The 71,907-nt window shown below is 38.8% G+C and overlaps 1 protein-coding gene across 7 annotated transcripts; it reads right to left on the bottom strand.

Moving 5' to 3' along the window:
* Positions 1-34,640: 34,640 nt before the first annotated feature.
* On the bottom strand, positions 34,641-67,096 carry KLHL15 (kelch like family member 15). Of its 7 annotated transcripts, none has more exons than XM_067723004.1 (4): positions 67,064-67,096; positions 66,302-66,493; positions 54,357-60,792; positions 34,641-39,920 (listed from the first exon to the last, which is right to left on the bottom strand). In XM_067723004.1, the coding sequence occupies exons 3-4, from the start codon at positions 55,059-55,061 to the stop codon at positions 38,811-38,813; spliced, it is 1,815 nt and encodes a 604-aa protein (XP_067579105.1). In that variant the 5' UTR covers positions 55,062-60,792; positions 66,302-66,493; positions 67,064-67,096; the 3' UTR covers positions 34,641-38,810. The 7 variants fall into 7 exon arrangements, with proteins under 7 accessions (XP_067579105.1, XP_067579106.1, XP_067579107.1 ...); XM_067723005.1 differs by lacking the exon at positions 67,064-67,096 and having other exon boundaries at positions 54,357-55,068; positions 57,639-60,792; positions 66,302-66,760; XM_067723006.1 differs by lacking the exon at positions 67,064-67,096 and having other exon boundaries at positions 54,357-55,068; positions 60,742-60,792; positions 66,302-66,760.
* Between the last annotated feature and the right edge of the window lie 4,811 nt (positions 67,097-71,907).

Genomic DNA, 71,907 nt, shown 5'->3' with positions numbered 1-71,907 from the left:
TGAGGTTACGGCTGTCACCATGAATAGGGTTTGGAGGAAACTTTGCCCAAAGTTTGTTCATGATTTTCATGGATTTGAGAAGATGGATGAGGAGCCCAAAGAGGTCTTCAACAACTTAGTGACCCTCAGCGAGAAGCTGGAGCTAGATCTGCAAGAAGGCAACTTCATTGAACTCCTGGCTGTGCAACACGAGGAGCTTACTAATGAAGACGTGATGGAATTGGAGGCCCAGAGAAAGGACGAAGAGAGACAAGAGGAAGAAGAAGTAACTGAAGAACCGAAGATATTCATGACACAGGAAATAGCAAGGGGATTTTCTTTATCTGAGGAGGCACTGTTAGTTTTTGAGGCATAGGACCTGAATGTAGAACAGTACATGAAGGTCGCAGCAGCCATTCAGAATGCAATCCGGTGCTACCGGTCATCTGTGATGAGAAAAAAAGAGCTACTACCCAGACATCACTGGATCGTTTTTTCAAGAGGGTAGATAGAATTGAGTCCAGCAAGGAACCAGAACCTGTGCCATCAACATCAGGCATGAGTGAAACTGCAGCTTGCCCTTCATCTTCTATTACTGACGATCCTTCAGCTCTACCATCTCCCACCTCCTCTCCCTCCTCCAGTCAGTAACTCTTCTTGCCTGTTCACTCAATGCCAGCCCCTGTGTGCCAGCTGTTGTACTGTACTACTTGTACTTTTCAAGGTACTGTGCTGTAAGATTAAAAATGTTTTCTTTATTTTGTGTGTTTGTTTTTTATGTATTATTTGTGTGAAAAGTATTATAAACCTGTTACAGTACAGTACTATATAGCCGATTGTGTTAGTTGGGTACCTAGGCTAACTTTGTTGGACTTATAAACAAATTGAACTTATGAACGTGCTCTCGGAACAGAACTCGTTCGTATGTAGGGAACTTACTGTAGTTGTAATCATATAATATTAAGTGAAAATTTAGAATCTATCTTAAATATAGTCTATTTTAAAATAAATTAGGAGTTTGGAATTAACATATACACACTACTATATATAAAATAAACAACAAGGACCTACTGTATAGCACAGGGAACTATATTCAATATCTTGTAATAACCTATAATGGATAACTGAATCACTTTGCTGTACACCTGAAACTAACACAAAAAATAAAAAATAAAAAAATTTTGGGAATTCACTGGTGGTCCAGTGGTTAGGACTCCGTGCTTTCACTGCTGAGAGCACGGGTTCAATCCCTTCTTGGGGAACTAAGATTCTGCAAGCCACATGGAAAAAAAAATTAGAAAGTAGAATTACATATAATCTCATTACTCTAATATAACAACTGTTTTCATTTGCTCATATTGTTCTAATGTGTCTAAATACACACATTTTCACATGGTTGTAATCATAAGTAACATATAGATTCTAAATTTTCACTTAATATTACATCTTGAAGATAGTCTATTTTAAAAAAATAATTTTTAATAGCCACATGATACCCCATTGGGTTGATGAGGCATAATTTACTTAACCATACCCATATCACTGGATATTTCAGTGACTCTAATTTTTCACTATTGTAGGTAATTAACACTAGAGTGAACATCTTCATACACAGTCTTCTCCCTTTTGGTTATCTTTCTGTTATTTATTTTTAACCCAATTGCACTGTAATCAGAGAATATGATTTGTATGACACTGATCCTGGGAAACTTGTTGAGACTGGCTTTATAGCCAAGTATATGGTCAGTTTTTATAAGTCTTTCTTGTACTCTTAAGAAAAATGTACATTCTCTATAGTTAGGTCCAACATTCTGTACATGTCCTTTAGATCAAGCTTGTTAATTTTATTATTTATATTTTCTATACTATGCTACTAATTTTTGGTCTGTATGCTATCAGTTACTGAGAAAGATATATGTTATATCCTACGATGGTGGTGGACTTGTTGGTTTCTCCTCATAAGTTTGTGAATTTTTGCTTTATGTTATTTGAAAATATCATTAGGTACATATATAATTTCAGAAACTGCATCTATTCCTGGCGAATTGAATCTGTTATCATTACGTATTATAGTTACTATCTTTATTCCTAATAATACATTTTTCTTTGAAGACTTGTCCATTATGAACAGAGCTACTCTAGCATTCTTCTGGTTAGTGTCTGCCTGGCATATCCTTTTGCATCTTTTCTTATTTTCAACATTTTTATGTGCCAGAGACTGGCTAGATGTTCACTAATTCCATTTCCTCTTCCTGGGAACACAAGACTACATTTCCCAGCTCTTTTTGCAGTTATGTTGGGACCACCAGAGGAATGTGGGCAGAAGTGATGTATACCCCTTCTAGGCTTGACCCATAAAATGTTATACATGGTCTTCGATGTACTCTTTCAGCTGCTCACATGGCTCAAGGCAAAAAAACTCCAAAATGGTAGAACTAGGATTGAAAGATCTTAGATTCCTATGTCACCGATTGAAGGCGCAACAGTCGAAGCAGCACCCTGACCTGATGAACTGTGATGTGAGCAAGAAATAAATTTTGTTGTGTTAAGCCCCAGGGATCTTAGGGGTGGTTTGTTACAGCAGCTAACATTAATTATTCTGATATACCATGTCTTTGTGTTTTAGGTTTTCTCTAGGATAACAGCAAATATCTGGATTGTTTTGTTTTGTTTTGTTTTAGTCCAGGCTGAGGATATCTTTCTTTTAACTGGTGAGTTTAGACCATTTACACTTTATTGTGATTTTAATTAATTGTTGATGTGTTCAATTATCTTTACCATTTTATTTTGTGCTATCTGTCCTGATTTTTTCTGTCTTTTCTCCCATTTCCTGTTTTCTTTCAGATTGTTCTTTTGATTCCACATTTTTCCCTCTATTATTTTGGAAGTTATAACTCTATTTTTTTCTTAGTGATTACTCTTAAAGTTTAGCATGTGTACTTGAAATCTAAATCAATAGTTCCCCCCCTCTCCAAATTTATCCAAGGGTCTTAGAATGCTAATCACCATCCCCTTGTCTTAAAAGTTATTGTTATCCAATATTTTAGCACCACCTTGTTTTCAACCTCCAAATTAGACATTATTGTTGTTTTATAAATCTCAGACTTTTTTCTAAGATTATTTTTCTTTATCCTGATGAACAAGCTTGAAAACTTCTTTAATGAGCATCATTTGGTGAGAACTCTGTTTTTGGTTTTCTGAAAATGTCTTTATTTCACCCTTATTCTTAAATACATAATTTCAGTAGGTATCAAATTCTACATTGACAATGGTTTTCTCTCAGCAATCTGAAGTTATTGTTCCCCTGTTGCTGCCAGTCTATTTGTGCCTATGTTGTGCCTTTTAGATGCTCTCTCTTTTCTCTTTGTATTTTGTGCTCTTCAGTTGTACTGAAGAAGATTGTCCCACATTCTCTCTCTTCCATCTCCGTTTTGTTTCACCTCACTGTTATTTGAGAGTCTGGCTTTATGCGGAGGTCTCAGTTCCAACCTTACCTGAGCCCACGATTTTGTCTCTCACATACATGAGATCATTAAAACCTGAGACTTCAGGGACTTCCCCGGTGGTCCAGTGGTTAAGACTCCCCACTTCCACTGCAGGGGGTTTGATCCCACATGCCATGAGATGTGGCAAAAAATAAATAAGTAAACAAATAAAATTAAAACCTGAGACTTTAGGTTCCAGGGAGTGACAAATGTGCTAGTGTGTAGCTCCCTCTTTATTTTTCACTCCTGAGGATTTTCATTCTTACAAGCTCAACTATACCTTTTTTTTCTCTCTTTTCTTTTCTTTTTTTTTGGCCGTACCACGCGGCATGTGGGATCTTAGTTCCTCCACCAGGGATCAAACCTGCACCCCCCACCCCAGCAGTGGAAGCTCAGAGTCTTAACCACTGGACCACAAGGGAAGTTCCTCAACTATACCTTTTGAAAGATTTAAAATTTTATTTTATCTAGGGTTTCTGTGGCTTTTGCAGTGGGATGTTTTTTCAGAATATTTAGTCTACCATTTTCTCATAAGTGAAAGTTCACATTGTCATTTAATTCTGTTGAATTACATCCTTAGGATAAAATGTTGAGAGTGGTACTACTTACTGCGTCAGAGATTTTAAATATTTTTATAGCTGTTCATATTTTGAGTGGTGAGTACTATATTGATGTTTGTTTATCCACTTCATGGAGGCAGAGTAGTATCATAGAGTATTGGTTTAAATCACCCAAATCTGCTTCTCTCTCCCTACCCCATCTCTCTCTATTCTGCCACTATTCACACATATACAGATTAGAGAAACTCTTTCCCTAAAAAGTTTTGTTGTGGTTTGAGATGCAAGAGAATTAAGAAAGAATTAATTAATTCTTCCCTTTGAAAAGGAGAGAATTAAGATATGTGTAGAAGAACTTCTGACTAAAAATGCTGGCTTGAGTATCTATCGTAGTCTCTTCTCCCCTGCCAAAACCCACTAAAATAACAGTAAAAAGATTTTTTTAAAGCATAAACTTTCAATGATAAAGAGATTTCAGAGAAAACAGTGGCAAAATTTTGTCAGTTGGGAAACTTACAAGTTTTTGGCATAGTTGATGTAGCATGTCTGAGAAAACTGTATCTGAAACTGGCTAAGGAAAGCTAAGAAGCAAACCAATTTACACCGTGTGACCCCCCCCCCCCCAGAAGACTCAGAAATTGGCAACAACTAACAGGTTATTTTTGGAAGTGAGGGGTGAAGTGAACGAGAAAGAACTGGCTGAAAATCTGTTAAAGAAGCAATTAAAACACCAAATCCCTTTCCCACTGTTATGGGTTGAATTGTGTCCCATCCTCTTCCACAGAAAATATATGTTGAAGTCCTAACCCCTAGTACCTCAGAATGTGACCTTATTTGGAAACAGAGTTGTTGCAGATGTAATTATTTAAGATGAGGTCATCCTAGAATAGGGTGGGCCCCTAATCCAATAAGACGGGGTGTCTTTATAGGAAGACAGCCATGTGAAGACAGAATCAGTTAAAAGAATTGAAATGGTTGCCTGTAAGGATGAGAAAATGGGAGAAAGAGGAGCAGTCTAGTGGATTTTAGAGCAATCATTGTAGAACTCTTTGACTTTTAAAACTCTGTGCAAGTATGCATTTGACTTTAAAAACTAAAATTTTTAAAAGATACAAGAAAGCAAGAGAATTGTTGGGATGCAGACAGTAGTGTGTCAGAGCAGCTCATACTTAGCTTGCTCAAGCTGGTTGTTAAATTTCCAGGAATTTCATAAGCCAGTTGTTGAATATAGCCATTATTAAAAATTAAATTAGATATGCTTACAATTAAATAGACTATTATATTAAAAGCACAGTTAGTTACTCGAAACTCATCACTTCCTATTTATCTTACTACATTTTACTATGATCTATGACCTTGCTGTTATTTATATCTATTTTATCTGTCTGGTAGAAATGCTATATAATGTTGTGCTACTGGACATCTCTTCTGAACTCCGTGTTGTCGTATCATGTTGGAAAGTAACTTGAAAATATATGTATTTCTTGTTTACTTCTTAAACTTTTTTATTGTTAAATATAACACATCTATAGAAAACTATATAAGATTAATATATAGTTTAATGAATTATTGGAAGCCAAAACACCTTTGTGACTACGATCCATGTCAGAAAAGGAACCATGGCTAACCACCCCAGAAGCTCCCCAGCTGCTCCCCTTCTAAGAGTAACCATACTTCTGACTTTTACGTTAGTCACTTCATTACTTTATAGTTTCATCACCTAAGCATGCATCCATAAACACTACGGTTTAGTTTCAACTATTATTTTTATATGGCTTTTACCTCTTTTTAACCTGTAGGTTCCCCATCCACCTCTTTTTCTCCCCCTCCCAATTTGTTGATAAAACTGGATCATTTATCTCTAGCATCTCCCATGATCTGGATTTTGCTGATTGAATTCCCATGGGGTAGCTTAACATGTTCTTCTGTTCTGTGTGTTTCCTATAAATTGGTAGGTGGATCTAGAGACTCACTCTTTATTATTAACAACAATGACAACAACAAAAATAGTAATTCAGTAAATATATATTGAACATTTATTACATGCCTTAATGGGATGCTATAAAAATACGAAGTAATTTTTAAGGACTTTCATTATTTTCAGGTAACTGACAGAATCTTCTTGAGGGACAAGTTGTTATACTTCACTCTATAGCATTAGCTTGGTCGTCAGCTCAGGATGCATCTCCAAAAGTGTGAGGCTTTATATGTGAAATGTTTATTAACTGACAGAGGGACTCCTGATAATAGCATAGCAGTAGTGCAACAATGCCTTCCTGAAGAAATTATTAACTGCATAACCACTTGTATAGAAACCTCTGTCTGTTTTTTCAAGGCTAGTACATTTACCAGACACCACTGACAATGACTGCAAATTTTATAGAAACAAGTTTGTAGGAACTCAGCAGTAAAGGACTTTTTAAAAGAAAAGGAGGAAATTTGTTTACATAGTTCTAAGTAATCAGAACCTGGGAATTCCCTGGTGGTCCAGTGGTTAGGACTCGGACCTTTCACTGCCAGGGCCCAGGTTCGATCCCTGGTCGGGGAACTAAGACCCTGCAAGCAGTGCGGCATGGCCAAAAAATAAAATAAAATAAAAAATCAGAACCTTAAGTTTAAAATAGGACACAGAACAGTAAGATTCTATAACTTGATGCTCTCTGTAACTTTTTCCCATGATGAACCAAAATACAGTCTCCTTAACTAATACTAATTATTTCTAGAATAATATTGAAATTTGAAGAACTGTTGATTTGCTTTAAATCAAACATCAAGGCTTCCTGTTCATAAACAGTACTAGGCTAAATTATTTAAAGTGTGGTTTAATTTAGAATAATTTTGTGGCTTATTTTCATAGTGTACTAGTGAATGTTTTACATATGTATATTATGCTGATAAAATTAATGAAGTTTTAGTAAGAAGAATTTACTTCACCTCTACTATTCAATCTTTGCTTGGAAGTAAGGTGAGATGCTCAGATTTGTGGACCAGAAAGATAAGAAAGAATGAAGATTGCCCAAATACCAAAAAATTTCAACCCTTTTCTGTAAATTTACAGTATTATATTCAGCTATGATTCATAGGAATGACATTAAGTTTAAAATATTCATGTGTATCATTTTTTAAAGTTCTCCAAGAGTAAGTCATTCCTTCTGTATTTTTGGAAAAGTGAATATTCATTTCTCCATGGTAATATTAAATTTTGACAATCTTTGGCATTAAAATTAACCTGTCAAATTATACTCTCCAACATTTGCAGAGATATGAGAAACTTCTAAAAGTGAAAATACCCATGATGGTTATGGACCAGACTAAAAAAATAAATACCAAAAATTATACCATTCCGTCATGAAACATTAAGAAAGAATCAAACACAACCTGAGCTTATTTTGGATCAATAATTATTACAAGTTTCTATAAATAAAAATCCTCCAGTGTTAAAAGACGTTGGATCAGCATTTCTGGAAATCTATGACTAATGCCATTATACTATCTGTCCCAGGGAGTTTTATTATGACATCATCTCTTGAGAAACTTTAAATATTAATCTATAGGTTATTCTCAGCATGGAATCCATTACTTTTTTTCCTCATTCAGAGTACTTTCTCATTTAGTGCACATCAGTTGATGTAATTCTTTTAACATGCTAAATAGGATCAGATGATGATATTCAGGTTTGCATTAATTTAAAGTGAATAAAAATGCTCTATGCAAAGACTATGCATTGCCAGTCCCTTATTGCCTTCACAGATTATTTCTGAAGACATAGCATCAAAGGGCTATTATTTTTGACAAAAATTTTATAGTGTCACACCCAGGAATATGTTCCTATAGTTTGAGTAATTTTGGAATAAATTAAATCATGATATTCATATTTTCCTTCTAAAATCACACAAATCTTTCTCTGCAAGGTAATTTCACTGTCTCCAAAATGCGATTCCCCTTCCCAGCTATGGCAGATGCTGTAGATGTGTTGTGTGTATCCCTTCCCCTTTTCCACTTCCGTGCACACAGCCTAACTTCCAACTTACCAACCCCTGACCACCTTTTTTCCTCTTATTCATAAAATTCTGTATTCATATTTAATATCATCATTAGGAAGACCACTGCAATGTACTAATGGTAAACAACTTTTTAAATTTAAGCCTGGGAGAATGTATTTGAGAATTGTCAGTATAGAGAGATGAAGAACCACAAAAAGAAGAGGAGTGGATTAAGAAAGGAATGCAAAACCTGGAACAATAATAAATATTGGGACCAACAGGTAAAACCGTTGCTTTTGTTTTTGTTTTGTGTGTGCTTGGCTTTTTGTTTGGTAAGCAGACTGATCTTTGTTTAGGGCATTCTGCTGCTGGTTTTACATAGCAGGCCAAAAGTGCCAGGGAATTAATGCCTCTCAAGAGTGACTCTAATGCAATGCCTGAAAGAACTTGGTGTATAATTATCCCAGCTCCTTCTGTCTTTGGTGGAGTAACTGAGGTGTGTGTGCCTTACACTGGTTCTCAGAATTTCACCAGCACGATTAATTTCCAGTCACCCATAGTGGCAATGGACTTAATAATTCACTCTATTGGCTGCCCTGCCTTCCTTGTCTTACTTTCCCAATAACTTCCTCATTCTCCTACTGAGGTGTTTATTGTTTGTTTTTCTACCTTCTAAATAAGCTACCTGCGCTGGAATCCTTGCCTCAGAGTCAGCTTCTGGGGAAAACCAACGAAAGACCAGCCCTTACTGCTTTGGTTCATTCTTTCGTCAACATTTGAATTTATTTGTCATTTCCTGGTTTTATAGTGCAATGAAGAGAACAAATATCACCTTTGTTAGGAAATGACTTTTCAGCTCCTTCTGAACATACTATCTTCTTTCTATTCTGTGTCAAGAATAGTCATTTTAATTCCTTTGCTAATCCTCCAAGGTATAGAAATCTACAATTAAATTTGGCTACCTGGAGAGAAAAAATGGGGTCTCTGGTGTCCCTATAGTCAAATCAAGGTCCTAGTCAGTACTCGATTTCAAAGGTGCCTTCCAGCTTTAAAATTCTATGAGTTTTAGCACCAATTCTACAGAAACTCTTCCACAAAGTTGAAGAGGATGGAATGCTTCCCAGCTCATTTTGAGGACAATATAATAATACCCAAACCAGATAAAAGCAGCGCAAAAAGAAAACTATTGAATAATATCACGCATGAACTTAGACACAAAAATTCTCAAAAAAATTTTTTAGCAAATCAAATCCTGCAATATATAAAAAGAAGTATATACACCATAATCAAGTGGGGTTTATTCCAGGATGTAAAGGTCAAATATTAAAAAATCATATGAACAGGCTAAAGTAGAATAATCACATGATAATATAACTGATGCCGAAAAATCATTTAACAAAATTAAACACTCATTCATAATAAACACTCAGCAAATTAGGAATATAGGGGAACTTCCTCACCTGATAAAGAGCATTGAAAAAAACCCCTAAAGGGTTTTTTTCATACATAACAGTAAAAAACTGAGTGCTTTCTCCCTAGGATCAGGAACAAGGCAAGGATGTCCACTCTCACCACTCTCATTCAACGCAGCACTGTGAGTCCCAGCCAGTGCAATAAAACGATAAAAGGAAATAAGATGCATACATATCAGAAAGAAAGACTGAAAACTATTCCTATTTGCAGATGGCTTGATTGTCTACATAAAAAATCCCAAGGAATCTACCACAAAAACTTATAGAACTAATGAGTTCAGCAAGGTTGCAGAGTACAAGGTAAATACCCTGAAATCAATCTATTCCTATATACTAGCAAGAAACATGTGGAAACTGAAAAAGAATACCATCTCATATCATTACCGAAAACACCCCCACCCAGGTGCAAATCTAAACAATCATGTAAAACATATGTATGCTGAAAATTTTAAAATATGGATGAAAGAAACCAAAGATTTAAATAAATGGAGAGACATACTGTGTTCATGAATGGGCAGACAATATAGTAAAGATGTTAATTATCTCTAAATTGATATACAGATTTAACACAATTCCTGTCAAACTCCCAGTAAGACTTTTTTGTAGATATGGAAAAGCTTATTCTAAAAGTTATATGGGACTTCCCTGGTGGCACAGTGGTTAAGAATCCGTCTGCCAACGCAGGGGACGTGGGTTCGAGCTCTGGTCCGGGAAGATCCCACATGCCTCGGAGCAACTAAGCCCGTGCGCCACAACTACTGAGGCTGTGCTCTAAAGCCTGTGCTCCGCAACAAGAGAAGCCACCGCAGTGAGAAGCCCGCGCACCCCAACGAAGAGTAGCCCCCGCTCGCCGCAACTAGAGAAAGCCTGCGCGCAGCAACGAAGACCCAATGCAGCCAAAAATAAATAAATAAATTTATTTAAAAAAAAATAAAAATAAAAGTTATATGGAAAGGCAAAGGAACTGAAATAGCTACAACATTTTGAAAAACAGGTATAAAGTGGCAATAATCACTCTACCTGATGTTAACATACTATATAGCTACAGTAATCAAGGCAGTGTGATATTGGTGAAGGAAAAGACACATAGATCAATAGAACAAAATAGAACCCAGAAATAAACCAAAATAAATACACAAATTGATTTTTTACGAACATGCAAAAGCAATTCAATAGAGGAAGTATAGTCATCTCAACAAATGGTGCTTGAACAATTGGACATCCATAAGCAAAAATAGAAGAACGTTAACTTGAACCTCACATCAATGTTTCCCATATTTCGAGCTTGCTTTACTCTGATTAATTTTTCATATGCCAGTATTATTGCTTCCAGTTGTCTTTTCAGAAAGGGACATGACTCCTTAAATGTCTGAAATGTTTGCCTTTGCACATGAAGAATAGCTGGAACAGGGGCTGAATTATAGCGTCACATTCCTTTTCTGACAGAACTCTATTTTTTTCTATCATTTGATTCTAGACTTGAAGCTCCATGCTAGTGAAATTAATAATACTTTAATAGTATTTTGGTCAGATTGAGATGAGAGATCAACAGTGATAATGGACAAAGCAGTATGGTAAAATTTTTCAAATTTAAGTTTTATCTTTCATTTATTTCCTTCCTGATTTTACTAAAATGTTTCACATTTTAGCCAAATGTTGAAGTGCATTGATTGAAGAAGTTTAATTCTGCAAATAAAAGATGAATAATTTTCAAAGAGGAGAAAAATATCTTAGCCTTTGAATCCCTGTTTTTCTGCCTCTGATAACTAATAAATGGCGAGTGCCTGGTCAAGCATGACTATGGTTATAATCCTCACATAGAAAATTGGGCCAGGGAAAAATATTCTCAATACACAGTACAGGGACTTCCCTCGTGGCGCAGTGGTTAAGAATCCGCCTGCCAGTGCAGGGGACACGGGTTCGAGCCCTGGTCCAGGAAGATCCCACATGCCACGGAGCAACTAAGCCTGTGCACCACAACTACTGAGCCTGCGCTCTAGAGCCTGTGAGCCACAACTACTGAGCCCACGTGCCACAACTACTGAAGTCCACGCACCTAGAGCCCGTGCTCTGCAACAAGAGAAGCCACTGCAAGGAGAAGCCTGCGCACCACAAAGATGAGTAGTCCCCACTCACCGCAACTAGAGAAAGCCCGTGAGCAGCAACGAAGACCCAACGCAGCCAAAAATATAAACAAATTAATTAATTAATTTTAAAAAACTGCACAATACACAAATCTTAATTTTAAAAATTGCAACTGCTTTGTTGAGGTGTACTAGACATACAATAAATCATACATATTGAAAAGGCCAATTTGCGAAGTTTTGACCTATGTATATACCCATAAAACCATCACCACAGTCAAAGTAGTGAACACGTCCTCCATCCGCATAAGTTTCTTCACACCACTTTAGTCCCTTCCTTATGCCCTTCCCGGCCCCCATCTCCAAGCAACCACTGATGTGCTTTCTGTCAGTATAAATTCGTTTGCATTTTCTAGCATTCTATATAAGTGGAATCAAATGACATGTGCTCTTTTTTTGCCCAGCTTCTTTCACTCAACATAATTATCTTGACATTCATCTGTGTTGTTGCACATACTCATCTGAGTAGTATTTCATTGTTTGGATAGACCACAATTTGTTTATCCATGTTGGGTAGTTCACCTGTAAATGGACATTTGAGTTGTATCCAGTTTTGGGGCTATTACCAATAAAACTACTGCTTTGAACATTTATGTACAGTCTTTGTGTGGACATAGACTTTCATTTCTCTTGACATCATCAGTCTTTTTAATTTTAGCCATTCTGATAAGTGTGAAGTGATATCTTACTGATACATAGTTTAATATGTATTTCCTCAAGGACTAATGATGTTGAACATCTTTTCATGTGCTTATTTGCCATTCATATATCTTCTTTGGTGAAGTATCTTGCCAAATCTTTTGCCCATATTTTTATTGGGTTGTTTTCTTATTGGATATTGAGAGTTTTTACATACTCTGGATACAAATCCTTTATCAGATATACTCTCTGAAGAGATTTTCTCCCAGTCTGTGGCTTGTCTTTTCATCACAAATGTTTTTTGAAGACCAGTTCTTTTTTTTAAATATTTATTTATTTGGCTGCATGGGGTCTTAGTTGTGGCATGAGGGATCTTTTGTTGCTGTGCACGGGCTTCTCTCTAGTTGTGGCGCACAGGCTTAGTTGCCCCGCAGGTGTGGGATCTTAGTTCCATGACCAGGAATTGAACCTATGTCCCCTGCATTGGAAGGTGGATTCTTAACCACTGGACCACCAGGGAAGTCTCCTGAAGACCAGTTCTTAATTTTGATGAAGTCTAATTTATGTTTGGTTTTTAATGGATTATGCTTTTGCTGTCCTATCTAAGAAATCTTCACCTAACTCAAGGTCACAAAGATTTTCTCGTATGTTTTCTTATAGTTTTATAGTTATAGGTTTTACATTTAGGTATATGATCCATTTTGAATTAATTTTGGTATATGGTGAGTATATAGTGTGAGGCATGTATCCAAGTTCCTTTTGTTTTTTGGGGTTTTTTTGCATGTGGATAACCAACTGTTACAGTACCATTTGTTGAAAAGGCTATTCTTTCTCCACTGCATTGCCTTTGCACCGTTGTAAAAAATAAGTTGTTCATATATGTGTGGATTTATTCCTGAACTCTCTATTTTATTCCATTAATCTATTTGTCAATATTTTACCCAAAAAAGATCCTGCTAGGACTTTGGGATTGCATTCAATTTTTGATCAATGTGGGAGAGAATTAACATCTTAATATTGAGTCTTCAATATTAAGAAGACACATACCATACAATTCACCCATTTATTTTTTTAATTAATTTATTTAATTAATTTATTTTTGGCTATACTGTGTCTTCGCTGTGCATGGGCTTTTTCTAGTTGCGGCGAGCGGGGGCTACTCTTCTTCGTTGCAGTGCGCGGGCTTCTCATTGCGGTGGCTTCTCTTGTTGTGGAGCATGGGCTCTAGGCACAAGGGCTTCAGTAGTTGTGGCGCACGGGCTTAGTCGCTCCGCGGCACGTGGGATCTTCTGGGACAAGGACTCAAACCCGTGTCCCCTGCATTGGCAGGCGGATTCTTAACCACTGCACCACCAGGGAAGCCCCAATTCACCCATTTAAACTAAGTATATCTTGTCATTAATTTAGTCTTTTAAAATCTCTCTCAGCAATATTTTGTAGTTTTCAGAGTGTAGGTCTTTCACATCTTTTGGCAAGTTAATACCCAAATATTTAATGTTTTATGCTATTATAAATAAATTTTTTTCAAAATTTCAATTTTCAACTGTTTATTGTGAATATATAGAAGTAAAATTGATGTTTGTGTATTGTTCTTGTATCCTACTACCTTGCTAAACTCATTAGTTCTAGTAGCTTTTTTGTAGATTCCATCAGATTTTCTACATAGATAATCTTGTACAAGACAATTTTACTTCCTTTTTCCAATCTGGATGCCTTTTTAAAACAGCTTAATTGAAATACAATTCACATACCATACAATTCACCCATTTAAAGTGTACAATTTTATGATTATTAGTATATTCACAGAGTTGTGAAACCATCACTGCAGTCAATTCTAGAACACTTTCATACAGCAAAAGGAAATCTCATACCGGTTATCAGTCACTCTCCATTTACTGCCTACCACTGTCCCCACCCCTAGCCCTAGGCAACCACCAGTCTACTTTATGTCTCTATAGATTTGCCTATTCTGGGCATTTCCTATAAATGGAATCATACAATATGTGACCTTTTTTATTATTATTATTTTTTTTCGGTACACGGGCCTCTCACTGTTGCGGCCTCTCCCGTTGCAGAGCACAGGCTCCGGACGCGCAGGCCCAGCAGCCATGGCTCACGGGCCCAGCCACTCCGTGGCATGTGGGATCCTCCCGGACCGGGGTACGAACCCGCATCCCCTGCATCGGCAGGCGGACTCCCAACCACTGCGCCACCAGGGAAGCCCCAGCGTGTAGCTTTTTGAACCTAGATTCTTTCACTTAGCATAATGCATTTGAGATTCTTCCATAATGTTGCATGCATCAGTAGTTCCTTTTTAATGCTGAATATTATTCCATTTTATTGATGTACCATATTTTGTTTATCCACTCAGCAGTAGAATGATATCTGGGTTGCATCCAGTTTTTGACAACTGAATAATGCTACCATACACAGTTGCATGCAGGGTTTTGTTTAAACATATGTTTTCATTTGTCTTAAGTAAATATCTAGGAGTGGGATTGCTGTGTGGTATGGCAAGTTGTATTAGTTTCCTATTGCTGTTGTAACAAATTACCAAAAACTTACTGGCTTAAAACAACACATATTTATTCTCCTACAGTTCTGGAGGTCAGAAGTCCAAAAGGAGTCTTTTTTTTTTTTAGTATTTATTTATTTGGCTGCGCCGGGTCTTAGTTGTGGCATGCAGGATCTTTAGTTGCGGCATGTGGGATCTAGTTCCCTGACCAGGGATTGAACCCGGGCCCCCTGCATTGGGAACGTGGAGTTTTAGCCACTGGACCACCAGGGAAGTCCCGAAAATGAGTCTTAAGTGGCTAAAATCAAGATGTCAGTAGGGCTGATTCCTTCTGGAGGCTATGAGGAGAGATTCTTTTCCTTGCCTTTTTCAGTTTCTAGTAGCCACTTGTATTCTTTCTTCAGGTGGAATACAGAAGGATGGATGAAGGTCTCTTCTTCCATCTTCAAAGCTCATCACTCCAATTCTCTGCTTCCATCGTCACATTACATTCTCCTCTTACTGACTTCTCTTGCGTCCCTCTTATAAGTACCACTGTGATTACGTGAGGCCCACCCAGATAATCTAGGATTATTCCCTCATCCCAATAGCCTTAACTTAATCACATCTGCTTGTTCCTTTTACCATGTAAAGTAACTTTCACAAATTCCAAGGATTAGGATGTGGACACATTTGGAAGGTCATTATTCAGGCTGTGTGTGTTTAACTTTGTAAGTGTATGTTTAACTTTACAAGAAACTGCCAAACTCTTTTCCAAAGTGGCCATAACATTTTGCATTCTCACCAGCAATGTATAAGAGTTCTAATGGCGCCACAGCCTTGCTTTGTGCTTGATATTATTAGTTGTCTTAATCTTAGCCATTCTAGAGGGAGTAGAGTGGTATTTCATTGTGGTTTTAATTTGCGTTTCCCTAATAACTAATGATGTCAAGCAGCTTTTCGTCATCCATATATCTTCTTTAGTGAAGTATCTGTTTAAATATATATATATTATTTTATTTTATTTTATTTTATTTATTTATTTATTTTTTGCGGTACACGGGCCTCTCACTGTTGCGGCGTCTCCCGTTGCGGAGCACAGGCTCCGGACGCGCAGGCCCAGCGGCCATGGCTCACGGGCCCAGCCGCTCCGCGGCATGTGGGATCCTCCCGGACCGGGGTACGAACCCGTGTCCCCTGCATCGGCAGGCGGACTCTCAACCACTGCGCCACCAGGGAAGCCCTGTTTAAATATTTTGACCATTTTTTAGTTCGGTTGTTTGTGTTCTTAGTGAGTTTTCAGAGTTCATTATGTATTCTGCCTACAATTCCTTTATCAGATATGTATTTTGCAAATATTTTTCTCAGACTGTGGTTTGTCTGTTTCCTTTTCTTAAAAATGTTTTTCAAAGAGCAGAATTTTAGGGAAGTCCAGCATCAATTTTTTATAGATTGTCCTTTTCGTGTCAGAGATAAGGATTCCTTGTCTAACAAAAGTCACAAAGATTTCATTCTAAAAGTTTTCTGCTTTAGATTTTACATCTAGTTCTGTGACCTATGCTTAATTCATTTGTGTATATGACGTGAGGTATACAATGAAGTTCTCTTGTTTGTTTTCCCCTGTGACTGTTCAGTGGTTCCAGCAACATTTGTTGAAGAAATTATCTATTTAAAAATTGCCTTTGTGCCTATGTTAAAAATCAATTGACCATATATGTGTGGGTTTATTTCTGGATTCTCTGTTCTATTTCATGGTCTATGGGTCTTTTTGCCAATACCACACTTAATTACTCTAGCTTTATATCACATCTTGAAATCAGGCACTGTAAGCCCTCCAGCTCTGCTCTTTTTTTTTCAAAATTATTTTGACTATTCTAGTTCCTTTGCTTTACCATATCAATTTTAGAGGCAGATTGACAATTTCTACAAAAAGTCTTTCTGAGATTTTTGATTGGGATTGCATGGAATCTATCCATCAATTTGGGGAAAATTGACATAGTATTATCTATTACTACATAACAGACTAGCCTAAAATTAACCAGTCGACACCATCAAATATTTATTACCTCACAGATTCTGTGGATTAGGTGTCTCAGCTTAGCAGGGTGCCTCTGCCTCATGTCTTTTCACCAGCTTGCAATAAGTTGTCATCCAGGGCTTGGTTGAAGGCTCAACTTGTGGAGGTTCTCCTTCCAAACTCACTCATGTGGTTGTTGGCAAGATTCAGTTCCTTTTGGGGTGTTGGCTGGAAGCCTCCCTCAGTTCCTTTACCCATGGGCCTTTCTGAAGAGCAGCTCACAACATGGTAGCTCATTTTCCTCTGAGCAACAGGGTGAGAGAGTGCTCAAGACAAAACCACAGAATCTTTGCAACCTAATCTAGGGAGCAACATCATTTTTGCCCTATTCTGTTCATTAGATGTGCATGATCCTATGTAGACCACCTTCAAGGGGAGGAGTTAGTGCAAGGGCATGAGTACCAGAAGGCAGGGATCATTAAGGGCCATCTTTTTTTTTTTTTTCTGACATCTTTATTGGAGAATAATTGCTTTATAACGGTGTGTTAGTTTCTGCTTTATAACAAGGTGAATCAGCTATATATATACATATATCCCCATATCTCCTCCCTCTTGCATCTCCCTCCCACTGTCCCTATCCCACCCGTCTAGGTGGTCACAAAGCACCTAACTGTTCTCCCTGTGCTATGCAGCTGCTTCTTAAGGGCCATCTTAAAGGCTGCCTACCATAGACATCTTAACAATGAGTCTTCCACTTTATGAAGATAATATATCATTATGTATTGAGGTCTTCTTTGATTTCTTTCACTGATATTTTGTAATTTTCAGCATACTGATCTTGCACATATTTTATAAGAATCATACCTAAGGATTTCATGTTTCTGGTGCTCTTGTAAATAGGACTATTTTCAATTCTCAATTTCCAATTGTTTATTACTAGTATACAGAAATACAGTTGATTTTCACATATTGACCTCCTGTCCTATGACCTTGATAAACTCACTTACTGTTTCTAGTAGTTTTTTTGTAGACTCTTTGGGTTTTTATACATGGAAGGGTTGTTTGTCAATATAAATGATTTTATTTCTTTTCTGATATGTATGCTGTTTATTTCTTTTTCTTGCCTTTTTTCACTGGCAATGTCCCAGATGTTCCTCTTAGAATCATTTTTATCCTTCTGGGATATATTCTTTAAAAGTTCTTTTAATGATGTCTGTTTATGTCTGAAAATATCTCTATTTTACCATAATTCATAAAAGTTTATTTGCTGGTGGGACTTCCCTGGTGGCGCAGTGGTTAAGAATCTGCCTGCCAATGCAGGGGACATGGGTTCCATCCCTGGTCAGGGAAGATCCCACATACCGCGGAGCAACTAAGCCCGTGTGTCACAACTACTGAAGCTCGCGCGCACCTGGAACCTGTGCTATGCAAGAGGAGAAGCCCGCGCACCTCAATGAGAAGTGGCCCCCCGCTCGCCGCAACTAGAGAAAGCCCGCGCACAGCAACGAAGACCCAACACAGCCCAAAATAAATTAATTAATTTAAAAAAAGTTTATTTGCTGGTATAAAATTCTAGGTTCACAGTTATTTCTCTTGCTGCTTCAAATATACTATTTTATTGCCTTATGGCTACCATTACTGGAAAGTCTTCTACTTGTCTTTGGTATACTGAAGTTTTATTACTACGTGTTTAAGTGTGAATTTATTTTAATTATCCTGCTTAGAATTCTTAGGTTTCTGCATGTGAAGATTGGTGTCCTTCATAATAACTGAAAACTTATCTCTTTATATATTGTGTTTTCCTCTATTATCATTCTTCTCTCCTTCTGGAATTCCACTTGGAACATATATTGGACCTTTTCCACGCTCTATTTCTCTTAACCTCTAATTAATATTTTCTATCATTGTCTTTTTTCCTATATTGGTAATTTATTTAGATCTATCTTCTAATTCTCTGATTTTATCTTTAGTTCTATTTGCTGTTTATAACATCCTTTGAGTTTCTAATTTAAATTATTACCTTTTTATTGTATAAACTCCTATTTGATTTTCTTTCAAACTTACCCTAGTCAGTTTTGATAGTCTCTTTGCCCTTAATTGTCAAGCCTATTTAAAAGTTTTTTTAATGTATTTATTTATTTATTTTTGGCTGTGTTGGGTCTTCGTTGCTGCGTGCAGGCTTTCTCTAGTTGCAGCGAGTGGGGGCTGCTCTTTGTTGTGGTACGCGGGCTTCTCGTTGTGGTGGCTTCTCTTGTTGCGGAGAACGGGCTCTAGGTGCTTGGGGTTCAGTAGTTGTGGCTCGCGGGCTCTAGAGCTCAGGCTCAGTAGTTTTGGCGCACAGGCTTAGTTGCTCCACGGCATGTGGGATCTTCCCGGACCAGGGCTCGAACCCGTGTCCCCTGCATTGGCAGGCGGATTCTTAACCACTGCGCCACCAGGGAAGTCCCTAATTCTTTATATACAACAAACATTGCTATTTTATAATTGGTACATGAATATCCCATATCTATTGTTTTGTGTGTATATGTAGCTGAGTCTGAATTTTGATGTTCATACTGACTCTCATGGATTTAGTGATTTACTTATTATTCTGAATTAGTAACTTTATGGTAATTCTTTAAAGCTGGTAAACGTGTTCCTTCAAAGAAAAATTTTTGTTTTCTTCTGGCAGTTTTCTGAGGGCACTACCAAGGACCACTTTGAACTCTGTTTTGGGCATGGGGTTTATTTTGGCCACAGTGATTCACGTTTAGGTCTGGCCCACACTCATGTGAGTTCGCTTGTGCGTGGCTGTTCCCATGAAGTTTACTTCCCCCGGTTCCATCTGCAGGGTGGGCTTTTTCTAGCTGAATTTCTTGAGGCTGTTGCTCTTTGGCTCTCCGGCCTTTATGCAAGCGTCTTCATCCTGACCTCTCACACTGCTTGGGCTCTAGGATTTGTCTCCTGTCCCCCACAGCAATGGCTCATTAAAAGCTGGCTCTAGACCATCAGGAATCAGCAGATACCTCCAGAGTAATATGATCTCTAACTCTTGTGGATTTGTGCTCTCTTATCATTCCTGCCCCCACCCCAGGAATTCCCTTACTTTCCCACCACTACCCTATGTATTAAAATATTAAAACTAGGGAACTTCCCTGGCGGTCCAGTGTTTAAGACTCCACGCTTCCAATGCAGGGGTTGCAGGTTCGATCCCTGGTCAGGGAACTAAGATCCCACACGCTACACGGCCAAAAAATAAAATGTTAAAACTTCTTTTTTTGGCATTTAATGGCTTCTGGACTAGGAGTTTCTCTAAATATCTAGTTCAGCATATTGCTAGAAAACACAAGTTCTGCTGTTAAATTATTAGTGTTTTCCGTTATGGAAATTTTTTCCATGCAGATATGTCATCTGTACAATAAGAAAACACCATGCATACTGCTTTATAACTTGTTGTTGTGTCATTTAGCAATATATTTTGAACATCTTTTTCACGTGAATAAATGTGTCAGCAGTGCTGTGGGCGGGGTTCCCCAGGAAACAGACTCTAAAGAGATTTGAGTGCAGGAAGTTTATCTGGGACAACTCTTAAGATCAACACCATCGGGAAAAGGAATAAAGTAGGACTAGGAAGAAGGGGAAGTTAGGCAATGGTGCAGTAGTCGCAAGGGCTCCAGCTCTGGAGCTGGGAGGGCCCTGCAAATCGAAGAAGGAAGGCTGGGTCTTTACACTTCTGTGGACAGGTTGATGTGGGCTGCCTCCTGGGAGGGGGAATGTGACATTGAGCAAGGCAGCCAACTTCAACTGAGTGCAATTCCTGGAGATAGCTGGCAGGTGAAGACTGGCAGCCTGGAGCACTCCTAGTATCTGGGAGCCCTGAAGGGAGATCTGAGGAAGCACATCACAACATCCATCAAGTTAGAGACACTTTGGGCTCCAAACAACAGAAAACCCAAGCAACTCTTGCTTAACAAATAGTTAAAATTTTCTCCCTTAATATAAGGTCTGCAGTAGATGATTATTGGCATCAACTGAATCTTTCCCTTTGATTAGGAAAGCAACAAACTTCCTCAAAGCCCCCAGTAGACTTCTCCTTAGATTTCATTGACCAGAACCGGATCACATGTCCACTCCTAGGTGCAAGGGAAGCTGGGAAAGTGGGAACAGGATTGTCATGATTTTCTGCCTTCGAAGTGAGCATTGCTGCCCTGAAAAATATCTGGGTTCTGTCACTATAGAGGAAGAGGGGAAAGGATTTTAGACATGCAATTAAAAAAGCCTGCCACAATAGACCTCGACAAAATTATTTTGAATAATTAGACATGTATATAACTCAGTGAAGCAGTCCCCATATTGCTGGACATTTTGATTATTTCCAGTATTTTGCTATTATACACTGCACTGCAGTAAACATCCTTGCCTGCCCATATCCTCAGTTATTTACTCGAAATGCCAAATATGTAACTTCTGGGCCAAGAGAATCCTTTTTAAGGATTTTGATATAGATACCAAGATGTACCTGAGAAAGGGTCTACAGATGTATGTTTCCAGGAGCAGTAAATGTAGAAGCCTAGTTCCCCTGGATCCTTACTGACACTAGATGTTAACATTCTTGTGACTTTTCATCAGACTTATATTCTCAAAAATGTGCCTTATTATAATTTGCATTTTTGATAACTTTGTACTCATCATATTTATTCATTTTTTGAATTATGGTCCAAAAATAGGGTTTGTATGGTTTCAGCATTTTGGAAATTATTGAGTTATACTTTGTGCTTTGCTATTGCGCTATAAAGGTTAATCACAGCAGATCTGCAATTAACCTGAGCTGTTTGGTAAAATTAAACCTCCTGATTGACACTGACTCCTGGTCACGGCAGGAAACATTGATGTATAGTGTCTCTATGTAACCATGAATCCAAAGAGTTTCAGGGTAGTTTGGCCCAGCTTGTCTGCCTTGTTTATTAACAGTGAGATTGAAGAGTTGCACCTGGTTTGGTGTGATACTCCCCAGGCCCCGCCCCAGAGTTCTGCTGGTTCTGCAGCAGGGCTATGCCTAGGTGGTGAGCAAAATGTAAACAACCTCAGCAAAGACTTCATTTTAGTCTCCCTGGTTCTGAAGTGTTCTGTGCATACATCAGTGGTTCCCGATCCACAAGACATCTGGCCTGGCCTTTCCAGCAAGAGGACAATAGGAGCCTGCACCTGGCCTCTCCAGACCCCTGCTGTGAGTCATATGCTCTGATGTATGTTCTGACTTTCACGCTCTTGCTATACTGTGTCCTTTCCCTGTAATAAACTGTACATTTGTAATCTTTGCCATTTGGGGTTCTGTGAGTCTTCTTCAGCAATTGAACCCTGTTTAAGTGTCACTGTTAGGGCAGCACATATTCAATTTTTGTAAGTGTTCCATGGGCACTAGGAAAAAAGATGTATTGTTTGGTATACATGTTTCTTTCCACTAAGCTATTAAATAAGACTTACTGTTATTATTAAGGCTCTATCCTTCATATTTTAGTTTTATACATTTCCAAGCCATTTCATTGAGTTTTTGGTCTCAAATTCTACTAATTCAAGTATCTTGATCTTGGTTTCCCTTCATTTGTATCTGTTTTGCATATTTTTCCAATTCTCTTTTTGTGCCATTGTGTGATTCTTTTAAATAACATAGAAATGATTTTTTAAAATCCAGTCTGGGAAATTTTATTTTTAAATATGGGAGCAGATTGCATTTATATTTATCATTATCGCTAATACATTTAGTTTATTATGTTTCATCTTTTTCTAAGCTATTTTTAATGGGCTTTTTTGCCGTTTCCTTTGGTTTATGATTTTTCTCTTATGAGTATATCCTTTGCTTTAACTTCTTCATGCTTTGGAAGGCATATATACTCCTTTTAGGACTAGTAAATATGACCTTTAAGTATTCTGTGGATCTGGGGAAGGACACATACAAGGTGTTTTGATAGCAATAAAACTATCAGAGACTACTAGATCATGTCAAAAGGATTCAGGAGCCAACTTCAAGTTCCCTCTAGCTAAAGTGGGGATAACTTTAGCATCAATAAAGATAATTGCAGTGGTGTGAAACACATCAAATATGTTTGAATCCATGAGTTCATATTACCAAAAAACCTTTACTGTTTACCTTTTTAAAAAAACTTACTGTTTTTTTTTAAAAGAGATGTTTCTGGCCCCAGCTGTATTTGGAAAACTGCTAAATAAAATATTCAAGCAGAACAACAATTTTTTAAAAAAGCAGTCTGTGGCCTGTATTTCTTAAATTATCAGAATTTTTTAAATGAAATAGTAATCTTTTAGTTTCTCCTGATTCAGCCAAGTTGAGCTCACTATTACTTTCCTCCCTCTACGTTAATAAAATCTTACATTTAGATGCAGATTAATCATTTAGACTTTTAAAAATTTTGTCGTTTTTACACGATTTTGTAATTTTTTTTTTTTTTTTTGCGGTACACGGGCCTCTCACTGCTGCGGCCTGTCCCGTTGCGGCTCAGCGGCCATGGCTCATGGGCCCAGCCGCTCCGCGGCATGTGGGATCCTCCCAGACTGGGGCACGAACCCACGTCCCCTGCATCGGCAGGCGGACTCTCAACCACTGCGCCACCAGGGAAGCCCACAATTTTGTAATTTTTTTGAACTCTCTCTTTACTCTCGTTATTGTGGCATATATTTTTATTAAATTTTTTTTTCAACAAGTATGTGTTGGGACTTCCCTGGTGGTCCAGTGGTTAAGACTCCCCACTTCCAATGCAGAGGGCATAGGTTCAATCCCTGGTTGGGGAACTAAGATCCCACATGCCACGCAGCATGGCCAAAACAAATATAATAAAATAAAAAGTGTGTGTTGATGATATGCTTTTGAACCCTGACAGTGTGGAAGAGCGGTTCCCAGCATGGGCTTAGAAGATCAGATTGCCTAGGCACCATCCTGGCTCTTAGATAAGGTACTCAATCTCTCTAGGCTTCAGTTTCCTCATCTGTAAAATGAGGATAATAAGAATTTCTGTCTTACAGGGTTGCCCATGGAGTGCATGAGTCAATATATATAAAGCACTTAGAACAGTGCCTGTCACACAGGGTGTGGTTTTCTTTTTTTTTTTGGGCCGCCCCGCGTGGCATGCGGACCAGGGATCAAACCTCTGCCCCCTGCAGTGGAAGCATGGACTTAACCACTGGACCACTGGGGAAGTCCACACAGGGTGTGTTTAATATCTGCTCCGTATTATTGTGAAAGACAATTTGGAAGAGCACGCAAATCTTCGGTTACAATCTTTTTCTCCACAAAGTCTAGCTGTTGCTCCATTTTCTTCTGAAAGCTGAGGTTGCAGAGAAGCCTGAAACCAAACTGGTCTTGTTGCCTTATAGCAGAGTGGTTAAGAGCCCTGGTCAGACTGCCTCGGTTTGTGTCCTGGCTCTTCAACTCACCCGGGATGTGCGACCTTGGGCAAGTTACTCGACCTCTCTAATCCTTTCTGTCGTCATCTGTAAAGTGGGGCAGCTCCTAGACCTCCCTGTCGTGGACCCTTTGCATTTGTTAGCCAAACCATCCTTCCTCTCTTTTATTTGTCTATTTTTTTCTCACTCTAATCTGTTAGTTCTGGGACTTCTAATCACAGTGTCCTCAGCCCCTGGCCAAGTATCTTCCTCCCTCCTCTTGGCCACCGCGGTGGATCCAAGGGCAAGCCCAGAACATAAAGACAACCGGTGTCCTTCCGTGGTGAAATCAGAAGAGGGACCCTGCCTTTCTTCCGGGGTAACTGAGCTGGGACAACGTGAGCCCGGAGCTGCGTGTGCCGCTCTGGGGGAAGCCTGCCTGCTCCCACGCGGAGTGAGAGAGCTGAGGCAGCTGGAGAGCACAGGGATCCTGACAAGATCGTCCGAGTTTCTGAATCCAGTCCACTTAAAGGCCAGTACCGCCACTTTACTGGAATGCTCTGAGGGTTAAGTGAGAGCGTTCACGGAAAGCACCAAGTGGCGTGTGGAACTCAAGGTAAGCCCTCAATTAATGATGACTTGTTTTCTCCTGCCGTAACGATCACAGGGTGTCTTCCCCTTGTTAAAAATTGTTGCCAAATGTGTCTGTGTGTAGGTAGTTCATCTCCCCTGAAGTGTGGCAAGTTCTTGCGGTCTGCAGATACAGGTCTTCCTCAAGCTTAGGAAAACCATTTTCTCGAAGATCTTTCATTGCGTGTCTTGGCTGGGAACAGCGAGTACCTGGGTGCTGGCGCTCCCTCTCTGTTCTCCGTATCGATTGATCGTCTCTCTCGTCGTTTTCTCCTCCACCTCTGCCTGATGAGTTCCTGGGGGCGTGCACGTGGGTGACAGTGTTAATCCCAAGAGCGCTTGACTCCTTCCTTTTTCTACCCCCAACCCTCCTGGGCCACAGAAGGCCTGGGAGGACGAAGCCCCTGGCTGCCATGAGGCAGCCCCTTTATCCGGAGGGGTCCCCGGGGAGATGGGCTTCGGCCATTTCCCGGGCCAGGGCTTCTCTGTCTTTCTAGCAGCAGTGCTGGCAGGTACCTGCCATACACGACTTCTCAGTGACAGACTTCAGGCAGAGTCGGCGGAGGAGCGGCAGCTCTGCAGGATCCCACAGACCACTGCTGCACAGGTCTAGCCTGGGCGCTCAGAGGAAATGCAGAATCTCAGGCCCCATTCAGGACCCACTGCATCACAAGGAGGTTTCTCACAACATCCCCAGGCGATTTGGTGCCCATTAACCTTTGAGAAGCTCTGCTCCAGAGCACAGGCCACTTTAACCCTTTTGTTCATGATCCTTTTGTTTTTGTTTTTTTGGTCTACTCACAAAGTCATTCTTTACAGCAAGAACCTTCCGGGACTTTATCACCAGACCAGATCACATCATGTTCTCTTTATTGCTTACTTCATCTTCATGTGAATTTTCCCTTAATGTAATGTTATTATCATAAAGTGGGGGCTCCAGTGCCAGGGACTAGGAGTCTTATATGCACGGTCCACACTTCACTGAAACTTTAACTTTACTAGGTCAGATTCCTGCTGTGTCCTTGGCTCGCCTCACCTTGCCATAGTTGTGTCAGCAGCTTCTGTTTTGTTCTTCACTCCATAAGAGCTCAATGATTTGAAATACTTTCTCCTGGAGTTTAGAAACTAATTTGTTTCCACTCACTAACCCTGATATATTTTCTTTCTCCAGTACTGGGTCAATATTGCCCACCCAACAGTAACAAAATATTAATGGCTAACATTGGTTACCACACACTGTAGACATGGTTAATCTCATTGTAACTCCATCAGGTAGGTTCAAATATTCCCATTTTTTGGATGAGTTGGAATTGGGATCTTTCTCTCTCTCTTTAGGATGCTTCCATTCTCATGACAAAATATTATGTGTACTATAATGGGTATATAGAAATTCAATATACAATTTTGTCTACTTTTGTGTACCTTTGCATATTTCCATCAGGAAAAGGTATGTAAAAGCAAAATAAATAAGTACTGTCTGTAATAGTGGATGACTGTCCAGTGTATCTCTCCAGCTCCGACCTCTCTTCTAAACTTCATCTAGATTTATATCTAGGGACTTTTTTGACCTTTACACTTGTGAACACCTCACAAGCATTTGAGACCTGATGGGACTGAACCTGCACTCCCGCTACTTCCTCCCCAAATCGCTCTTCTACCCATCCTTCCCATTGTAATTTATGGCATCATCAAATGTCCTGTACTCAAGATGGTTCCCTCTCCAGCACCTCTTGTACCCAACCCATCACCAAGTTCTGCCGGTTGTAACCTCCAGAGGATGTCCTAACCATTCGCTTCTCTGTCTGCAGTGTCAGCCACCACTGTTTTCCAAGTCATCATCACCCTTCACACTTCCCTGACCCACTCAGTGAGAGTCCCAACTCCATCCTTATTGCCATCTGGGGACCAGACGACCCTTTAAAATATAAATCACATCGGCCACTTATTCAGAACCCTTCAATGACTTTCCATTTCCCTTAGAATAAAATACAAACTCCTCACCCAGCCTTAGGTGGCCTTGTGTGATCTGGCCCTAGTACCTCTCCCATCACATCTTGCACCACATTTCCCACCTTCCTCTCCTCAGTCCTCTTTTAGTCTCTCTGCTGCCCCACCTGCTTTTTTGTTGCAGAGCTATACACCCCTGCCCACTCTCTATTTTTCGATCTTCTCTTACTCATCCTTTATATCTCCAGCTATATATTCCTTCTTTAGAGAGACCTTTCCTAACCACCCAATCAGAACTGGCTTCTCCTGAGTAATCTTTATAGTGCCAATTGTGGCAGCCATCACAATTTGCAATTACATGTTAATTTGTGTTTAAGGGTTTAATGGCTGCCTCTCGTACTCTGAAGATAGAGAATATGAAAGCCTTTAGATCCTAGCACCTAGCACAGTGACTGGCACGTAGTAGGTGTTCATGAAGCATGTGGTGAAGAACTGAATCTCCTTGTCATTGTCTTCTGCACTCTGGGAAAGCATCTCAAAGATGTCTTTCACATGAGCAGGTGAATTTTCTACCACATCCTTTCTATTCTTTACTGACTTCATATGGATTTTAATTCTCTTGTTGCCTTTGGAATTTTCTTAGTCTTTGAGTCAACTACCTTTTCGTCTTTTACTCTTCATCTTCCTGTGACCTTTTGCTCCTCACGCACAGAGGTTACGATTACTTGCAATCTTTTGAAGATGCCAAGTAGTGTGACTTCTTTCTTCAGGACCTGAAAGCAAATAATTTTCCACAAATATTTCCTTTCTCCGAGTCTTCCAACTACTTATTTTATCCCATAGTCTTTGTTTGTAAACCCCAACTTGTTTTTTCACCCAACTTGTTTTTTCACTTAAGTCATACACAAATAAGGGAAGACCCTTCCAGACTCAGTGTGTCAACAGAATGCATGGGTTGCCTTTAGTCTCAACTTCTGTTTGGGTAGCAGTCCCATCCCTTTGATACATCTGTAGTTGGAAAGTGGGTGAGTTGATGAGCACAGCTTCCAGTCCACATTTCAGCTTCTAATAGGCTTTCTCTCATTGCACCTGTTGAATTCTGGTGGTTATTGCCCTCCTCTCATTGTCTCCTTCTCTGGTACTGGAAGCCAGTGGCAGTAAGTGAAACTGTTCTTCCTATATCTGTGGTCGCCTACACTGAGTAATGGGGGAGGATATGCTTTACACCACGGCCACTTGGTCCTTACTTTCTGCCTAGTTGATTGCTGGGCTTGTTCTGTCTCAATGTGAAAATGTAAAAAGACAGTTGGGTAGACTGAGGGGTGGGGATGGGGGCTGGAGGGGTCAGAGGGCGCTGGTGGGGGTGACGGGTTTCAAGGCAAGGGGCAAAACTCAGGAACAAAACTGCCTCACTTACAGTGTAGCTCTTTGGAATCAAGAGAATTGAATGCCCAGTTCTCTGGCTAGTAAAGGCCCGAATCTCTGAGTCAGGACACAGTTGGTGGAGCAATAACAATATACCTTAAAAAAATATATTTCTCCACTTGCTCTCTTTCATGAAGGGAAGCCTGAGTATTCCATAATGTGAAGTATGGATCTATTTTTCTCAGTCTCTCTCCATCTGCCTTAAAATTATTTTCAGGGCTGCTCACAATTTTATATTATGTTGCCTGTCAATCTTTCATTATTTTAATGGGTTTTTATTCTTTTCTGTAAGGTCATGGGATATTAGTGAAAAGTTGTGAGGAGTTTCACTGGAGGACTGTAATATCCAATTTTTCTCTTATCCGCTTTCAACAAAGAACTCTGCAGATCCACAGAATATTCATGAATATGATTTTTTTTTTCTTAACATCTGCTCCCATAGCTCTGTCAGTGAGGAATTCATCATTCCCAAAGCATTCCATATGCTTTTCCACTCTGCATTTACCCATGCAATTTCCCCTGGCACAAATCCTCTTCATTTTTTGGCCTCTAGCAATTCAAGAACAGGATGTTTCGATCCTCCTCTTCTTTTGAGCCGAGGACACTGTGACTCCATGTTTGTGAGTACAAACATTCTAATCAGAATCATGCCAACATTGATGAAATTTAATGAAGAACATATTTTCCTGAGCAAACTCAAATCAATTTAATTCCTTGATATCATTTTTCTGTATAATGCAGGTAAAATGTTTCTAGTATATATTTAAATTTATTTGCTTTTATTTTACTGAAATTATTTTCATCTGGAAAATTCTTGTTCATAAAAATGTCACCATGGAGACCTCTTTTAAAATTTGTCCCAATAGGGCTTCCCTGGCGGCGCAGTGGTTGAGAGTCCGCCTGCTGATGCAGGGGACACAGGTTTGTGCCCCGGTCCGGGAAGATTCCACATGCCGCGGAGCGGCTGGGCCCGTGAGCCATGGCCGCTGAGCCTGCGCGTCCGGAGCCTGTGCTCCGCGACGGGAGAGGCCACAACAGTGAGAGGCCCGCGTACCAAAAAAAAAAAAAAAAAATTTGTCCCAATAAAAAAATTTAACCTCTTACAAGTGAGTTTACTTTTATGGCAATTTTGTCTACCTGGGAGTAACCCTGAGCCAATGACGGACAGCAGTTGGATGATAAATATCCTAGCTTCCTTGTCCTCTGGTGAGATGACTCAGGTGAGCTCTACACAGTTTTTCCCAGTACCCCAGGGAAGGGGGTGGGATTGACCCCCAGTCACCCCCAGTGAAAAACTGCTTGCTGATATACCCTTTACTGGCTCATCCCCAGCCCTTTCTTATTTCCCACCTCCCTACTGATGCTTTCTGGAATGACCTCTTAGATCATTCTAATACTCTCATTCTAGTCTCAGATGGAGTCAGCTTCCAGGGAGTCCAACCTAAGATTACAAATATAATTGTATAAAGTTTTTGCCATTGTCAGTTATATTGTGTTGATTATTTTTATGGAGTCTAAATTTTCCATGGTTGGTGTTTTAATTCCCAGCGATAAAAAAATTTTTAATGAGTTAAAATAAATGAGCCCCTAAATAAAAATGAGCCATTTTTTCATCTTAACAAATTTTACTAGGAGCTATTCTATGTTGATTATTTCTACCAGAACTAGAATCCACTTGAATAGAAAACTGATAGATTGGATCTGGGTGCATGCCTGGGTCAGAACCTCCTGCCTCATGTGACATCCTGTGCTTTTTTGCACATCCTTTCTTAAAAAGCCTTTTTCATATTCTCCACCTAGAGAAATCCAACTTAATCTCCACGACCAAGTAGAAATGCCAATTCCTCCATGAACCTTTTACTGATTCTCATCAATAGTAACTATAACTCTGAGCTCCCACAGCATTCCTGTTTTTCCTTCTACTTGGCACCCTGTCTTAAGTGATTTTTAGGTGTTTCTGTTTCCTCATTAGACTGAGAGCAAAGTAGGTCTTTTCTTTCACTCCCACTAGCACCCACATAGCAGGTATTCAATAAGAGTTTGAATGTATGTTTTCATTACAGAAGATGGAACCCTACAAAGAAAATTCTCATAATCCAGATCTAAGGAGAATGCTGTTTAGGGTTTCTTTTGAATCTGTAATGTATAACATGCTTTTCTCAGTATTTCGTCTCTCAAATCTATTTGATTCTTAATCATTTTGTTACATTAGTATATTTTCCATCCCTTTGTTTTCTCTAAATTGTTTTATTTGCTTTCCATATTTAATGAAATGTGATATGATTTTTAATAATTGCCAATAATTAAAGATACCTAGTCATCATTTGAAATACTATACTGAAGAGTGATAAAGCATAGTTGATGAAGAATCCTTCAAAATCCATAATAAAACACCAAAATATCATTGAAAAATGCATAAATGACATGAACAGGAATTCACAGAACATATATGACAAATAGACATGTGAAAATTACTCAACACTCACTATAATCAAAGAAATAGTAATTAAAATACAATTTTCATCTATTAAATTGCTAATTTATTTATTTCTAAGTACAGGGTATGGTAATAGAGAAACTCAAATTCACTGCTGATGTGAGTTTAACATTGTACAACTTTCCTGGAGCTTAACCTAGCAATATTTGTCAGGGACTTCAGTTCATTTTTTTATTCCATCTTACAAAACTACATTTAGGAAACAATTGTAAGTCTGGAACATATCAAATGAAAGAAAATTTTTAAACGTAGTATAGGAACAAGAGGGGCATGGTTAGATAAATTATGGTACAGCCATATTATGTAACACTAAGCAATCACTACAAATATTTTCAACGAAATTTTAATGACTTGTGAAATTGTTTCTAATAAAATTTTATGTGGAATACAGGATACAAAACTAATCTCACTCATCTCCATAACACTCTGATCCCTGAGACAGCTTTCTATTGACTCCTTATTTTCCTAGGTATGAGTCACTTTCCTGTTTCTTAGCATGTCTCACAATTTTTCATTAGAAACATTTTAGATAATATATCGTAGCAACTCTGGATCCTGTGGGGTTGTTTTGCTGTTTTTTTGGTTTGTTGTGTGTTAGTTTAGTGACTTGCCTGGAGGAATTGTGGTGGCTATTCCCCGCCCCCCTCCCCCACCCATGTACAACCACTGATGTCTCAGCTCACTTTTTTTTTTTTTTTAACTCTTGTTTTTATTTTTAAACTGGGATGCCCAGGGATCACCGGAGTCATCATAGCTTTGTGGTCAGCCAATGATTGGTCAGAAGTTACACTTAAACACCTTGAGCCAGTAAAGCTTCTGCCCTTTGCTGAGCAATCTCTGTGTGTGGCCTGGGGAATGCATTCAAAGTCTGTGCAGTTTCCAAGTCTATTACAGCTTTTATTTTCTGTGCTTGCAAGGCCTCACATCCAGCCAGGGACAAGTAGCTTGCTAGGGCCCTCTTAGTTCCCCCCTTAGTTACACACAGACTTGTCCATAAGCACAGCTTCCTAGACCACCAGGGTTAAAGTAAATAGCTCATTCACAAGATCTCCTGGTCTGTCCACTAGTCTATTGCTAAACCCAATCACTATTGAGACCTCAGGCTAGCTGCAGTGTCGGCCACAGTGACACATGGAATTCTCCACACTCCATTCCAGAGAAAGGCTGACCCCTCCAATGGTCCTGGTAGAATTTCCATGCCACAGAGCTGGGGAACAAGGAGTTAGGATGAGAACAGCCCCAGGCTAAGACATCAGACTCCCACTGTCCTTACTGAGGTTCAGTACATTTTCTTGAATAAGTGCTTCTCAAGTTGTTGGATGCCTTTGGTCAATTTCCAGAGTCTTTACATTTTTTTTGACAAGTTTGTTCACTTTTATCATTTTTTTTTAGGGAGAGGATTTGCTGAGCTCCTTAGTTGGCCATTCTGGAAGTCCTGCTCCTTAAATCATACAAGTTGTACAAATTAATCACACAAACTTATCTTACTCCTGGGGGGAGAAGGTGGGACCTTCCTTGGAATGTGAAATCCCCAGGGTAATGTTGCCTTGGCAAGATTTTCACTTCAAGCCTGGAAGCTAACTGGAGCTGCAGGAGTTAAGTCCTACTTTGTAAACCAGAGGGCCTGAATCAGTGGTCCTCTGTGCTTGTTTTCTTTCAGTTACTCCTTAGCCAGGTTTTTTCAAGAGCATTCATGGATCATATATATTCCATGAAAAAAAGAGCTCCGTGGTCAAATGTTTGATTTACACCTAGCTAAACAAAATCAAAGGAATTTACATAAGGACTTCTCAGAGGCTTTTAACATGCTAATGTTTGAGATTCTCTAAGAAAGAGAAATGATATGTAGGGTTTCCTCAGATTATCGTGACCACTGAACACTATCCCCCCCCCCCCACCCCAAGAGCATTTCAGGGGATTAATGATCTGCAAAACACCCTTTGGTCTTGTTTTATTTGACATTTTCAGCCTGGGTCAGAAATACTGGATATTAAGGGAAGAACTATCTGTTGACAACTGTGATAGCTGTATGCATCAACCTTTTAGACATAGGAGCGATGGTAGTGGAAACTGAATGGAGGGAAATTCCTCTGGGAGGTCAATTTTGGCGGACAATCTAGCTCTCTAATACAGCTGCCCCTCCTCACCAGCAGTATTTCACTGGTGATCTTCCAAGTTTCTGGGTTCTATTTTTATTAAGGCAGACTTATCATCTGCCAGACATTAAGTCAGACTCTTGGAAAATAAAAAGACAGCATCTGTCCTCAATGAGTACAGTTAAAGGTAAGGTAAAGAAGACATTTATAATCAAGTTTTAGAGGAGGTGGGGTCTAGGTATCCACAAGGTGCTATGGTAAGACCAAGGGGACATTTAAAAAAGATGACAAAGGCCATGATGCCCAGGCTGGTTCTTGAAGGCCAAGAAAGGGTTAGCCAGGAAAAGAAGAGGGAAAGATCATGTGTGAAGGCAGAGAGGCTGGAGAGAACATGGCATATTCAGGGAACTCCCAGCAGCTTGCATAGCTAGAGAATAGGGCACAAGAGAGACTGAACAGGTATGAACGGCATGCTAGGGAGTCTGAATCTTATTCTCACGGTGAAGGGGGATTACTAAAGGCTGTTGAATCTCAGGATCAGGTTTACCTTTTGAAATTTCACTCTGGAAGCAGTGTAGAAAATAGATTGTGGAGGTAGAAGATCAGAGAGAAAGCTCCAGGAGGCCAGCATGGATGGCAAGGTGAGGGCAGTTGAGAGTTTAAAGTGATAGGAGTGGGTGAAGACGTTGGGGTGAAGTGGGAGAAAGGCAAAGGTAGCGCCACATAATAATACATGGAATACAGGACAAGGGGCAGGTCTGGGGGGGGAGAAGATAATGTATTGAGGTTTGCACTTGTCCAGTTTGAGATTCCAATAAAACATGTGAGAGATGTTCAGAAGATGGTTGGAACTCTGGGTTGAGAAATAGAGATTTAACAGGTATCAGAATAAAAGTGGTAGGTGGAGCCATAGATGTGGGTGAAACTGGACAGGGAATGTATAGACTGAGAAAAAAGCAGAGACAAAAACCCTGAGGAACTATATTATCTCCCTCTTCCAAATGCCTACAGAATCTTTTTGTAACTCATATAGCAATAAACATTTAGCCCAGTGCCTATTATGTACAAAAAGTATCATGCTAGATATGAGGGTACAAAGAGGAATAAAAGAAGGTCCCTTCATCCAAGGAGACTATGATCTAATTGTGGAAGGAATTACACCCAACTAGTATGCAAAATGAAATGAAATAAGAGCTATAAATGTGTTGAGCATAGAAGAGGCAGTTAATTCAATGGAAGAGATAAAACAGGTTTCAGGAGGGGAGGAGCGCATTTGAGTTGGGCTTTGCAAAATAAGTGGACTTTGCAAGCAGGGAAGGGGAAACAAGGCAAGCGATTTGAAGCTGGAAATTAGCAAAGATCACAACAGAATAGAGTGCGGGAAGTGACAGAAAGAGGCGGGAAAGGTGGCTTGAGGCCAGGATCCAGGGAATCCTGTCCATGTTTCTCAGGAGTCCGTTTTAAAGAAGGCATACATGTGCCTAAATATATCCAAGTGCTTGTGTTGTAGCAGATTCATTTCTACCGGATTCCCTAATTTCAGAAATGCCTTTAAGAACAATGAATCAAAAATGCTAAGGAAATCTAAAAATCACCAAACTAAGGCTTGAGGGCTTATAAATGCTTTTTCTCAGTTCTCTATTTCCATTCTGCAAAACTCTGTTAGTGGAACTTTAATTACTTGGCTTCACTATAAAATTTCCATTGCATGTAAGTGTAAATAATTTCACTCAAATGCTCTCATTTCAATCTGTGGCTGAAAGCATCGGTAGAAATTACATTTTTGTGGCACTTCCTTGGCACATTGAAGGAAAACAAAATGTATACTGTTAATCAAGTCATGAGTGACTTTGAAAGTGATAGATTATATCAAGATAGTAAATAATAAGAGATGAAGTATATTTTAAAGATTAAAAATATTTTATTTAAACTTTTCTTCATAAACACTTTTAACATTTTTTTTCAATTTAAAAACAGAATGGATAGCATAAACATGTTTTGAATAGATTATATTCACGGCTTGGGAAAAATTACCTGACAAAAATGTAAAGGCTTCCAAAACAGGTATAAAAGGCAAACCTTAAATTATTCTAAGATTTTTAAATCGGCCCTAGGATTATTTGACTACTGGCCCAAAATGTACCTAAAGGTCAAAATATTTTTTCTATAGACAAAATATGCCCAAGGGGTATAGGGCATATACAAGTTAGATAGAAAATAACCTCTCTGATCACCTCACTGGAACATTCCTTCAGAAAGCAAACACCTAATCCTTACTGATATACTGATTAATAAGGTTTTTAATGTAGTTGTTCCCAAAGATGTAAAAAGAAAATCTAAGAACATTAAGGAGGAACAAACAAAGCTGACAGCATTCTCTCAATGTTACTCGTGTAATATTGAAGTTATACTGGTATACTGAAAGGAAACGACTTCCATGAGTTTACCTATTCCAGTCTATGTCTATTGAATATTTGACTTTATAAACTCTTGATAAACTAATTTTTCAGGACTTTCATTTTTAAGATAAATCTCTTTTTAGAAGATATTTATCCCCAAACCAACTCTAATCTGATAGAATGTATGATCCCTAAAAATGTTCAGAGTACAAAAAAAAATAAAAAATGTATAATAGGCAAACAGGAAAAATGGCACGAGCAGTTTTACTGCCATATAGCCCTCATTTATATCTAATTTACACTATTATCTATGTTGTGTTTTACTTCAGTCTAAAATTTTAAATTACGTATTCTCAAAAGAGCTAGTCTTTTCTGAGAGATAGCTTATAAACTGAAATAACAATTTATATTATAAACTGAAATGTTATGACCTACAACCACATATACATATATAAAAATAGTCCCACTGAACGTCTGACATGTTTAGATAATGCAGCTCAAATAATTTGTTATAAAATACTTTAAAGCTTAGTTTCATGTAATTAAGACAAAACCATTTTTACCACTTCTCCCCACACAAATGTGTGTCCTTTACTATGACTCGAGCAGGCTTCCCAGAATGAGGTGTCCAAAGGTGCTGCTTTAGGAAAGATAAGTGAAGGGCTCAGTCGATATTTCACAAATTATAGTAACACTCACACAGAGTAATGAGGACACAGAGAAAGCTGTCTCAAGAAAAGCTAATAATTCTATTAATTAAGCTTTACTTTTTAAAAACCAGTAGTATTTCTTCCAATACAAAACCTTCAACGTGAGAATCTTGAATTTTATGAAAAGGTTGTAGTGCAAGGATTTTCTTTAAGCAGATTAAAATAAAAACTTAGAAGGTCAAAGACATGGAAGAGAACAAACGTTTCTAATTAAGATGCAATTAACAAAAATCAGCTATTTTTGTAAAGTCTGGCATTTAAAATGTAAAGTGAAAATTAACACACAAAGATCACAGCAATTACACTGTATAGTTTTAAATCTTACTGAATTTTAAAAAAACTATTTTGAGCACATATAATGTATATAAACAAAAATGGTTCCAAATGAAGCACACAAAAAATAAACTTGAAAAAAATTCTATGAAAAAATTTTCCATAGTTTAGTATAACAAAAATAAATCTCTTTCAGCAATTAAACCATAATTTTAAAAGGGAATGTAAGTTAATCATGGATTTAAAATAAGCTAAATTAGCACTACATATAAACAGAAGAGTTTTCTCATACATTCAGAACCCAAGCAATAACAACTATTCTTAAAGCTCAAAACTGATTACAGCTGACATCAGGTCAGACATGACTTACGTGTGAAGCTTAACCCAGAGTTAGTTCAAGTTAAAAGATTTCACAAATTTTCCAAAACATGAACTTTGATCTTGGCCTTGTGTTTTTACAATGAAGACCAAGAATATTCAATTGTTTGCCCAGATCTTACTTTAACTAGGACTACGAAGTCATATCTAAGCAATTAAAGAGAACCACCACTGGAGTGTAAAAGCCTGATGGGGTTCCCTGTCTCGGTCTTTTCCAGCAAAAGACAACAATGAGGAAAATAATGAAGACGTTACTGTTATTTTCTTTAAAGCAAGACGGCACACATATAAAACACTAAGCCAACTAATATATTAGAAAAAGAATTAAACGGCTAATCTAACTCCTAGTTTTCAAAAGTAAAATGACTAAAAATGATTTTTAAGATGTAGAAAAAGGCTTTTACCCATATTACCATGGGAAACAGGATACTGAATTTCATTTTTAGAAACTGAAAGTAAATGATAGGACCACTTAATAAAAATTTAAGTCTCATATACAAAAGAATATTAAGTTGATTTCTAAAGCCAATCCCAATGTTTCGCTTTTTAAAAAACTACTTATGTACCTGACTGTTTCTAGCCTCCAGTTGTAGAGTTTTAAAATCAGGTTTTTTTCATAGTTGTCTATTTTAATTGCAAAAATGAAACAAGTCTTCACATTTCCATGATTTCACTCTTCCATTTTATATTCAGTGGCGGCAGCAGCAAAAAAAAAAAAGTGAAACTAGAAAATTTACATAACAGCCATATAGAAGGCATTGCAATATTGCACCAATATCCTAAGATCTGGCAAGTTTTGCCAGTGTAGATCTAGTCTGTATCATATATAGAGTCTACTCAGAAGAAAATGGCATCAGTTTGAATGATCCACTCCCTGGTTATTCTTGCTTAATTTTGACAACTATATGCTTTTTCTTCGAGTTTAAAGAGTTGAAAGGTGCGGCTAATCCTAAAACACTTACTATAAATGCTTTTAAACAGTTATTCTTGATCCATTCTGAACTTTGAGGTTACTATCTTTCATGCTAGTAGCTTTCAGTAAATAAAACAAAAGCTGAGGGCTTACATCCCCAGTGCCACTAAATATTTTGTACTAAATAAACAAGTAGATATGACCAGTTAAGATTATAATTCTATTCCTTACCTCTAAGTCAAAACTGAGCTCAAATTTTCCACAAGTTGCTACTTTCCATTCAATAACAGATGCAGCAGCCTTATTGAATGTAAAGAATGGGAGTTGCACTTACTTTTAAGGGGCCTTTATTTAGGACTCTGGTATTACCTAAATTCTCTTTAAAAGTGCTTGCACGCTGCAGGGCCAGGGCTTGTCATATACCACTCCGATTCTCACTAAAAACAGGGTAACATTAAACAGACTGCAAAGAAAAACATTTTCAAAAAGAAAACATACATCGATAAGCAACACTAACGTTTACTTTTGAAAATAAAACATAAAATGTTAGTTTTCATAAAACCATACATGTTTCAGGAATATAAGGAGTTTGAATATTACTGAATCAGTATGGACTGAAGATAGGCTACTCTGATACCAAACGAGGACTCCAGTTCTTTTAACTTTCTAAAAATGTTAATACATGAAGAGACGTTACATCTAGAATACAACAAGTATGGCAAACCGTGTGTGCAAGTGCACTAGCTTAAAAATATAGAATCCTAACCACGCATAAAAGGGGATGTGCCTTATATATTCATAAGATGTAAGCAAGTATGGATATGCTCTCACTAACACAATGCAGATAAGAGAAGGCAGCTTAGAAATAGTGTTCTGAATATAAAAAAGTTAAATTTGTAGAAAATTTATATTTTTGCATTTTCAGCAAAAAGCCATGCAAAAAGGTCAAGAGTTTTAAACTTAAAAAATAAAATCAAAAAGTCTAACAGACTGCAATACACCGAAATAAATGTTCAAAAAGATTTCAGATAGAGATAGGAACTGAAATTACATCCAGTGACACTTATCAGGTCTTCTCTTAGAAGATGCATGACTCCTACACTGACATTTGAAAGAAATGTTTAAAGCATAACATCAACTTCCCAGATAAGTGAATCGTTCTATTAAACTGCTTCTGGAAGTAGTTTCAAGAGCTAGTGCTTAGAATTGACTTATTGCATGAGTTTGAGGCCACTAAAAAGAAAAAACAGGATGCGAGAACAGAATGAAAACATTTTCATGTATTAGACCAATGGCTTTGATAGTAAAACTAGTGAGGTTCTTCTTTATGTGTTTTAATTAACTACTTTGTCTCAAACAAATTTTTTGTTTGGCTTTATTGAAGGGAGAAAGATGCCATTAGTTGCAACGTCTGACCTCGTCCAGTATATATTCTGGAAAATGCAGGTTGCATACTTGTAAACCATCCAGCTTGCAGGGCATCCGCGGGTACTCATCTTCCTTCCATTTGTTTTCATCCGGATCAAAAGTGAGAATAGAATCGCTGTAATGACCATTGTAGCAAAGGCCTCCAAGAACCATTATCTGTTTGTCCAGCACAGTCACACCATGGCCACTTCTACCAATTGGCATGGACGCCAAGATGGTCCACTGATCAGTCTCTGGGTTGTACACTTCTGTGGAAGGGCATCCCTGAGACTCAAAAGAGGCCCTCAAGATCACACAGACACCACCGAAGACATAAAGCTTGCCGTTGTAAGAAATCATCTTGTGAAAACATCTAGCGTAATTCATTTTGCTCTTATTCTCCCAACAGTTGGTAACTACTTGAGTTCTCCTGGTCCGCTGTTCTATGGTCCCTTCTTTACTGGGGTCAAACACGCACACTTGTTTGGAGGTGGAAGATGAGGTGATTCCACCAGTGATAAACAACTTGTTATTGAGCACTGTCCCCTCATGTCCATACTTGTTAACTGGATAAGGATCCACAAATTCCCATTTATCATTGGTGATATCATATCTCTCTGTTGAATAGAAAGTCTCATCTCTGGTTCTGCCTGCTACAGCGTAAATAAACTTTCCAATAACACCAACTGCAAATTCTGAACGTGGTACAGACATGTCTGCCATCCGGAGCCAAGAGTTTTGTCTCGGGTCATACCTGAACACTTTGGAAGAAGCATGGAATTCGCCATCTGGGCCCAGTTCTTCCCCACCCAACAAGAACACGAAGTTATTCACGATAGCAAGGCAGTCCGGACGCAGAGGTACTTGTGGGCCCTCCAGTTCCCACCAGACTCTTGGTTTCTTTAAGAGAAGTATTTTACTGTTAACCATGCTATGTCCAATCATGCCTCGGAATACTGTAGTTTGGGGTTTGGCAGAGCGGATGCGGCTTGATTTCATGTCCAACAGAGGCTGCTGGTGAACGTTCTGAAAGTAATTCAAGGCTTGGTCAACTTCATAGCGCAGCTGTCGGGAGTATCTATAAAATTCTGATGTCTTAACCTAAGAATACAAGTAAAAGAATTTAACAACAAAAACAAAAAACAAAACATCAATGGCAAACAAAATATCAAAGCCCACTAAGATGATTAGCTTATGATTTTAAGTTACTTTACTAAAACTGATTTCCTGTTAAGATCACATACTTTCTTTTTATTATTTTTTTTACAAAGCTTTTATCATATTTGTTTTTGTAATTTCTATTTGTACTAATTTATGCACATTCCCAATCTTTTTAAAAGTAAACAAGTTATTTTCCAGGCACAAGCTAAATTCCTCTAACAAAATGTATTAATCATCTAATATATGTCGGGCCCTGGGCTACAAGTGGTGGCTATACGAGGACAAGTAGAGGTTTCACAGTAGAGGAAATGTTGGCCTTGGTTTTCTTAACCACAAGGAACACTGTAAGAACACCCATGGCTGAATAATTTGGGGAATTAAGTTAGTGAGTTAGTAAAAATTTAAATACACACAAAATTCTCAGTTGGTTTTTGACATAAAAACTTGGTGTGATATCATTAACTCCTATAGTAATAATTCAGTTGACAAGAAAAGGTCAAACTTTTTCCTTTTTGTTTTTGGGGTTGGAACTACCTAATTATAATGACTGCTAACATCTTATGAAGCACTTTTAAGTATCATGCTAACTACTGTGGGGAGATGAAAAAAAAAAGTATAAGATGTGGTCCATTTCCTCAAAGAACTTAGAGTATATTTCAGGAAATGAAAACAAATACACATCTACCAGTTTTAAGTAAATGAGGCAATTGACAGTTAGGTATGAAGCTGTATAGCTCATCTGTGAGTGCTATGAACTTTAGATACAGAACATATCAAACTGGTCCAAAACATTCAAGGGATGTTTTGTGAAAGAGGTAGGAAGTTGGAAACCAAGCAGAAACAGCCTGTATCATAATGACAAGGGTGAGATAAGAGGGCTAGGATTTGGATGGTTACCATTTGGATCCTGTAGAGATAAAATCAACAGATTTTATACTTTTCCTCTTTATTGAAATTGTTCACTATTATTATTTGCTGATTTCTTTCACAGTTATTTTGCTAGGAGGAATTAGGTTGTATGTCCAATCATTGTGATCAGATGATTAATTCTTTGTATTAAGAACAATTATACGATCTTTCCTCTTAGAGGGGTCATTAGGCTAACAAATTAAATATTTAAGGGCCTACTGTGCACAGCCAGTAGTCTGACTGCCTCACAAGTTTTGAAGTAACAGAATCAGCATAGTAATTAAGCATGACATCAAGCAGCCCAGTATGGTGATTAACAATTCGATTTAGGAAATATCTGACTTTGCCACTCACAAGCTGTGTGATTTTGGGCAAGTGACTCAGTATCTTTAAGCCAGTTTCCTCATCTGTATTACTGGGACAATAGCGCCTACACCTCATAACCCTAAGGTAGGAGACAGGCAAGATAATCCTACACGGAAAGGACTTAGTATGGTGCCTGTCATGTGGCAGTGCAGAAAAAATTACGGCTGTTATTAGCTATTATTACTGACCAGGGGACATCTGTGGAAGTGTCACTCAATTTACGTTAATGCATCTGATGATGTGCGTTTGTTTGTGTAAATATTCAGTCTTCCAGAAAGTAGAGGAGAAATGAGAAAAACTGTTACTCTGTACCTAATCCTCACCAGAAAAGCATGACTGATGACATGCAAGTAGGAGGAAGCTTTAGAGGAAGCAGCCGTGTTGTTTGGAGATCAAGAAAGAAAGGAAGGGGAATGCTGCCCATAATGGATAGGCAGATTTCAAGATTTCAAAGGAAAAACAGGATCAATTCCAAGATCAGAAACTGTGTAAAGAAGCTCAAGAAGGCTTGGAGGCTCTCAAAAGCATAATGCTGACTACATAATTGCAAAACATACTGATGAGGGGAAGAAAGTATCTAAAAAATCTGATGTGCTGCAGAGAGCTTTCTGGAATTCGGATGTTAAAAAACCACTTACGACAGATGGTAAAAAACAGGCACATAAAACAAGTATTATAAAGAGTGAAATGGAGCTGTAAGAATATTGTGAACAAAGCTAAAGCCTTAGGAGGAATTGTGACTTTACAAAGTGCCAGATAGTGAATAAATGGCATTTTAGGGGTTAAAGTAAAAAAAAAAAAAAAAGTAGAGGAAAAAGTGAATTCCCCCCTGGAGGAGGTGGTTAATGTAATATTAACAAAGATAAAGAGAAACAGCCTCCTATCTTATTCCCATTCTCGGCTAAGAATATTATATTCTTTCCAATCTGAAGATCAAACACAATAACTAAGAAAAAACTTAAATCCAAGATGGCTGAGAAAAAAGAAAAACCAGGCAGATATTCTCACCGAGTTCAAGTCATCTGATCTCACAAATCACGTCCTGGGATCCTAGGAGCCTTCACAGATAAGGTTGCTTAACTGCTCTCTGTAATGTGTGTGGAATCATGAAGGATGGCAGAGGACTAGAAACCAGACAGATTTCCGAACTAAGACTGGTTAGCTTGAGCCTGATCCTGCATTGTTAAAAACTAGTTAGCACTTGCATATAAGAAAGCACTACAAACTAGGAGGCAACACATACTCACCCAGTAATGCCAAGACTGACCATTTCTGGTTTAATTTTTGATGATGTAACAACACTGCTACAGAATGAGAGAACCTATGACTTCAGCAAAGTAATCAACAAAGCTTAGTCATAAAGAAAACAGAAACACTAGGGACCCACGAACCACCTGAAATTGCAACAGTAGTTATGTTAATGCATTTGGGGGAGAGGGGGGAAGTCCAAAGCTTTTATCAGATGTTCCAGGGATCCACAAACTCCAAATGTAAAGCTTTAACTGACTCTATCCTCACTGCGAACCAACAATGTGATATGACAGTCTTAAGAATAAAATCATGGACTGAATTAGACACTCCCACCCTCTCTGTTCAGGTGAAATCACAACTAAGTGTTCAACTCCACCAGTGTACTTTAGACAACAAAGTGGATCATGTCGAGAAGACAGCAAAGAGATCCAAATCACAGGAAGAGTGGTCAAACAGATGAAGAATGTTTCAATCCATGAGAAGACTCAGGAGAGAAAGATGGCAACTGTTTTCAGGACCAATAAGTAGAAGTTAAGAGAAAGACTTTAGGCCAATATAAGGAAAAGCTTTGCAATTAGGACTGACAACATAATGGATGTTCACTGCATTATTATTTGTAAGAGCACAAAAACTGGGCACAACTCACATATCTATTAATATGAAATTGGTTGACCAAACTCTGGTATATAACATGCAATCGTTAAAAGGAATGAGATTAATCCACATGCAGTTAACACAGACATTCAAAATGTCAAAATGACAAAACCTGCAGAACTGTATATATAATACTCTCAAAAAATAAAAATGGACTGTTTTGCACAGTCAGCAGTATATGCAGGGGAAAAATGTATATAATACGAGTACAACATATAGTTACCAGTGAGCTCGTGAGGGGCTTGCCCTTTTGAGATTCGAAATAGGTCTGTATTGGGCTTTTCTACAGGGACTACAGTAAAAAGGGTACAGGTACATGTTCCCAAAGTGAAGAACTGTCTACTTCTGGAGTCTAGCATCCTGCCACTGAAGGTAGTGCAGGTGTGGCCACCTAACAGGAGGGCTGGAGAGGAATTCCAGCATCACACGAGGACTAGGCAGAATGGACTATAATGGCTTTCCACCTTCCAACCCCAGGTTCTTGCAGATCATGTCAAACTGGGCCAGCTTAATGGCTTCCTAGAGTCACTTCCTAGCCTTTTCTTTTTTTTATATACCCAATCTTCTGGTCCCTTTGTCCTCTCCCTATTCATTCTATCATGTTCCTTTGATATTTGGGTTCCAATGAGTTTACAAGAATCACTTCAGCACTATGTTGAAGTCCCAGTCAAAGCTACATCTTTACCTGATCTGTTCTACCTCTAAGCCCACAATAATGGAAGTTGTGCCTTTTTAGATAGCTATTATACCCTAAGAGATATTCTAACCAAAGAAATTTAGCTCCTACTTCTCTCTGCCAAGGCTAGAAGTTCTAGACCTACCTTGCCTTTTCCCAGGGCTACTTATTGCTGCAATTTTCCTCTAAAACCACACAATATCAATAAGCATAACTAGCTTCTCCATTCATGATAGAAACAGGAAATTAATGAATCTGTGATAATCCTGGACAAAGCAGTTACAGATACACTCTGCTTTAAAACAAAAAGTGTAGGGCCAAAAGCTTCTTTGTGAATGGAATCACTTAAAATGCATTAATGAAGGGAGCTATCCAAAAAGAAACGTGGCTCATCTTTTCACAGAGAAACCATTTCTCTCATCATTTGCTCCTCATATAACAGTTTAACTATCTGTGTATCAGGCTCTCTCAAAAGAAAGATATGGAAAGAATGACATTTCTTTCATGTTCTGAATTACTTTCCTTATCCTTCCTAGGATTTAAAAAGCTGTCTTATTTTAAAACTTGGAAAGATTATCACTTTTCTTGCTTTGATATTTTAAAAAATTGTATTATGAAAAGCATTTTGAAGTGAAAGTATTTATTACCTCTTAAAAACAGTGATCTGAACATTTTAAATTGGCCATTTCCTCCTCTAATCTTTTGGTTTAATGAAATTGTGTGCATGCACATATGCATGTAGAGAAAATGTGAGAAATTAATAATTTTGAATGTGATTCCTCTAAATATGTTTATTAAGTCAAAGAAATAATAGCTAGCCATTAGCACTGGGTAAAAATTCCATGATTCTCTTCTCATTGTCAAAATGTTATATAATCCACTTACTAACTTTTTAACTTTTCAAGGTAATTTGTTTATACTGCTCTTAATTTTGAAAGAATTAAAATGAAGCAGGCAATATAATTAAAACAGGCATTTCCATAGAGCTTACTACCTTTATTTGATTAAAAATCTACAATTTAAAAGTATCTACTAAAACAGGCTATAGTTTAAAAAATTATTTTAGGCTTTCAGCCAGCCAATTTAAGGTATTATCAGCTGTTTCACCTTTCAAAAGGATTTTTTAAATGCCCAATATACTAAACCAAAGAAACAAAAGGCCTTTGATTAGTTTATCCAGTTGTAGGGAGGTGGGAGGGGTGAGGACTGAGGGTTAGAATAATCTCTGAACTCAAGATCCCAGGTTTTAGACTTGACACTGTCCCCAAGTCACTGTGTGACCATGGAGCCTCCAGTTTAGGTATTTTCCCTTTATAAAAGGTGTAAGTTGCATGAACAGACATCTCTCTGGCCCTCCTACATCCAAAACTGCTAACCTAATTTTTGCAATGATGAGTATAAGGTGTCATGTGGAAGGAAGACTGAGTCCTGGCTGTCAGTTTTATCATTCTTCCTCCATGATTCAGTATTCTCAAAAGAAATACCCAGAAATAAAGCAGTTACTGTCATGGAGCTTTAGTGCGAAAACAAATTATGTCTTTGGGAACCACAGCTACATTTGATATTAATTTTGATATTCAGTAAAATGTGGAAGTCTTTATATGTTGTACTGCAAAAGCATCTACCCTGATATCAGAGGTTTACTTATAAAATCATGCTCAGGGCTTCCCTGGTGGCGCAGTGGTTGAGAGTCCGCCTGCCGATGCAGGGGAAACGGGTTCGTGCCCTGGTCCGGGAGGATCCCGCGTGCCGCGGAGCGGCTGGGCCCGTGAGCCATGGCCGCTGAGCCTGCGCGTCCAGAGCCTGTGCTCCGCAACGGGAGAGGCCACAACAGTGAGAGGCCCGCGTACCGCAAAAAAAAAAAAAAAATCATGCTCAGAACTGAAGCTTGTATTGATTTATGTGACACACAAAAAGCTAGTTACAAAGTACCTTTAATTAATCCCTTTGTCCTGAAAAACTGAATAATGACCAGGGATAAGGCTATTTTAAAAAATTAGTTCCTGTTAAGCACAAATCCTCTCAGTAACACTATAATTGCAGTCAAATACCAAACAGTTAAAACAAATTTTAAAAAGGATTACACATCCTGTCTTCTCCAAGTAGGCAAGAGTCTAAAGTATTGACAGCTTCAGAAGGCAAGTGACCAGGGCAAATGGGGGAAAGGGAAAGGACTCCCTCACGACAATATTCTTATAAGAGTTTCAGCACAATTTGATGAGTCCTCTATCCCTTCAACTTTTCTATAGATAGTGAAAAATATTTAACTCAAAAATAAATGTGCTTCATATGTAGAAAATAAAGTTATGGTTACTAAGGGGGAAAGGGGGGCGGGTGGGAGGGATAAACTGGGAGATTGGGACTGACATATACACACACTACTATATATAAAATAGATAACGAGTAAGAACCTACTGTTTAGCACAGGGAACTCTACTTAATACTCTGTAATGACCTATATGGGAATAGAATTTAAAGAGTGGATATATGTGTATGTGTAACTGATTCACTTTGCTGTACAGCAGAAACTAACACAACATTGTACATCAACTATACTCCAATAAAAATTAATTATAAATAAATAAATAAATGTGCTTAGGGAATTCCCTGGGGGTCCAGTGGTGAGGACTTGGCGCTTTCACTGCCAAGGGCCCAGGTTCGATCTCTGGTCGGGGAACTAAGACCCCACAAGCTGCGCTGCAAGGCCAAAAATAAATAAACAGATAGATAACTAAATAGGCTTAGAAAGTCTAATTTCCTTCCAATTTTGGTACAACAGTAATAGAGCACCACTAGAAATTAAATGAGTGCACAAGCCTAAAAGGTAGAAAATAATGTAAAAGACTTAAGAATATCTTATCACCTGATTACACTAATATGTAGATAGTACAACTAAGTTCTAGAATTCACAACTTTTTTTACACAATTTTTCCCTACTTATGGAAATACCCTCAACTACGTCAATATTTTATTTATAAATACGGAAGAGCAGAAGGAAAGTCAAATAAAAGGTTTAATCCTAGAACTAACTTCTGAATGAGCAAGGCTTACCTATGACACATGTAACATTTTCTGGGTAAATATTAAATTTGAGAATTAAAACTTTAAAGCCTAAAATCTTAATATACCCCCGTGGTTCCTTTCCTGCTCCTAACCTTTTCTCCAGTCATTTTCTGAATTCTCTGATCCTTTTCGATTTCTGTGTATCATTTGGTTTCTCTCCCTCTCTTTATTTCCCAATTCATTAAAAAGATTTTCTCCTTTTACAAGTAAATGTGGCTGTCCCCATTCCATGTCTTCCTCTCCTGTTACTCCACAGTCAGTTTCCAATTCTATGCTTTTGTCTTCATCTCCCTTTTATTTAAAAGGAAAATCAGCAAGTTAGGTTGAATTTTTTAACTCCCATTTTCAGTAGGTTCCTACCAGCTTAATACAACCTTCTAATAGTCTCTTTCCCAGGGGATTTCACAGCAGTCAACACCTAGTCAACTCCAGGAACCTGGAGTGAATGCAAGTCAAAGGTGGAAAATAAGAGCACTCCATATCTATACACAAAGGGCAGAAGACTGGAGAGGAGAAAAACACCTTGGGTGATTTTTAAAGAAGTGCACATGTATTAATTACAATCATCCAAGTCCATGGGGCTGGGAAGGAGGGGTCGATAAAAAAGAGACTGATGCAGAAAAAGACATTGACTGAGAAAGTACGCTTAACCCACTGACCTAGTTTCAAACAAAAACCTGCTAATCTCTGTGCTTTCACTCCAAGGGGCAAGTGAGCTGATTGTTAAGTAATTTCAAGTTTATAGCTGTATAAGTACTATTTAATATATGAAGAGGATTTAAAACTTTTTCAAAAACAACTCAAGCTTATTAGAAATTCTAATCAAATTTCACATTGGAAATCCAGGTTACTGTCTTCTAAAAAATATTTTTATTGTCAAATACAGCACTGCTTGTTTCTTCTAAAACTGTGAGGGTTAGAGGGAAATTTGTTTTTTCCTCTAGATTTGTCTGGCTGTAGTTTAAGTCATTAGAAATAATTACTTTTTTCGAGTTTTGGGGCTAAACTGTTTTAACACTAAAGTTAATGGTTTGGTTTCTGGACAGAAATTTTGGATTGGTCAAGTGCTAGATTAATCAAATCATGTTGCAGTGCCTAAGTGAAGGAATTCTGAGGGGTACACAGCCCCTACATTTTTACATAGATGTGTCCTTGCCCAGGCAATTTCATTACCAAGTGGGTTGTGCCTCAACCAAGATATCGCACCACCCAAGCACGACACATTAAGAATAAATTTCCTTATGTGTCATAGTCCATTGTTAATGCTATATAAACCAACTATGCTGATAGAGAAATATTTGGAAGATTATCAGTGCTTTGTGAAGACCAGTTCTGAGAGCTACCATGTTCTTAGGAAGGTACTAAGGGTCTTAGTAAGGTATACTTGGATACTTAATTTGTAATCCTTAAATTCTATCAGTTTCAAGGTGAGTCCAGGACACCTTACCCCATTTTAAATTGTAGCTTTTAAAGCCACAAATTCTGGTCCTTAAGTAAAAGACATTAAAAAAAAAAAAAAGTGTTAGCCTTTCTGAAGCATTTTCACTCTGATCCTAGGATTAATACTCACTAGTAATGAACTTATCTTTTTTCAATGGACTATCGAAATTATCTCAAGGCTGTAAATATCCTTATAACAACAAACTTTTATAAAATGCAGATATGATTTGCTAAATCCAAATATATTCTCAGTGAAGGAGAACTAACATCTTCTCTCATTAAAACATTAGCTTTGCTCTTCAAAAGTTAAATAAACCTAATTTGGAGGGATATGGTGAATTACATTTAACAGGTTAGGGGGAAAAAAGCACATTAGGGTATCTGAATATCATGAGCTAGTTTATAAAACAAAATATTTGGAATAAAGCAGAATTCATCTATATAATCTGATTCCTTAAAAAATAATTTTCTTTCCTTTTGAAAAATTGTAAGATCTTATGATTATGATTAATATAATTTCTAAGGGGATCATTAATATGCTAGATCTTACCTTACGCATATTTATGATACTGAAGATGCCCTGGGTTCAAAAATATTAAAATGTCACTTTACTAAAAAATCAACATATGGGTATTTTAATGAATAATTTAACAATTTTGCTAAAAAGATCTTTTCTGTACAAAAAAGTAAAAGAGGCATTTTGCCAAATATACATTTACTTAATAAAATGTTTTCAATAAAGCAATAATTGTTTTTTAAAAACCAAAAGACCAAAGAGAGCAAAGTTTAAACTATTTAAATCTTCACATCACTGAAATTCAGAATGACAAATGTCAGGCCTTATCTCTGTTAACAGATGCAAAGACCATTAGAGTTAGTAAAAATACATGACGCAGACATTTGCATTACGTAAAAACTGAGATTGAAGTCTAGTATTAAAACTGAGAATGGACTATAGTTAAAATGAATCATACTCCTAACCAACTATGTCAAAAGGACAAGATCCTTAATTTTCAGCTTTCCTCGATTATACAGGGAAAACTCCAGAATTCTGCTTTCACACCTTACAGTGTTCCCACATCTTACACTTTTTTCAGTGCCATTAAAATTCTTAGGCTATGTTTTGTTCATGCAAACATGTTAGAATTTTCACAGCTCTGTAACAACTTCTAAACCACCCAAGCAGGCCCACAGGGTTAACTACATGCTTCCTGTACATGAGGGTCCACTCCCTACTCTAGTAGCTTGGACTGAGAAGCAAGCAGACCCGGGTTCCAGTCTGGACAGTGCCACTTAACCTGGGATAAGACTCCTAACTCTTCTGAGCCTGTTTTCTTACCTACAAAACAGAGATAACCTGCAGACTCTACCTATGTGTAGAGCACTCAGTGCAAGGCCTGGCATATAAGTGTAAGGTGTTCAGATAAGTAGAATCACTGCCTCTAAGGAACTGGGTGAGGAAATCTGGAAAGTCTTGGTCTCTTGGGTGATGATCCTGTCCCAGAGTCAGTACAAAAGTTAAGACAGTCTGTTTTCAGCTGGGGAGAAAATCCAGTAGACGACTAGGGGAAAAGATACCGCAGAAGAATAAACCCAAAGATTTCGACACAGCTAGAGGGCATGATTCGGGTCCCTGGAATCAGTGGGGGCTATTCCTTAGGGAGAGGCAGAATGGCCCCTTACAAAGCCATTGCTCAGATCTGATCGTTACTACCAAAGGAAGAATTAAAATCTCTAAAGGTTTCTTCACGAAGCTTTGTTCAATCACTTTTTATTTTCCTGAGGCCAGGGAAAGGATTCTGACAAAGAGATGCTATACTTAAGTTATCTTCATCAGCCATTCCACAGAATAGTTAAGTAGGAAGGTTCACTTAACACTAAACTGTACAGAACATTTCTAAAGGCTAAGGATCCAGGAGAGGGTTAAATAAGTGAGAAAGGCTGTTTAATGTATGCATATTTAGAGTTTCTAGAGCACAACTTACTCCCTGAACTTGTAGAGCAGCGCTGTGCAACAGAAATATAATCTGAGCCACAAATGGGAGCCAAAGATGTAATTTTTACACTTTTTAGTGGCCATAGTTTAAAAAGCAAAAAGGTGAAACTGACTTTAATAATGTATTTTAGCCCAATATATCCAAAATATCATTTCAACCTATAATCAATATAAAAGTTAGTAATGAGGTAATTTATATCCTTTTTGTCATCTTAACCTTTGAAATCTCAAATCAGACTTGTCACATTTCAAGTATTCAAAAGCCACAAGCAGTGATTGTATTGAACAGCATGGTTCTAGAGATACACTACTTTTTTAATAAGAAAGAATAATCTTTTAATTTTGACATTTTAGCTAGTTTTAATTCCAATAAATTGAATGGAAGGGCTCCAAATTTTTTTTTAAAGGGAGGGAAATTTTATGAATCTAAAAGGAACCTAATGCAGAGTAGTGTGAATAAAGTCCTTGATGATTTTAGTCATAGGATTGGGCTACTTAGCCTCCTAATACAAAAAAGAATGGCAAATTCTAAGTTTGATCAGAGTTGCTAAGTGGTTTTCCAAGACTTTCTCTGGCATTACAACAATATTTTCCTGTAATTGTTCCTGAAAATACACGATGCTAAAAAGTAGGTGTGTTAACAGGAAATATAAGGAAGAGAAGAACTAAGTTAACACCAACACAAGGAAATAATCTGATAAATCCAGAATGTGGGGACACACTAGGACAATTGGTAATCTGATCTTTCTAAAAAAAAAAAAGTGGGGGGCTGTGTTAGATTCTTTAAGAAAGATTAAACAGACATGATAACCAAAAGCAATGTGTAAACCATGACTGGATTCTAGGGCATTTGGGGGACAACTCTGAATATGAACTAGCTGTTAGATGTTATCAGGGTCTTATTGTTAATTTTCCTGGGTGGAATGGTATTGAACCTGGGTAGGAAAAAGTTCTTATTCTTACGAGAGGCATGCTAATAAGTATTAAGGGACGAGATGTCATGATGTTTTCAACTTATTTTCAAACGTTCAGCAAAGGAAAAAAAATCTACATAAAGAAAATATGGTAAAATGTTAACAGTTCTTGAATCTAGGTGATAGCTATATAGGTATTCATTATACTATTCTTTCAACTTTTTGTATGTTTGAGCATCCTCATCATAAACGAGAAAAAGGAGAGACAATTTCAGATTTAAAGAGGGACGTAATAACAAATGTGCTGTATGAACCTCGATTCAATCTTTAAGAAACAGCTTAAAAAAGACATTTTTGGGAAAACTGAGAAAATCAGAAAATGAAATGGATATTACAGATATTAAGAGATGACTGTTAATTTCAATAATGGTATTATGGTTATGTAGAATTTCCTCACTCTTGGGAGATAAGATGCTTGCTGAAGTAGTTAAGGAGGAAACATCACATCTACAACTTTCTTTGAAATGGTTTAGCAAAAAACAAAAATTTAACATAAAGGCACACACTCTCCTCTCTATCTAAAAACAGGGTGGCAAAATGACAACTATTAACCTACAAGATATGTTTATGGGTGATCATTCTACTGTTCCTTCAGCTTTTTTGTATGTTTACAAAGTCTAATAGTTTTTAAAAATTGAAAGCTAAAAAGTGCATATTAACATTCCATTTTTCTAAATTTCAGCAAATAGGATAAAACCACAAATCAAAACTGCCTACACTTTTCCCCATGTAGATCCTCATACTAAAAAAGGACCAGCACAGATGTACTATGTCTTTATTTCTGTGCCCTTTCTGGTTCCATGCATATATAATGGTTTTAAAATGGCCTTGTTTGAGACCTGCAGAGTGCTGAGTACAGGAAAAATAGATGGGCCCTATTTTCAAGGAGCTCAAAACAGTATGGTGTAAAATAGTCCAAATTCTTATTTCCCAACCAAATTTTCCATTCTAGTTTCTGAAGTTTAATTTCTAGAGATAAGTTCTCAAATCTGCTTAGTGTTTTACAACACATTCCTTTGATAAACATTCTCTCTCACACACTGCTAAGACAAGAATCACCAACTACCTTCCCTTCCATTTACCTTACCAGTATCACAAATAAAACTGGAAGATTTATATTATAAAAAACAGAAAGATTTCTCTGTAGCCAGGGCCTTATTAAGTTTTTGTAAGAAATTAATTCAAGAAGGAAGCCTTAACAACATTTTTATTCTGATGAGATTCCCAATACCTGGCCAATAAGTAATAACCACATCCTACGCTATATATGCAAACAGAACCATCAGAAGGTACAAGTGGTGTTTTATATGATTTACAAAACTGGGAGTTCCCTGGCGGTCCAGTGGTTAGGACTCCATGCTTCGATCCCTGGTCGGGGGAATTAAGATCCCACAAGCCGCGCAGTGCGGCCAAAAAAAACAAAAAAAGAAAGAAAGAAAGAAGATGATGAAAAAAAAAAAAAACTACAAAATTACCTGATGGTATTAACTTCCAGCCACTGTCACTATTGACCACCCTGAACTGATAGTTGGAATATAAAAAGGCTCTGCAGCTCAGCACTTAATCATTTACTGCTATCAATTACCCATCATAATGTCCTACAAGAGGGAAAATTTTATTCTCTATTTCATGAGCACTTCCATCTAGACTGAAGTTGAGGGGGGTTTGTTTGCTTTAATAGTGGGAAAGCATTTCCATCTAACATGTAAAGAGAAAACAGGATTCCCCAGGAAAAGAGAGCAATAAAAACAATAGTAAGGAAAAAAATCAAAACATCAGAGAAAAATGATTTACATTGTTGATGTGGGCTGATTATCACTGAACAAAAAATAATTAAGAAATGTATTCTTTAGTTTCAATTATTTGTCATATCAGTACATTCTGAGAATAAAGATAAAATCCTACAAAACTGAGTTATCTAGTAAAAGTTTAAGTTAATGATATTTCACAGCATTTCAGAGGGGAAAAAAAAAGACATGCCAGGCTGCTGAGTGTTATTCGAAGGCGCAAATTTGTTTATTTTTCAAATGGTGTAAACAACCCTCCTTTGCAAATATTATATTTTTATCACCAGGTCTGGTAACTAAAGCTGAGGAACCACCTAACATGAAGGGTGTCGACCAAAGCTTTAAGTGTGCTTTCTAGAAAGAAGAAAAGATGCAAGAGGTAAACAGAGCGCCAGAGGTAACCATGTGATTAGAAACCAATTAAGTTAAGCAATTACTGAAACTGCTTTCTCTCCTTTGGGCAAGAGAGCATCACAACTGAGACTCTGATATAAAAATGAAAAATGCTTACATGCAAAAAGGCCAAGGCTGTTTTGGAGAAAGACAATTTTAAGACAGCAGAACTATTACATGGTAAAATGCACACAGGGATATTTGATCAATGTAGATAGAGGATCTATAGTCTACTTGTTTAGAAATGCCAAAACAACGATTTTAGACAAACATATGTTTTCAAGATTAAATTTAGTTAGTATTCACAGTGAAGGGGGCTGGGGGAGACGGACGGGGAGGCGCAGAACTAGGCAAGAGTAGGGAAGAAAATCAGTGCCAGGGCCTACTGGTTTTCAAGAGCTATTTTATGTTTCCTCACTACATTTTAGAGGAATACGAAATTGTGTTAATACTTATCATTCAGAACTACAAAACTCCTCTCAACTCTAATTTCAGCATGATTCACTTAAATTCATTTTTGAAAAGAGAGCTAGACGGACCCAGTTCAAATTTAATTACTCTGTGAAAAGAAAGAGAAGCTAAAGCAAACTTATAATATTTGGGGTTAAATAATTATGCTTCAACTTTAAAAGTACTTTCAAAATGAAACTATTCTACCACCTACCTGGTCCATCTTTCACCCACAAAATGTGTTTTAAAAAACCTAAATACACAAGCTACAACAAATTAGACTTCTTACACATAACTATTCTTAAAAACTATTTATTCTTTCTGGCTCCTGACCAAGCCTGAGAATCTTATCTATAAAGACATACTGCCTTATTAGCTAAACGATGAGTCCTGTCTATTGCTTTCAAATGCACCAACCTTCTCAAAAACACTGGATGGGGTCATCAAACAAAACCTGATGTTCTGAATGATGGTATCGGTATGTCTCCAGCGTCTTCTATCATGCCGCAGCCAAGACTGCACAGCCTCGTACAGCTCTATCTCTGGGAACCTGCTCAGATGATCATTATCCAAGTAAGACATGAGCTTCTCAAAGCTCAGATAAGACAGGAAGTCAGGCCTGGACATGAGTGGTACGAAGTTGTCTAGCAGAAAGGCGTCCAACTTCTCCCTGACTCCCTCGATGTTTACACCGAAATCATCTAAGAGTCTCATTATTTCTGCACAGTTTTCTAAGCAGATTTTTGCTAATAGAAAAGAGCAGCAGAACTTCACCACTTCTATAAGTTGAACATACATGGCAGCCTGAAGAATCTCATGAACAGTACTCATACTCAGTTCTATAGTTCCATAGTACATAAACTGAAGGACGTGGCTGAAACCGGTAGCAGTTAGACCTTTTAAATGAATTTTGTCCTGATCTCGCTCCCTCATATCTGCGGTAAACATAATTCTGAAGTAATCACTCTGGGTGGCCAAGAGTGCTTTATGGGCCTGGAACTGATGATCTTCAATAACCAGAGTGACATCAAGAAGCAATCCCTCCTCATACAGTGCTCTGAACCCAGCAGAGACACTGGTGTCATGGATGGAGGAACAGAATCCTTCCACGTCCCCTGCCATGAATCACCTGGAAAAAAAGTAATCAAAGAAAACTGTGTTAATCATTTCCATGCATTCTGAAGACATTATTAACTTAGAGCTTAAAAAGTTTTTATAATTATCTCAATTCCACTGCCTAAGTCCTACATGTACAAACCCTTTGGGAGAAAACAACTTAAAGGTTTGTGGGCTAATTTTTTGGCTTCCCTACCTGGGGGAAAAAATCTATTAAATATCTATTCAACAATGGTAAATTGTTAACTTACAAATATATGCCTATCCCAGTGATTTTACACTGTTTACCAAATATATTTAAACATGTCCCCAAATTATCAACCAAAAAGGATTTCTCAGCTAAATACTAAATCATGAGAAAAAGAGATAAGAAATTAAACCAAAAAGTACACTGTTGACCTTGAAAACTCCTAGAAACTTACCCAAAGGAAATAATCAGATACATATGCCAACTTGCACCCACAAGGTTTTTCTTTCTAACCTTATTTATAATAAAAAACTGGAAAGTATTCAAAAGCCCAACAATAAAAATAAATACAGTACAGTCCTACAATGGATTACTATAACAACTAAAAATGATGGCAGCAATCTACCTATTCTGAGAAATAATATTTACTAGGTATTGTTGTTATGTGGGAAAAAAAGCAGGCAACTGCAGTATACTCAGTATATTTTCAAAAATTAAATATACATATATATATATATATATGTTTAGATGAGAAAAAGTCTGGAGGAATATATACCAAAATGATGTCCCTGGGGTAGTGGGACTTCAGGAAACTTTGAGGTTTATCTTTTCCTTCTTACTTACCTCATTAACCTTATTTTTAAAAACAATGACCATGTATTGTTTATATATTTAAAACATAAATACATAATTTTTAAAGGAAATTAAGCCGCATTTTTGCATATCAGAGAAACGAAGCCAAATAGTGGGATTATAATTAGATCTCTTAAGCAGAATAAACTAATTCAGCTTACTAGACTGTTTATGAAGCAAAGTAATTTTCTTTCCACACAAGCCCCCCAGGGCAACTATCTATCCTCTCCTCAACTCTGATCCTCACACAGCTCCAAGCTTCCTCCACAATGACACATCATCCCATCCACGAATTCCCTCCCAACCCTTTCCACTGTGCCCTGTGGAACCTTGCTTCAGTGTAAACAAACTCCCCTACAGGCTCATGCAGGTCACAGAGAGTTTTCTCGGCTTTCTGATTTAAAAACAAAACAAGAAAAACAACCCTCTTCTATGTTCTTTTTAGAACAAAATGCTCTTCTATAGCATACGACCTACCTTCTAATAAGCCTTCTCTTGGCTTTCTACTGTCCTTTTTCTAAAATATGGCAGAGGGGATTCCTGAAAGGCATATACCGCACCGCTATATCTAATGTAATGCCTGGCACACAGAGGTGCTCTTCTTTTGGTTAACAAAGGGGAAGGCACTGGTAATAGAGTGGTGAGGCTGCCAGGATGGCCTCCCTGAAGGAGGAGGTAGAGCAGGTGCCAGCAGTGACTGTGGTACCAGCGGCTTCACTGTAGGGCTCGTGGTCCACCCAAACACTCAACCAGGGAAAGGAAAGAAGGTCTAAGCTGGAGAAGGACAGAGGTAAAGTTTGGAGATGACAGACCAAATGAAAAGAGAGGAGATTAAGCCAGAGACTGGGAAGCCGACAGTTAAAGATTTCAGGTATGGATCAGTTCCTGATTGTGGCAAGGCCCAGCAGCTTTGAGAATAAGGTGTGTTTTTTTTGTTTGTTTTTTTTTGCGGTACGCGGGCCTCTCACTGTTGTGGCCTCTCCCGTTGCAGAGCACAGGCTCCAGACTCGCAGGCTCAGCGGCCATGGCTCACGGGCCCAGCCGCTCCGCGGCACGTGGGATTCTCCCAGACCGGGGCACAAACCCGTTTCCCCTGCATCGGCAGGCGGACTCTCAACCACTGCGCCACCAGGGAAGCCTGAGAATAAGGTTTTAAAATGGAGCAAGGGGGGGAGGTTATAAGAGTTTAGGTGGTCAGGGAACTCTGCCTCTCAGTTTTTGGATGAGTGGTCTTATGTGAACATTGAAGAGGTGGAGAAAATGAGTCTTAGCCAGGTACCACAGTCATCACTGAATGTGGAGGGGAGAGAGAGAGATCAGGATATGTGTATATGATAAGTAACAAGGAGCAATAGAAGGTGGATTTTTATCTAAGAGAGCTATCCCTTAAACACTGGTGTTCCCCAGGATTCTATTGTTGCACCTTTTCTCCTCTCATCTAAACACTGTATTTCCTTCAACGATCACATCTAAACCCATGGTTTCTACTACTACCTACCTTTATCAGTACCTTCACCATCACTGTCCCAATCTCTATCCTTACACTAGTACTATACATAGCAAATCTCCTGTTAGATACCTCTGGGTGCCCCACAGGGATCTCAAAATTGTGTCTAAACAATCATAACTCTACTCTCTCCCCAATCAGTTTTCTTTTGTATTCCCCATCTTATCAAGAGGCATTCTAGGTGCCTCTTTCTCCCCCTTTGTCCTTAACTTACCTGTAAGTCTTACTGATTATCCCACATAACATGTTCACTTACCTAACACAGCAAAGTATGCACAAGATGAAATTAATATCATAATTTTTATCAGCACTCCATTAATCCAAAAGCTATATACTTTCATTTTGGAAAGGTAGAACACAAAAGCGCTGTCTATAATTTGGAAAACAGATATAAAATATTTTAGACACTGTAATCAATGCTTGGCAGAACTACTTTACTAACACATTCAAGACTAAAGTAAGCTATCAGATTTTATTTCCTGAATTATTTTTAAAGGTAAAATGAATGAACTTAGAATTTTCCAAGTGATATAAGGCACATGTACACAAATGCATACTGCGAACAAAAGGAACATATCGGAATAATCAAATATTCTGGCCAGTAGAAGGCTATCAATATCACACTAATTATCAATTTTCAAAATAATTAGAATAAAAAACAAATTAAACTAGGTGAATATTTTGATATTTCATTATCTTTCTCAGGATAATTAGGGACACCAACTATCACTCTGACTCATCAAGATTTATTGGTCACAGTTAATGTGGATTTAATAGTAGAAGGTTGGGCATGAGCATTCATATACTTGAGAGGAAACTGCTTTGTTTCATTAATCTGTTATTTTGACAGTGCCTAAAATACCATACATTTCACTTCTTTTCAAAGTAACCCTCTCTATTCAACAGTTATCACTATGTGATATGGTCTCAAACAGCTAATATTCACCTTTCGGACAAAGATTCCATCTAAAGGAAAGATTTTGTGTGTGTGTGTGTGTGGTATGCGGGTCTCGCACTGTTGTGGCCTCTCCCGTTGCGGAGCACAGGCTCCGGACGCGCAGGCTCAGCGGCCACGGCTCACGGGCCTAGCCGCTTCGCGGCATGTGGGATCTTCCCGGACCGGGGCACAAACCCATGTCCCCTGCATCGGCAGGCAGACTCTCAACCACTGCGCCACCAGAGAAGCCCTAAAGGAAAGATTTTAAAGGAGATACTATGCTTTCTCAAAAAAAGTAACCTAGGTTCCAGATACTTAATATGGTGGTAACATCATAGGGCAAAGAAGCCAGGGGGGTGGGTGGGGGGAATGAGGAGGATTGATAAGCTGTGAGGCAAAAGACCCTAAAGATGTAAGGAGAGCACCCACTCTCCTCTGGGCACCCAGCCCACCAAGTGGGATTCCTAGCAGACAGGCATCTACCCTGTGATCTTGTCCTGTTACATATGGTCAGACTGGGGTGGGAAATATGAATCAAGATGAACGCTCCTGTGTCAAGAATTTAGAAAGAAGAGGAGAGAAAGAGAAAAAGAGACGTGCACCGACTATGTATGACTGGAACTAGAACATGTCAAGGAGCAGCTGTGGGCACCAACTTCTGCCTGCCATGTGGGCTGAGTATCAGAGAAAGCCAGTCAACTGAGAAAGAAGAGGAAAGCCAAGACAAGAGGACAGGGAGTGCTCCCTAACTCCTTCATTTTTCCACTTCCTAGGCCCAGCTCTATTCCTACCCATGGGTGCTGAGAGAAATCCTTACATGCTCAGAATAGATCCCCCCCCCCTTACTACCTCAGGTGGGTTTTTCCTACATATAACCAAGGTCCCTAACTAATACAGTTTTAGAGCAGAAATAGCTATACTTTGAGTAAGTTACTCAAACTTTCCTGGCCTTATCTCTGCACCTATAAAATAAAAGCATTCAACACGATGATCTCTAAAAATTTTTAGTAATAAAACTCTTATTTATTCTACTTTTTATATGATTTTACAGATGTGTAAAGCACGTGTAAAGATATGCAAAGTAAATCAACTATAGCTATTTTTTAAGTCTTAGCAATGCATTTCTGAAGTTTATCTGATCTAAAGTTCTTCTAAAACTAATTTGTAATAGCTGGGAAATTTGCAGTAATTTTTTTCTACATGAAAAAGCTTGGTGCATCTATCAATAAGACAGCTTTAGAGAAGCAGCAGTATCTTACACTTTTATAGGAAGCATGTATGTAAGTAGAAAATGATACTCAGTGATTAACTGACCAACATGATATAGTCTGTAAATGGTAGTGAGTTACGAGTACAGGACTCCAGACCTGGAGTCTCTTAATTCTGGAGAAACCCTTCTCCTTAGCAACAGCACTTCAAATCCCAGCTCATTTTCTCAGTCAAGTCTCTTAGGACACAGGCCAACTCTAACTTGAGAGATGAAGATACTAATGTCCACAGGTGAAATTTTTCTTCAAAGTCATACAACTAGTTAGAAATAGAGTTAAGACTAGATTTGCAAGAAGCACAAAATAGTGTGGTTAGGAAGAGCAAAATCTTTGAAATCAGAGCACTTTTAGTACTTACCATCGGTGTGACCTGGAGAAATTTAACTTCCTGACCTCAGTTTCCATCCATATATTAGGAATAATCATCATCTATTATTACTGAGTTGGGGTGATGATCAAATAAACTGACGTAAGTTACATGTCTAGCCCAGAGGGAGGCACCCCAGCAGAGGTCAATCAATGCTGCCTTCCCTGTCCAGCTCTTACCTAATGCTCCTTATCACCCACAGAACCACAGGAACTTAACACCCTTCAAACTTCCCTCTACAGACGCCATACCTCCCTAAGGTTTATCACAATGCAAGTTTATAAGAGATCAGGAGATGTACTGGTAGTCAAAACACTGGACCTCATTTGCAATGGCATTGTTTTCCATTTTTTCTCTTCACACAAGTATAATTTTCTAGCTTTTCTGGGCTCCTTAGGCTTTTCTGCCCTAACAAGAGTAACTACTCTTTGTATCTGTGCTGTTCAATATGAAAGCCACTACCCATGGGGCTTTTGAACACCTGAAATATGGTTAGACCAAACTGAGATGTGCTTTAAGTGTAAAATGAACACCAGATTTTGAAGACTTAGAAAAAAAAAAAGTAAAATATCTCATTATACAAATGTTTAATACTGATTACATGTTGAAGTAATATTTTGGATATACTGAGTAAATAAAACATTAAAATTAATCTCACCTGTTTTTTACTTTTTAAAGCTGCTGCTATGAGAAAAATTTAAATTACATATTGTGGCTTGCATTATATTCTGTCAGACAGCACAGATCTATAACATAAATGTTTAAGGTGTCAAACAACCAAACTTACAAATGAACATGTGAAACAAAACCAACTTGTTCACAATCCATACCCTGGAAGCTATAAAGAAAAGAAAAAAAAGTGAGATTTAGATTAAAATAAAACAAAAATAACACGAAACACACATGTAAGCAAATAAAATAAATAACAAGAAAAAGGTAAGTGTAAGAAGAATACAAAAAGAAAAATATACAAAATCTTAAGTGTAAGATAGAGAATTATAGGAATTTAAGGAATAAATTAATAATTACAAGAACTAATCACTGTAAAAGTAAACAAAAATAACTATAAATCAGTGAGGGCTGGAGAAAAATAATCTGCTAAGGGGCTCTGAGAAAAGATATTTACTGACATACAAAATGTTCAATGTACAAAAATTATGTATCCTAACTTTTCAAAACACATCATCAGGTTAAGAGAAATCATGGTTTATAAACCTGTATACCCTTGGCCTTCTACACTTCTGTATTCTACACCTGGCCTTCAGAATTTCAAACGGTAGGGTTTTTCAAAAGATGAACCAACTTAAACTAAATGATAAGGCATACTGATACTACGAGGAAAGAAAATACTGGAGTTTGTCCTGTTCCATAAACTTGGCACTGACTATAGAAAAAAGAAAGCCTCACATTTTCTATGCATCAGCATGACTGGTATAGCATTTCTCAAAGTGTGGTCCAGGTATAACTGGGACCTTAGTCCCCTAAGAGAACTTCGCGAGAACAAAACAATTTTCATAATAATTATTTTATTTTATTTATTTATTTTTTTTGCCGTACGCGGGCCTCTCACTGTTGTGGCCTCTCCCGTTGCAGAGCACAGGCTCGGGACGCGCAGGCTCAGCGGCCACGGCTCACGGGCCCAGCTGCTCCGTGGCATGTGGGATATTCCCGGACCGGGGCACGAACCCACGTCCCCTGCATCGGCAGGCGGACTCTCAACCACTGCGCCACCAGGGAAGCTCATAATAATAATTTTAAAAGCGATTTTTCTTTTTTACTTTCATTCTCTCAGTGTTTTCCAGATACTACATGTGATATGAATGCAGAAGCCAATAAGAAGCCTATTGTCTTTTATTAAGCCAGACATTAAAGAGATTTGCAAAAATGTAAAACGATGCCATTCTTCTCACCAAGTTTTTTGTTGTTTTAGAAAATATTTATTTTTCATTAAAAATGTTATTTAGATTAACAGGTAATGGGTTTTTTTAGAATGAATTACAAGTAAGTATTTTTTTAAACTTCCCAATTTTAATTATTAACATGTAATGTGTTTTTAGAATGAATTACAAGTATTTTTTTAAACTTCCCAATTTTAATTTCTAATATGGTCAGTATAAATAGACACAACCCACATAAATAAAAGCTCTTTGAGATCCCAGTAATTTTTAAGAGTATAATGATGTTCTGAGACCAAAAAGTTTAAGTACCACTGACTGCACAAGAGATAAATAACAACACACACATACACAAAGCAACCTCTTCCTACCTCTGCCCTGGAAGACCATTACTGCTATTTGTATCACAGAAATTTCTAACAGTTCAAACTCTCTAGTGACCAGTAAAGAAAGAAGTCTGGTGGGGGTAAAACTGGACAGGAAATTAAAAGCAAAGAAATTAAATGCTTCCTTTTCAGTTAGAAGGCTGTCATTCTGATTGGAAGGCAAAATTCTGGGCAATTAAGTAGAAGATATTTCAAAATTAACTAACCTCCATGTTTATGCCATAAGCAATAATTTAATGCTTTCACATTCCTCCTACAGCTGCTTGAAAATTCATACTAAACCCTAATTTATTCAGTACAAAGCTAGATTCTCAGGTTGATATACATATCTCCAATGAAAACTGTGAATTATTTCATACTACCTTCATCCTCAAACTGTTAGCCTACCAATGTTAATGCCTATGCAGAAAATGCCATACTTGCATACTAAAAAGAAAATGCAAAGCTTACTAAGGATAAAAATAGAATTAATTCCTGAATCGTAAAATTCTCACAATTTCTGTAACCTGTGAAGTAAAACTTTTATTCAACAATCTCAAAGCAACCAACTTCTCAATCTAAAAGGAAAGAAATTCCCAAAACAGACTAACTTTATTAGCAGTCATTTTACCCTGAGATATACTACTTAAATTGAGAAACAACTAAGTCTAATACTAGAGGAAAGGCTGCATAAGTTAACTAATTTGTTTAGTACTGGAAATTCTTTCTTGTCCATCAAAATGTTTTTATAACTCAGTACCAAACTGCAAATGACCATTAACTAAGCTTTTAGAAAGGCTCTGGGTCCTCCAGCCTCCCGGTTGGCACCTAATATCTAAATTACTTCACTTTTCAGGTATGTTTAGCATTTAGTCATCCTATAATAAAAGAAACCTTATAAGAAAAAGCCACTCCTGTTTCAATGCTATTTTTTCATCAGAAGATTTTAATTTAATGCTCCTCTGCTTATTCCTCACTACAAGTAAAAGTAGTCCAAGAGTGATGTCATGGAAAACAGCTTCCCTAGCCTTTAGAGATTGGATCCAGTGAGAATTCTAGGAAAAGCCTCTATTGGGGAATAAAACCCCAAATCTTCTACTAAGTTACTTCCTAACATGAAATCATCAATACTATAATGTTAACACCTTAGTTTTACATAAGAAATAAACAACTAAACTGAACCTTTTGGAAAGTCCTGATGTTATGATACAGATTTCCTGCAAATCTTAAAATGATGCAGAATCATTAACTAAATTCAATGATCTTATCAGAGACAAAGAATACATCTTCTATCTGTTTTTATCTGCTTCAATGATTCAGCCAGATGAGTTTTAAAGGTCTTATATTAAAAACAAAAAGTCTGAGGAAATATCTTGCCACTTGCCTCTTTGCTGTTTCTTGAAAAACAGCCACACACCCGCCTTAAGACCTCTGAACCTGCCATTCCCTCTGCCTGGACCACTAATCCCAATATACATGGCTCCCTTCAGGTCTTTACTCCAGTGTCTTATCTCAGTGAGGCCTTCCCCAAACCCCCTCTTTAAAATCGAAAACCACCCACCCGCCCCACCCAACAGAATATCCTCCTGTTCTTTTCCTGCTTTATTTTTCTCCATAGTATATTAAATGGAGATACAGGCTATTTTCTTCAGTTTACTTTTTTGTTGTTTTCTTTTGTTTTGTTTCATTGACTGTTGTATCCCCAGAACCTTTCTAGGAACAGTGCTTGGCACATAATAAGTGCTTAATAAATATTTGTGGGATGAATAAATAAATTTAACCCTCGCAACCCTCCATGTTCTGTAACCATCCCTGATTTGGAGATGAAAAAAAAATCAAAGCTCACAGACGTTAAGTAACTTGCCCAAGGCTATGATTCTTCATAAGCTGGGGTCAGTCTGACTTCAGAGCCTTCGAGTTTAACCACTATCCTGCAATGCTTCACCAATAACTGCCTTTCATTTCTCTTCAATAAAAAAGCCCACAACAGCTACAGCATTCCAATTCAGAGGAAATATATGCTAATAAATTAATCCGACCCTTCAGAAGCTATAGATTCATTCTCTTCACAGTTAATGTTATTCACTCTGAAAACGTTTAAAATAGGAAAGGGCAAGTTTCAGAACAGGCCAGCTACATCATTTTTGGGGCCCAGGGAAAAATGAAAATGTGGGGCCCCTCGCTCAAAAGCAGGAAAAAAGTGTCGTTAAAGGTAGTAAAGTACAAAGCTTTCTCCTTTCTTCTGAGGTCTCTCTTGACATGTCATGGTGTTTTTTTATTTGCTCTTTAATGCATTCTAAGTAAAGAAAAATAAAAATTTACATTATTACCACGAATTTCACCATTCACCTTTATATTGTACAATGCCAGTTTTACGCGCAGATTATTAAACCACGTTTGGGGTCCTTCTGGACACCCATGAAGCCACGCCAGCCCTGGTTCCAAGGTTTTAGCCCCAGGTAACCCAAATCAAGGCAGAGAGAAGGCCAAACCTTGAAATTCCCAATGAAGCACTGATTTGACAAAATTTTATCTTCAGGACAAGCGATAAGTCCAATGTATAAAAGCTAGCACATTAAAATAGGCTCTTCCTTTTGCTAATTTAATCCTGCCCGCCTTATATTATTCTGCTTTAAAAAAAAAAAGCATATTCGGAAAGACAACTGGTATTGGATTATAAATTTAATAAAACATTTCACAAAAAAACTCAGAAAACCATTTGTTGGCTAAAAATAACAATATACTAAAAAAAAAGCTTCTCTTTCACTTTTTGTGGACCATTTTAAAAAGCCATACATTTTTGATGTGCCAAATAAAAATGATTTCATACTGATCTGTTACACATATGTATCATAAATTCTGACAAATAAGTCCAATTTTCAAACCACAAATATTTATGGCTTATATATCCTAGTATCCCCCCCAAGTTAATCGGCAATAAAAAGTGCAAATTAACATCCTTTACCACTGAAAAACTGGTTCTAAGCACCTACTAAGTGTTGTGATGATTAAAAAAGGGAATTAAATTACATAAATATGAAATTAAGTGTCCCAAAATTGAAATTTTCTATACATTTCTAGATTAAGTGCAGAAATCTGAATGCATTTACAAGCTCTCCAAAAACAATTTTCAAATTAGTAGAGATATTCAGGCATCTTGTTTCCTAGATATGAAAATCAGGCATTAAAATTAGGGTATATATCTTAAAAGCATTTCCTAAATTACAATTTAATCAGATTACCAAATGAAAATGTAAATTCAAAATATAGAAAAGACTAAACAAATGCAAGGTGCTTAATATTCCGAGTAAGAAAAAGGGCATAAGCGGCCTAGAAAAATGAAAAGCAAAGCACTACAGTAACGTTAAATTTGAATTAAAGAATACCGTTATTTAAATAAGCAGTTAGCATTTCGTAGGAAGAAGGCCAAGCAACGTGACTATTATATATCTAGTCGATTCACAGCACTGCTTCGCTATCCCGCACTTATTCCTTATACTTATAATATAGAAATAAAGAGGCAGCAACAGTTAGCCACTACAACATTCACCACTCTGGCAAAGGTTACTTTAAAAATTGCCTTGCATTTTTACAACACTTTACAGCTACAAATTATTTTCACATATATGACCTCATACAGTCCTCACTACCCTGTGATGTGGCTATAACTGACTAGATTTCATAGATAAGAAACCGAGGTTCGGTAAGCGATTTTCTCGGAGTCACCCAGTCGAACCCAGACCTTCTGATTCCGCGTTTTATGCCTCGCATTTCGCATAGTTCTATTTCAGGCACACACAGAATTTTTAAAGGGAAGAAACGGGTTAGGGAGAAAATAGTCATGGTACCTGCAGCTGTGTGCTGCAAAAAATGGCTGAATTATGCTTCTTCCTTTTTTTTTTTTTTCTCCTTGAAAAAAATTAAATTTCAAACAATTTAAGTAAACTCAAAGACAAATTAGATCCCGGCGTCAACCAAATGTGTGATTCGGGTCGGTGCAGAAAGGGCTACCGAATCCGTGCCTAGCGCGGGGCCGCGGACGAAGCCCGGGCTCCCGCAGGCCGGAGGGCCAGGGGCGGCTACGCACCTCGGGGGTCCGTCCAGCCTCTAGTGGACGGCAGTCTGCATCAGGAAGAAGCGGGCCGGACGGTGGGCGGTCGGGCGCCGGGACGGCACTCAGCTGGCTCCTCGAACGTCTACAAGGGGCCGCTCCGGGGCCGGGCCGGGGCGCTCCGGCGGGGGGCGAGTCTGCGCGCCTGCGGCCCCCACGAAACCAGTCCTGGGAAAGAAGACAGCGCTGAGACGCGATTCGAGACAGTCGGGATCTGCGCGAGGCGGAGCGGCGTCGGGGCCGGGCCCGGCCTTGCCAACGCCAGGGGCCTCGCAGCGCCCAGCGGGGGTCGGCGGTAGGGCCGACTCGGGGCCTCGGGCGGAGGGGCTGGGGGGTCGCGGGCAGCAGCAGAGGTGCAAGCACTGGCGACGTCGACGACGGCGGCTCTGGGCTTCTGCTCCGAAGCGCGCCGAGCCTCAGGATCACCCACGCCGGGGGTGGAGGAAGGCGGGAAAGGGGCGGGCAAGGGGCGGAGCGTGCGGGGCCACGAGCCAGGGGCCGCTCCGGGCCGCGCGCCCCCTGCGGGCCACGGGAGCCGCCCGGGGCCCGCCCAGGGAGGCGGGGCCAGCCGGCATGGGGTTCCGTCCGCCGTCGTCGCAAAGCGGAAGCCTGCCACGCGGGTAGGGAGGTCGTGGGGTGGGAAGTCGAGAGTTGGAACGGAGGCCTGGGAGGCGCCCTCGGCCCCCACCGGCGCCTCGAGGGGGCCCGCGCGCGGGGAGCGGCCCGGAGGGTGTTTACCTTCCCCCTGGTCGAGCGCCAATGCCGCCATCTTTCAGCCAGCGCGCGTCACTTCCGGCGCCGCGGGAGCGGGAGCGGGTGTGGGAGCGGGGTGGGGGCAGGGCTGTCCCACGCCCACGGGGCCCCACGTTCTGCAGGCCACGCCAGCGGGCCTCACCGAGGGAAGAAGGCGGCCCGACGCTGCCGCCGCGGGCCCGGCCCGACGTGGCTTCCCGCGCGGCTTCGCCGTCGGGGCTGGGAACTCTCGGCATTGCTGGTCCCCTCGCCTCGGTCCCACTTCGTTTGCACGAGCGGTGGGCTCGAGCCAGTGGGGTGCGCCCACCCTCGACAAGTTGAGGGTTAGGAAACCCGGGAAATGTCATTTTGCATCTTACACACGGTAGGGGTGGGGGAATGAGGGACGACGTGGAGGGAGCTTTGCGGTATGTACCTGTGTTACAAACGTGACTACGTCTACGCCACATAATATTGTTTTAAAGGCAACTTGCATGGGATTGTTGCATCATACCTCCACTTGGCTAGTTGCACAAGTTACGCGTTTCAGAAATACATTTCCCAGAGGTGAGAAAATTCATAGAAAACGGCATGCCTGCACCGCACAGAAATGCCGGATCTAAAAACGCTGTTCTGTTTCTATTTGCGTCAAAATAAGATAGCAAGAACGAACATTCAGAGGGCAGTGATTTTGGGGGTTGTTGTTCGCTTTTGACAAATCGGTTCTAGAGTTGTAGCTAATGCTTTTCACATACCGCCTTTTCTTGATTTAAGAATTTAAAACTACATTACAAGACTGTTTTGTAAATTTATTGTTGTGAAATCTCTCTGTGGGAAAAGTGTAGATGACAGAAAAACACAGTTGGAGGCCACTGGTTCTACAACTAACCTTAAATTAAGTCATCCATTGACCATTTCTGATCCTAAACTGAGAGATTTCTCCTACCCCCACCCCCTGCCACCATTTTCTCTCTACACCAATATCCCGAAGATATTGGGAGATGTATGGCTAAAAACGATCATTAATCTCTTTCTAGCAAACTTGAATATGTCATGTTTCCCAAGGGGCCAAAATAGCACACTGTGTACCGTTTTGCTGAAGTAGACTACTCCGTGGGAAAAAATAGTGAATCACTTTAATCTTTTGAAAATAGGGAAATACGTGTCCCTTTTATGATTTAAACTATAAAACAAGCTTTAAAAAACTGTAAGCCATAAATAACTTTTTAAAAAATAAATTTATTTTTGGCTGCGTTGGGTCTTCATTGCTGTGCGCGGGCTTTCTCTAGTTGCGGCGAGTGGGGGCTACTCTTTGTTGCAGTGCGCGGGATTCTCATTGCTGTGGCTTCTCTTGTTGTGAAGCACAGGCTCCAGTAGTTGTGGCTCGCGGGCTCTAGAGCGCAGGCCCAGTAGTTGTGGCGCATTGGCTTAGTTGCTCCGCGGCATGTGGGATCTTCCTGGACCAGGGCTTGAACCCGTGTCCCCTGCTTAGGCAGGCGGATTCTTAACCACTGCGCCACCAGGGAAGCCCTCTGTAATGTTTTAAAGTTATTTTATAAAATATAAAATGCATATTTTATTATGCATTTTCTTTCCTCGAAAACTTTTGCCAAGCACTCTGTAGCTCTTCAGGGGTTTTTTCTAAGCCCCTCAGGGTACACCGGTATCCCCCAAATCAGTACAAACTTCTGCGGGTCCACGCCAAGACTTGTACGCTGACACATTCCAACAGGATGGTGGCTGTTGTCCTAGGCCTTATTTCCGGGTCCCTATCCCAGATGGAACCTTCAAAATGCAATCAGGATCCCCTGTTTGATCCCAAACTTTTCCAGCCTTGAAAGTTTGTTGTTTTAACAGCCAAACAGAATATTATGTTGCATGACTAATAAAAAATCGGTGTCTTCATGAATGTTGGAGGAATCCTGGTTAATGTTTACACATCTTAGGCATCGTTGGTCACCTGTCACTTGGAATGGCTCTTCTTAGCTTCTCTCCTGTTATTACCTCTGGCCTTCTGGTCTTTCACCACCTCTCCATATTTCTCCAACTCTCTCTTTGCACTTTGTGACTCAAACTTAATTCTCCCCCCACTTCCCTAGCAAAGCAAAAACCTAAAGCCATCACAAGGAAACTGCAATCTCTTTAAACAGGTCATGGCTTCTAGAGATCCTTACACAGGGATGTTCTTTCTGGTCATCTCTAAGTCAGATCTGTACTATTTGGTGGGAACCCATTCTTAAAAATATCAATTGTTTCTCCCATCTTCTCACTTCCCCAGTCTCATGAGCCCCCAGACCAATCCCCTGGGCCCAGCTAGGAGAATACGAAATTCCTAAACATCCAAAAGGGATGTGGACACAAAAACAAACAAGCAAAGGCCCTTCACGGGGCACTCCCCCCATGAAACAGGTGTGTCTGAAATATTTTCATTTGTGTTATTTCACCAATGTGCGGAGCTACCTCAAGGAAAATGAACTGATAACATGCCTTTATGGTCAAGGGGACTCAACACTATAATTCTTCCAGGAACCAAATGCTTCTTCATATTTCACTTCCATCCTTAAAGCCCTAGCAAACAATTCTCTGCCTGCAGTTGTTAGAGTAACTGCTTTGCACCTGGGGCCAGCCAACAAGGATTCAAAAACACTCAGCTTTGGTTTCAGAGGCCCTAACACTCTGACACATTTAGACAACATGGGGTGGTGTGTGACCTACCACAAGTGGGGTGATGTAATCTGGGCTTGAGCGTGTCAAGCAAGGTTACTTGGAGGCAGATTGCTAAGTTCAGTCCAAAGGGAAGGAGGAAAGGGAAAAAGAGTAAAGGATACTCACAGGGCAGTGCCTTCCAATCCTGGAAGAGGCAGCGAGGCACCTTTATTTAGAGAACCGCTGAAAATTTATATAGGGTTACAATAGGACCCGAAGGGCAGAGAGAAAAGAAGCAAAAATCAGGAAGGCTGGCATGTATAGACCTTGGCAGACAGGGCTTCTCCCCTCTTGTGTTGCCTCTCACCCCATGCTCTTTCCACTGTATTATGTTATTTTACAGATTAACATATTCAGTGATCTTCACACTTGCATTTGTTTTACTCCTAGTTAATTCAATACATTGTTCACTTATAATCTACTATACTAATTTATTTATGCCATAAATATTTATGAGTACCTACTATGTACCAAGTCCTGTTCTAAGCACTGTGGATCTATCAGTGACCAAAACATAAAAATCCTTGCCTTCTTATAGACTGCGTACGTCCGGCAATAAACAAAGTAAATAAGCAAATTATATGGTCTCTCTTAGAATGTGACCATATGGGAAATAATAGAGCAGGATAAAGAGATTATGAGTGTCAAGGGGGAGAGGTGTTCCAGTTTTAACTGGGATGATAGGGTAGTCATTTTAGCCTTTTTTTTTTTTTTTGGCCACACTGTGTGGCATGCAGGATCTTAGTTCCCTTACCAGGGATTGAATCCACGCCCCTGCAGTGGAAGGGCGGAGTCTTAACCATTGGACCACCAGGGAAGTCCCTTTTTTTTTTCTTCTGTTATTTTACCTTGACTTGAAGGAGATGAGGGACCAGATTGTGTAAAGCCTTTTTGGCCATTATAAGGTCTTTGGCCTTTGAGAAATTAGGAACCTTTGGAAGGTTTTGAGAAGAGGAGTAATATGATTAACACTCAGGCTGCTGTGTAGAACAGAATTTAGGCATAATGTAATATACAACATGATGACTATAGATAACACTGGTATATGGTATATTTGAAATTTACTCAAAGAGTGGATCCTAAAAGTTCGCACCACAAGGAAAAAAGCATTTTTTCTTTTTTTTTCCCCCCTTGTATCTGTATGAGATGATGGATGTTAACTAGACTAATTGTGGTGATCGTTTCATAATATATGTAAGTCAGGTCATTATGCTGTACACCTTAAACTTACACAGTGCTGTATGTCAGTTACATCTCAATAGAACTGAAAGGGGAAAAATACACTGGAAGATAATACACACAAAAAAATAAAATGAGCAGTTAAAAAAAAGAATTAGGCAGACAAGTGTGGAAGCAGGGAGATGGGTAAGGAGACAGACTTTTCCAACGATGGAGTGGAATGGGGGCCACAGTGGAGGCGGTGAGAACTGGCCAGAGTCTGCAAATATTCTTGAAGGTAGAACCAACAGAATTTCCTGGATGTAGGGATAAAGGAAAGAAAGGTAGCAAAGAAGGATGGAATTTTCATTTCCTGAGATCTGGAAGACTTCAAGGAGTGGGTTTGAAGGGAATGGGGGAAAAAGGAAAAGGTGCAAGGAGTAGAACCTGGGGCGTGCCAAGGGTAGGGAGCCATCCCAGAGAACATCAGAAACTGGTCTAGGAGACTAGAGTGTGGTACACTACAAGCTGGGGAGACACGTACTGTAAGTTGCTGAACATCCACCGTCAATAAAAGATACGGTGAATGTCGCCATTTTTTTTTTTTTTTTTTTTGCGGTACGCGGGTCTCTCACCGCTGTGGCCTCTCCCACTGCGGAGCACAGGCTCCGGACGCGCAGGCTCAGCGGCCATGGCTCACGGGCCCAGCCGTTCCACGGCATGTGGGATCTTCCCGGACCGGGGCACGAACCCGCGTCCCCTGCATCGGCAGGCAGACCCCCAACCACTGAGCCACCAGGGAAGCCCGAATGTCGCCATTTTTAAAAATTAATTTTTATTGGACTGTAGTCGATTTACAATGTTGTGTTAGGGAATTCCCTGGCGTGGAATGTGGTTAGCACTCTGTGCTTTCACTGCCAAGGGCCGAGGTTTGATCCCTGGTCGGGGAACTAAGACCCCGCAAGCCGCGAGGCACGGCCAAAAAC

This window comes from Pseudorca crassidens, chromosome X (assembly GCF_039906515.1).
Source record: "Pseudorca crassidens isolate mPseCra1 chromosome X, mPseCra1.hap1, whole genome shotgun sequence".
Lineage (NCBI taxonomy): Eukaryota > Metazoa > Chordata > Mammalia > Artiodactyla > Delphinidae > Pseudorca > Pseudorca crassidens.
The sequence above is the reverse complement of the archived record's forward strand: the minus strand, read 5'-3'. Positions and strand labels throughout refer to the sequence as shown.

Coding starts and splice junctions, on each gene's coding strand:
- KLHL15 (XM_067723004.1), bottom strand. CDS start 55,061: ATGGCAGGGGACGTGGAAGGATTCTGTTCCTCCATCCATGACACCAGT. Junction 39,921..54,356: donor CATCCAGTGTTTTTGAGAAG/GTTGGTGCATTT, acceptor TTGTATTCTTAG/GTTAAGACATCAGAATTTTA.